The sequence below is a fragment of the Manihot esculenta genome, chromosome 13, assembly GCF_001659605.2.
Source record: "Manihot esculenta cultivar AM560-2 chromosome 13, M.esculenta_v8, whole genome shotgun sequence".
Taxonomy (NCBI): Eukaryota; Viridiplantae; Streptophyta; class Magnoliopsida; order Malpighiales; family Euphorbiaceae; genus Manihot; species Manihot esculenta.
In genome coordinates, this window is record NC_035173.2 from 8,317,581 (window position 1) to 8,389,669 (window position 72,089).

At 34.1% G+C, this 72,089-nt stretch overlaps 3 protein-coding genes across 16 annotated transcripts; all 3 read right to left on the bottom strand.

Annotated features, from left to right (window-relative positions):
- Nucleotides 1–26,087: 26,087 nt before the first annotated feature.
- LOC110630495 lies at nucleotides 26,088–34,557 on the bottom strand. 14 transcript variants are annotated; one of them, XM_043949721.1, is made up of 15 exons: nucleotides 34,316–34,557; nucleotides 33,572–34,224; nucleotides 33,265–33,425; nucleotides 32,401–32,461; nucleotides 31,436–31,501; nucleotides 31,171–31,256; nucleotides 30,607–30,670; nucleotides 29,188–29,400; nucleotides 28,530–28,595; nucleotides 28,126–28,205; nucleotides 27,916–28,034; nucleotides 27,658–27,760; nucleotides 27,412–27,473; nucleotides 27,154–27,199; nucleotides 26,088–26,275 (listed from the first exon to the last, which is right to left on the bottom strand). In XM_043949721.1, the coding sequence occupies exons 1-11, from the start codon at nucleotides 34,455–34,457 to the stop codon at nucleotides 27,917–27,919; spliced, it is 1,710 nt and encodes a 569-aa protein (XP_043805656.1). In that variant the 5' UTR covers nucleotides 34,458–34,557; the 3' UTR covers nucleotides 26,088–26,275; nucleotides 27,154–27,199; nucleotides 27,412–27,473; nucleotides 27,658–27,760; nucleotide 27,916. The 14 variants fall into 14 exon arrangements, with proteins under 14 accessions (XP_043805656.1, XP_043805645.1, XP_043805650.1 ...); XM_043949710.1 differs by having other exon boundaries at nucleotides 26,088–26,575; XM_043949715.1 differs by having other exon boundaries at nucleotides 26,088–26,575; nucleotides 27,154–27,222.
- Nucleotides 34,558–49,386: 14,829 nt separating this feature from the next.
- On the bottom strand, nucleotides 49,387–50,346 carry LOC110630466. The gene has a single exon (XM_021777977.2). It carries the CDS (start codon nucleotides 50,344–50,346, stop codon nucleotides 49,387–49,389), a length of 960 nt encoding a protein of 319 aa, XP_021633669.1.
- Nucleotides 50,347–59,775: 9,429 nt separating this feature from the next.
- On the bottom strand, nucleotides 59,776–61,572 carry LOC110629426 (clathrin coat assembly protein AP180). Its single transcript, XM_021776391.1, has one exon. The coding sequence runs from the start codon at nucleotides 61,570–61,572 to the stop codon at nucleotides 59,776–59,778; it is 1,797 nt and encodes a 598-aa protein (XP_021632083.1).
- Nucleotides 61,573–72,089: the final 10,517 nt, after the last annotated feature.

Consider the following 72,089-nt stretch of genomic DNA (forward strand, 5'->3'; position numbering starts at 1 on the left):
CTTTTAAGTGTTTTGGACAAATCAGAATTCTTTAGACAATTAAACCTTTAGTCCTAGTACATCTCCTCACGTTTTTCTTTCCTTTACTTTTTATTTTCTCCTTCCTACTGCATTTACTAGAAAATAAATGCCAAGAATTCACTTATTAATGATTATATATTAGAAAATTTTGAATGGGATATTTTGGCATGTTAAATGTGTAATAAAACATCTCTATTGGAATAGTTGAATTTAATAAATATGATTAAAATAACAATATTTATTTTAAAATATTATTTTATATTTAAATAAAACTTTAAAATTTTTTATTGTAATTTACTTTTAATTTTTTTAATTTAATTTAATTCAATTCATCACTGAAAATCGTGACTATTTATAAAGTTTTAATTCTATTGTACAAGAAAAAAAAATATCAATATAACTTTTTCTAAATATTTATATTTTTCTGTTTAATAAAATTTTTTTAAGGCTTTCACAAAAAATATTTTTTCAGAAAATTATTTTCTGTATTTTTTACTATTTAAAGTATTAAAAAATTTAATTAACAAAAAATATTTTTCTAATAAAAAAGTAAATCTTTTTAGAAAAAATGACTTTTTTTATAAAAAAAAAAATCATTTTTCACATCTTTAAATTTTTATTAAAACTTTTATATATAAATTTATTAATAAATTTATTTTTAAATTAAAATTAAATAACCAAAAAATTATTTTACCTAAAAAAAATATAAGTTATTTTCTGTAAAAAAGGCTAAAATGTTGAATTGGAATCTTTTAGTATGTTAAATGTGTAATAAAACATCTTTATTTTCTATTTTTATTTGATTAATCTTGACTTAGCTTACTGCATACATTAATCATGCCTTAATCTTAAAAGTGAACAATAATATATATCTTAGACTTAAAGAAAAATCAACAATTTAATCCACATTTATTTTAATAAACAATAATTTAATTTGTAAGATTTGATTTTATTAGTTACTTGTATATTAAATTCACTGTTATTTAATTATAAATTGAAGAACTTAATCAATTTTTTTAAAAAAAATAAATTATTGCAAATTTATAATTTACCACAATTGAACTGATAGAAAAAGTAATATAAATAATTTAATTTTTATAGCCTAAATAGTGAATTTTAATATTAAAAAAATCTAATTTATAATTTCTGTGACATCTATTTTGAATGTATTACTAAGAATTCTCTGCAATTTGTTAAAATTAATTATTTTATTTTATTTTTAATTATCTAATTAAAACGTTTAGTATAATTTATTAAATTAAAATTTGTAATTATTCTCTCAAAGAATATATTATATAATTTTAACCTATCTAAAAGATATTACAAAATTTCATGATTAAGAGAATAAGATTTTTAACTAAATTTGTTAAAACATAAAATTTAAATATAATAATCAAATTTATTTATAAAATTTAAAATTAAGTGATTTATATTTTATATCTTTATCAAATATAAAATTGTAACAATTATTTATAATTTATTTATTAAACTTAAAAATAAAATTACAATTAATTAAAAATAAAATATTATTCATATAAAATTTAAAATGTGTTTCATGTGCGTGTGAACATAAAACTATGCTTATTATATATTCTTAAATATTAATTTTTTATTTAATTAACAATTTAATTGAATTAAAATAATGTGTATGTGTGTGTGCATATAGACATCATAAAACTCTTATCATTGTATATTTTTAAATATTATTATCATTTATTTAATTGAATTACAAGAAATGTGCATCATTGTAAGTGATGTTGTTGAAAATAAATGGATGATGTGGGCAGAATAGAGTTGTACAGTGACTGATCCACCTGTAAGATAGAGAACATGAGGTGGTTGGTGCTTATGGCAGCCACTCTGACGCTCAAGTCAGTAAGTTAAAAAGAATGACAAATATAATGTTTAGAAATCAAGAGTAGCGTGAGAGAACAACGTACATTTATCTCTGTGATCTTCTTCTTTTATACTGTAAGACAATGGAGATAAATATAACATTTTCTGATAATTCAATGATGATGTGGTCAGCTGCCTGATAAGGGATATCGTCAGCGGTCAGGTCGGTAACCTCGTGATTATAGGCGTAATGGGGATATGCTGGATTGTGCTTGATAACGGTAACTTGGTGCCAAGACTCAATCTATCCAGGGAAGGACGAGTCTTGGTGAAGAACTGGATGTTATGGTGTCTGGGTCTTCCTTTCCTCTGGTGGGACTATGATACCCTCTTATCAGATCCCTGCCACGTGAACCTGTCCTGTGGTAACAATTCATTGCCTACTTTAGGCGAGTCTCATGTAGTATCAGAGATCCCCCTATTGGTTTTCGATTCTTTAGATTCGAAGGTGAACGTCGTCTTCATGATGTTGCTTTGTTCATCCCGGTTGAGTGCACGATGAGTGATATAATAATGTATTGACGAGTTTTCAGGCAATTTCTAGGCCTGACGTACTTCCAAGTATTTTCTTGCCTCTGACGAGCTCTTTGGCATTTTATATCCTTGACGGGCTTTCTATACTTTTACAGCCTTAACAGGCTTCCGTATATTTTTTCAGCCCTGACGAGCTCCTTGGCCTTGTTGACTTTGTCGAGTTTCCAGGCATTTCCAGCTTTGGCATGCTTTCAAGCTTTCTCTAGTCTTGACGAGCTTTCTGGCATCAAATGCCTTTGCGAGTTTCCAAGCATTTTTCTAGCCCTTACAAGCTTCTGGGCTTTCTCTAAGCCTAACGAGTTTTCTAGCATCAAATGCCTTTGCCAGTTTTAGGGTATTTTTCTAGCCCTTGTGAGCTCCTTGGCCTTTTCCAGCCTTATCGAGCTTTCGGACATTTTCCAACTCTAGCGTGCTTTCAAGCTTTCTCTAGCCTTGATGAGCTTTCTAGCATCAAATACCTTTGCGAGTTTTCGGGCAATTTTCTAGCCCTTGCAAGCTTTTGGGCTTTCTCTAGTCCTGATGAGCTTTTCTAGCATCAAATTTTTTTGCAAGTTTTCGGACATTTTTCTAATCCTTATGAGCTCCTTGGTCTTTTTCAACTTTGTCGAGCTTCCGAGCATTTTTCAGGCCTAGTGTACTTCAGAGCTTTCTCTAACCCTGACGAGTTTTTGGTCATCAAATACTTTTGTAGGCTTCCGGGTATTTTTCTAGCCCTTACGAGCTCTTTGGCCTTTTTTAGGCTTGACAGACTTCCATGCATTTTTCCAGCCTTGACGAGCTCCTTGGCCTTTGTAACGACCCGGAAACCGATACTCCTCTGTAATGGCCCGAACCGCTACCGGCGCTAGGATCCAGATCGGCTTAAGGCCGCCGGGACCCGTAGCAAGCCAAACATACCTCCTATCACCTGGTCAAATCCCATACATGATCAAAACATTAACATAAAAACTTAAATATATGATGTAAATACCGAGCTTGACCTGTATGCAACATAACTGGAAACATAAAGAAACCCCCCCTACTAGAGCCCTCATCAAAACTCTAGCTGGGTCAACACAACATACATCAAGCCGGAGTCACATCCAAAGAACCAAACCTAACCTGTGCATGCATCAAACCACAAACATAAGACCTCCACTAGGGTACTCATCCATTACCATAGCGTGGTAAACAACACATGCCACAAGATTAGTTCAAATATAACTCAACATCTAGCATAACCTACATCATGTATTAAACAGGGACTAACCAAGTCTCAGGGCCAAGCACATTACTAAACCATAAACATAACTCCACTTAACTTTACATTACATTCTCTTGCAAATCATTATCTCAATTTACAATACATGTCCACACTAAAACACTACTCTAATACTATTACAAGACTTTTACCCTTGACGTCTTCCTGGCCTACCTCTGACCTGCAAAACTGGGGTTAGGGGAGAGGGGTGAGCTAATGTAACGACCCGAAAATCGGACCGCTACCGGCGCTAGGATCCAGATCGGCTTAAGGCCGCCGGGACCCGTAGCAAGCCTGACATATAACCTGTAAACCTGTATAATCCCATACATGATCCACAACATGCATAAAAAGAAAACAGTGAGTAGAAACAAAGAAAACAGTTCATTAATTACATGCTTTCATGAAATGCGTCATAGCACAACCAAATCATATCACGGATTGGACCCAACCCCAAAACATCCCTAAGCTATTTGCCCGGCCCTCAAAAAGGCACCACAGGACTTCGTAATGCCTGGCCCAGCCAGGTCTTATCCATAGGGCTAGTGGGGTCGTCCTTGGTCCAATCTCCAACAACAGTAAATAATGCAATGCTTCATATTCGTGTACTAGTGCAATCAATCTATTACATATAAACATGATGCATGAACATGCTTTAAGCATTTGATTTCTTGAAAATAAAAGATTAAGGTTAGTTCTACTCACCTCTGGCAGACGCTGGACTGACTCTGCAACTGCTAACACTGATGGCCTCCTCGGTCCCTCGGGTCCGATCCTACACAGGTGGACTCGAATGAGGTGCCAACACACTCTAAACAACTCATAAACAACTCCCCAAAAACCCTCTAAAACATCACTTAAACATGCATAGAAAACAACCTTGAAAAGGCTGGACAGGGCACTTTCGGCGGCACCTTCGGCGGCCGAACCCTTCCTCCAGAGACGAAACTCGGGCACTTTCGGCGGCACCTTCGGCGGCCGAAAGTCCCTCTCCAGAGACGAAAGTCAGGCACTTTCGGCGGCCGAACCTTCCTTCGGCGGCCGAACCTTCCTTCGGCAGCCGAACCTTCCTTCGGCGGCCGAAAGTCTGCTTTCAAGCCAAAACTCAACTTTCGGGGGCAAGGTTAGGCGGCCAATCCATGCATCCAAAGGCAGGTTCGGCCGCCGAAGCTACTTTCGACGGCCGAACCTGAGTTCTTCCCAGAAGGGCAGAACTCAGCTTCTCATGCATTCAAGCCTCCCAAACCTTCCAAACACCCCAAAACAACACCCAGCCTCACTAACGCATGCATAAACCTCTAACCATGCACAAAGGAGCTTAATAACTTGATTAAACTCCAAAAACAACATCAAAAACATACATAGATAGCTCATGACTCACATAGGCCAAAACCATCAAAACAACCCAAATCCTCACATACTCTCTCCCCATCATGCATACTCACTCCCACAAGCATAAAGGAGCATAAACTAGCATAAACTCCTCAACACAAACATCACATAACATACATTGGGCATAAGAACCCACATAAACCTTAACATGCATATCTACCCATACTTAACCATTAAAACCTCTTAAAACTTACTTAAACTTCATGAAACATAAAGGAAAGCATAGATCCACACTTACCTCTTGAAAATCGAGGGTTTGTGCGAGCTCTAACTTGGAGATGGGAGAAACCAACTCCTTGGGTCTCCAAGTTCCCAAAACTTGATCTAAACTTGAAAACTCTTCAAAACAACCATAAAAGTCATGAAAACATAAAGGAGATGAAGAAAAACATGAAAATGACCAAAGGAGGACAAGAACTCACCTGAGCTCGTGAATGGGGAGAAAACTCGCCCATTTCAGATCTGAGGGCTCTTTATAGGTGGCCTGGTCGAAGACCTTCGGCAGCCTAACGTGCCCCCTAAACTCATGCATGTTCGGCGGCCGAACTTGAGGTTCGGCGGCCGAACCTTGGCTCGTTCAAACAAGACTTTCGGAGGCCAAAAGCGCTCCCAAAACCTTTCCATGTTCGGCGGCCGAACCTAGCAAATGCCTCCTTGGTCTTTTCTTTTTAAAACTCAATTCTTTTTCCATTTAAAACCATAAAATCAGTAAAAACATTTTAGAAAACACATTTTACCCCTCTAGAAGCCTCTGGCATCTTCAGAAATTCCAGATTCCAACGGAGATTCCGCCGGAAGGTAGGGATTCCGATGCCGGAATCTAGCCGGGTATTACAGCCTTGACAAGCTTTCAAGCATCAAATGCTTTAGAAACTTCTTGTGAAGTGGGACTAACACCGGGTAGGTCGGCCTAGCGTATATCCACTTTGCGGCCTTGCATCAAATGCCTTAGAAACTTCTTGTGAGCGGGGCTAACACTTGGTCTCCTAGCCTGGCATATACCCACCTTGAAGCCTGACATTCAATGCCTTAAAAACTTTTCATGAATTCATGAAGTGGGATTAACACCCAGTAGGTCTGGCCTGACGTGTACTCACCTTGATGCCTAACATCAACTACCTTAAAAACTTCTTATGAAGCGGACTAACACTCAGTAGGTCGACCTGGAGTTTACTCGCCTTGCGGCCTGGCATCAAATGTCTTAGAAACTTTTTGTGAAGCGAGACTAACACCTAGTAGGTCAGCCTGGCTTATATCCGCCTTGAGGCCTGTCATTAAATGCCTTAGAAACTTTTTGTGAAGTGAGACTAACACCCGGTAGGTCTACCTGACTTATACCCGCCTTGCGGCCTGGAATTAAATGTCTTAGAAACTTCTCATTAAAAAGGACTAATACTCAGTTGGTTGACTTGGCTTTTACTCGCCTTATGGCCTTGTGACCTTGTTTTAGTGGGACTAATACCCGGTCTTCTGGCCTGATAGATCTCCGACTTATGGCATTATTTTAGTGGGACTAACAATCGATCTTATAGCCTGACGGATTCTCGATTTATGCCCTTGTTTTAGTGGGGTCTTCTGGCCTGACAGATTCCAGATTTGTGGCCTTATTTTAGTGGGACTAACGCTCGGTCTTCTGACCTGATGGATTTTTTACTTATGCTCTTGTTTTAGTGGGACTAACACCCGGTCTCCTAACCTAACGGATTCCCGACTTATGGTCTTGAAGCTTTTGTTTATATTTCCGCAGTCCAACGCTCAAATTATATGCGGGACTCATGTCCAAATGGCCTTGTGGCCTTTGTTTGCTTGTTTGATTTCACAGTCTAACGCTCGGATTATATACGGGACTCATGTCCGGATGGTCTGGAGGATTCTCGCCTTGCGACCTGGCATGAGATGCCTTGTTATGCAAGACCCATGCCCAGATGGCCTTATGGCCATTTTGTGATTGTGTTTCCGTAGTCCAACACTCGAATTCTGGCCTGGAGATTGCCTTGTGGCCTGGCATGAGATGTCTTGCTATGCGGGACCTAGGCCCGGATGGCCTTGTGGCCATTTTATGAATGTGTTTACGCGGTCCAACGCTCGGATTTTGGCCTGATGATTTCCTTATAGCCTAACATGAGATGCCTTATTATGTGGGACCCACACCCAGATGGTCATGTGGTCATTTTATGAATGTGTTTCCGCGGTCTAACGCCTAAATTTTGGCCTTTGTACTCATCTCCTCGCTTTCATCCATCTAACGTTTCTAACTTTCCTATCAAGAAAGAAGATTAAAGAATATAACATTTCTATAAATCATAAATATTTTTCTAAGGATAAAATAAAAGACTCGATCATCTGACTTAACCATTTTCAAGACTCAGAATTTGACTTAGGAGTTGGACATTTATGATATTCTCCTTATTGTCACCCCTATTAACGCTCAGTCCTCCTGTAAATAAATGAGTAACCCCCACAGATTTGTCAGGGGTAGTTTCAGGAATTGTTACCTTGCGTTCGGGTCTCCTATATCTTCTACTATTTCTGATGAACTTTCAAAGTGTGTCGTTTCTTATTAACCTCTCGATCTCTTCTTTTAGAAGCCGGCACTCATTCGTTGTATGTTTATGATTTTTATGAAAATGGTGGTGTTTGATCCTGTCTTGTTTTTTGATTTTCTTAGGGTGGAGCTCGAGAGGCCACCTGATCTTTTTGTCGTTTTTCCTAATCAACATTAAAATATACATTCGTGAGTCATTCAATGGAGTATATTTCTTATACCTACCTCGGCTATTCCTTTCTTGGAAAACCGGGTAACTTCTATGATCTCCCTCATATCCTTACTTCTTCGACTTTTGTCTTTACTTCTGACCCATCCTTTTGTCCTCTTTCCATCTTTCTTAGCACCTTTGTGCAGCCCGTATCAGCTTCTAGCCAGTATTCTTGAGAACATCATTTGATTGCTCCTCTTCCTCGAACTTGTCCTTCCCTTTAGACTGAGTCTGGATTGCCTCTGTCCGAGTCCTTGAGGTCTTTACGAAAACTTCCTCCCTCTCCCTGAGAGCCATGAGTAATGCATGTATTTCTCAAAAATAACTTACAACCTTCTGACATACTGGAGCATTTGCTCGATGCTCAGATTGTTGAAATCTGCCTCATTGATCATAAAGTATGTGTTTTGTCCACTGCCAAGAGCGGAAGAAATGATAACATTTTTATCGGTAGCAACCTTAGCAGCAGCTCGTGAATTGTCGGCTATTTCTAAAGATAAAAGAGAGATTTCTTTTTAAGAGAAAAGTGATAAGAGGTCGGTTTTAATATAAATGAATAGAGAAAATTTAATAGAGTTTTTCAGCAATGAAACCAAAATGATGTTGCTGAAAATAAATTGATGGTGTGGCCATAATGAAGTTGTGTTGTGATTGATCCACCTGCAAGACAGAGAACGTGAGGTGGTTGGCACCTACAGCAGTCACTCCAACGCTCAAGTCAGTAAGTTGAAGAGAAGGGCGAGTATAATATTTAGAACTCAAGAGTAGTGTGAGAAAATAGCGTACCTTTACCTCTGTGATCCTTATCCTTTTATATTGTAAAAAGATGAAGATAAATATAGCATTTCTTGATAATCTGGTGATAATGTGGTCGACTTCCTGATAAAGGATATCGCCAGCGGATAGATCGGTGATCATGCGTTTATAGGCATAATGAGGATTTATTGAACTGTGCTTGATAACAATAACTTGGCATCGAGACTCGACCGGGGAGGGCGAGTCTTGGTGAAGAATCGGGTGTTATGTGTTGATGAGTTGCAAAACTCATCACTTTTTCCTTATTAAATTCTATGATTTTGATATAAATAATTAATTTTTACTTAGAATTTGATTTTGAACAGGTTTTTTAGCAGAAATTAAGAAAATGAACGAAAAAAAGCTGAATTAGAAGATTTTCTGATTGGGGGGTTACAGCCTTAGGTAAGGCTGTAACCCAAGGCGATGGACAGCTCCAGAATTCAAAATTTCATCAACTCTTCACAATTTTTTCAGCTGTACAAAGATAAGATCAGCTTCAGATTGAAGCAAACACAATCAAATTAGGATAGGGATAAGATAGAAGTAGTAGAATTTATTTTAAATTGAGAATTTTTATCTTTTTATTGGGAAAAAGCCTATATAAAGGCTATCCAAGAATTAATCTAGCATCATATATTTTCTCTTCCTCTTCTTCTCTCTATATTCAGCCGCCGCTCCCCCTTCTTGCCGCCCCTTCTTCTTCTTTTTCTTTAGTTTTTTGCAATTTTATTATGGCTTTTAAAAGCTAAATAATTTTTTTCGGTTGAAAGTTAATCCAAATTGAGATTTTATTCAAGTTCTAAGGTTATATGCTTAAATTCTCTTCATTTTATTTCTATTCTCTATTAATTTCTGATTCCGGGGAACACTATCTCCATTGTTGTTCTCTTAACTATTTAAGAGGCATATTAAATCTCTTGGAAAGATAATATATTGCTAATTAATCCAATTAAATTCGTAATTATTTAATTTGATTAATAATAAGTAACGATTAGTATATTTATTTATGTTAAAAAATTAGTAGATTTGATTTAAATAATTTACGTGTTATTATTGATTAAGTTTAGATTCTTTTATCGAAAAGCAGTTAATTAATTAAATCTACACGCGTGTTGGTGTTGGTAGTTAATTAGGAATTAATTTAAGTGCGACGCAGATTAATTTAATCATAAGGAATAAACGGTGAAATTTACATTTTGATTACTATAACCAAATAATAAAAAATAAAATGAATTATTTTTCTAATCAATTATGAACGGATAAATCCATTAATTTGATTATTTTCAGCTGAATTTAATTTAATTATTTATTTTATCATCTCAATTATATTATTTATTTTTCTTTTAAGTTTTTTTTATTTACTCAAAGCAAAATTAATTTTTTTAAATAAAAATTTCTTTCTTTTTCTTTCTGTTTTAAACTATTTTTTTTATTCAACTAATTATCTAAATTAAATAGAATTAAGATCTATATGAGATCGATACTCACTTACTCTATTTACAAATTTATATTAAATTAAGAAAAATAAGATAAATTTTAATTGATGGATTCGACACTCGTCATGTATTCGGGTCTTCGTTTCCTCGTGTAGGACCGTGTTACTCTCTTATTAGTTTATGCTACTCTCTTATTAGTTTATGCTACATAAACTTATCCTATAATAATAACTCATTGCCTATTTTAAACAAGTCTGATGTAACATCACTAACTTTTCTGTGTTTTTTATTATACATTTAAATGTATTTTTTAAAAATAAATATTACTATATGTTGCAATAATTATATATATTCACTTAAAAACTTATATATAAATTTTAATCTATTTTTTAAAAAAATTTCTTGTAAATTTTATTAATGATATTTAAAAAATTGTCACATGGTACATTTATTTTTTTTCTAATTTATTTATCTATTTATTAATATATATCAAATACTTTCAAAAATCATCAAAATAAATAATATATATTTTTAAACTATACAATTATGTCAAGTATTTAAAAATTCATTTAATAATATTTAAAAATAAAATTATAAATAATCTGCATGCGAGTGATTCAACTAGTTGATTTTTTATTTCCAATTCCGTGCATCACTTATTTTTCATGTGTTAATTTGAGTAAGCATATTAGGTAATTGCTTATGAGACAACTTTGATATTTCAACTAATTTTGTTGACTTAATATTTAGAGTAATTTTTTAAGAAATTCCCATTGAAATTTACGAATAAAAATTATTCTTTTTACAATTATTTCTAAATTCTTCTTTTCTGTTCTGCTTAGCAATGCTTTGGTGGCCTTTCAATTCGACATATTAGAATTCTTTAGAGAATTAAACTTTTACTCGGAGTTTATCTCCTCACGTTTTTTGTTTTCTTTTCTTTCTGCTTCAATAGGATGAATTTCCTAGAAAATTAAAATGCCAATAATTCATTCTTTCAAGTTTTCATTCTAAAATATTTGTTAAATATATATAGAGAGAGAGCGTCAAGTGTGGTCTTAAATAATTTCCTTTTCTATAATATAGGATGAGCTGTACTTTGAATAAATTATTATTAATTATTTCATTTTATTTTTTAAATAAAAATTAAAAATTAAATGAGTGGAATATAAGAACTCTCAGATTTACTCAGATTTTCTTACTACTCAATTAAGAGATTTATATAATTTGTTAAATTTAATTTTTTGGTTATCTTGCTAAAACAATGTTAAATAATTTATTTAATCTATAATATTTAGATTATTTAATTTTTATAATATAATACTAAATAAATATATTATTTAGTTAATGTAATTTTAATTATTTTAATTATTACTTTCGTTAACTTTAAAACAAATTAATTGGCTAATATTTATTTAATAAATAATTAAATTAAAAACTTAATTTTATAAATATACAAATATTATTAAAAATAAAATAAAATATTAAAAATCTGATATCATATTTTTATTTTATGTGTTAGCCTCACACAATTATAATTAATTAAAAAGATGAAAATGTTGGGCATGCACGATGCCAATTGAAAATTTGGCGTTGATCGGCGAACAGAAAGTGGAACATTGAATGTGATTGCTCAAAATTAATTTGGTATTTTTAAATGGCGGCTTCTGGTTTTTTTTGTGTGGATGAAGTCGACCATCCAAAATGAGAAAACTAGTAAACTTTCAAGATACCAGAACAAAGATAACAAATATAAATAAGGCAAAATTGATATTTAATTTTTATAATATAAAAAAAATTTTTAATTAATTTTTTAATTTTAAAAAATATATTAAAATATTTTTTATATTTTATAAAGTTTATTAATTAATTTATTAATTTTAATTATTAAATATTTTATTATTTAATTTTTTATAATTTTAACACCTTCTATGAAGAAAGTTTATTCATCATATATATATATATATATATATATAAAATAGTGGATATGCAGTCAATTTAATTTAAAATTAAATTAAACTAAATAAAAGAATTAAAATTTTAATTTTTATAAAAATTTAATCGAAAATAGAAATTAATTTAAATTAAATCAATTTAATTTAATTTAATTAAGTTTGATCATATAGATTTTTTAATATACTTTTTAATTTTTATATTTTAATATTAATTATTGTCTAATTTTTATATTATTAAAAATAAATACTATTATCACTCATCAATTAGGTTTAATTTTATTTTTTTATTAAAATTAAAAATAATTAATTTTTTTTAAAATAAAAATTAACTAAAGAAATTAAAATCTTAAATTAATTTAATTGAATCAATATTTTTAATTTAAATCCAATAGTAATCCATTGCATATGCATAAATAAAATAAGTTTCACACTTTTTTTTTGAGCAAATAAATAAATTTTATACTTAAGGTAGATTCCACAATTTAGCTGTGTGGCTATAGTTTGTTTGACCACAGGAAATCTTGGGTTCTTGTCTTGCCTAGAAACTTCAAAGGTCACATTCTTGCTTCGTTGGCATCATAAAGAAAAATCAGTTTGATTGGCCAAACGATTAAAATGCAAAATTTAGTTTGATTATAATTTTATCGTTATTATTATTATTAGTTATAGTTTGTCAATGTGAATGGAATATTAATTGCTGACATTTCGCTTTAATTTCACCGTGACTATTGATGGTTCCACCAGAAATATTATTCTCCCTATTTTATCATTTTTATTTATTTTACATACATATTAAAAAATATAATTTTTAAAATAAAATAAAATAAAATTATAATAATAAATTTATAAAAATTATAGGTCGGGAGTTGTAATTTATTTTTTAAAAAAAATATAAGAAGTTGTGAATTAATTTTTTTTTTTTTTATGAAAGAAGAAATTGTATGATTGATTAGTCATTGTATGTATTAAAGAATGGGGGACAAATTAGGATTCAATGTTGGGGACCAAATTACTATGAAGAAAAGTATAAAATGCTGACAAATACCCTTCCTTCTTATGTTGATTCCTTATTTAATATGGTAGGGAAACAAAGGAGGAACCTTCTTAATTGAGTTTGTATATGCCCACAATTGAACCCATATGAAAATTATTATTTTTAATTTCTAGATATTAATTTTTAAGAATATATTTTTTTAGTAATTTATAATATATCTCTAAAATTTAACAAAATTTACAATTTAGTCCCTATTATTTTAATAAAAATAATTTAATTTTTTAAAGCTTCATTTTGAAATCAAAATAGTCTTTTTGCTTTTAAATTTCACTTTTTATGATAATTTATAATAATTTAATTCTTATAATTAAATTATAAATTTTAGTAAATTCAGGGTAAATTATCTTTTTCTTCTATATGAGTTGAAATGGAGAGTAGCAAAGCAATTTTACATTTTGAATAGTTTATTTTACTACATTAATTGAATATTTCATGAGTCTTAGACATACAAAATTTGCTCAAAATAGTTTCTAAATTTATTTTTGTACACTTTCTTTTTAAATTATTTTCAAACTTTCAAATGGTGGATCACACGATTATAATAATGAATATAATCCTGAAATTTTAGGCTATATTTATTTCATGAATTTTTTTTAATATTAAAAAACTTAATAAATATTTTTTTTAAAATAAATTAGTAAGAAATTATACACTTAAAATAAAAAAAAAAACATAATAAATTTTTATATTTTATTTATAATAACTTAATTTTAAAATTTTTCAACATTAATATTAGAGTGGATATGCTTTTTTTTTATGTTTATCTTATTTTAAGTAAACATCTTTCGTTGTTTATATCATATTATATATATATATTTTAAATATAAAATTAATATTATTGAAAAATTGTTGAAATAAAATTTTCAACTATAAATTATATGAATCTTGTGGTAAAAAGAAATATTGAGAAAAAGTTCTCTCACGCTAAAACTTTTTTTATACACAAAAAAATTTATATTTAAAAATATTTTTTATGAATAAAAAATATTTTATATTACCAATTTTCTTAAATACTCAAAATGTCAGAAACTAAGAAAAATATTTATATGGACTTTCACTTTTTTTTTTTTTTTCCTCTTTAAGTTAGTCAATATTTCTATCTATCTGTTTGACTCCTTTACCCTTTCGGAGTAGGAAAAGTCATTTTCCAATTTAAAATGTGATCCTTCTCAACTGTAGGTCCAACTGTAAATATTATTTTTATTTTTTGTTAGCAGATCTACGGAGACTTTACCATTTCCTTTATTTTTCTTTGTGGATGTGCAGCTGAGTTTGACCTCGACCAAAGCTAGTAGTTAGTCATATCTAAGACATTCATAGTATATAAAATCGGAGTTAGAGCTCTAAGGTAATGTTGTAATATTGTTCCCTTGTCCCTTTGAGTCTGGCTGGACAGGCGTTAGCTCTGTCCTTTTGTGATTATGGGCCTTTGGCCTATGGCTTCTGAGCGTTGAGTTTTATGTTTCAATGGGCTTTATTTGCTAATGAAATATTTATCTTTAACAAAAAAGGTATGCAATGAAAATTCAATAAATTATTATTATTTAATTACAAAGTAAAATAAATAAATTTATTTTAAATGTAATAGTACATTTGATATAATATTTAAATTTACTTTTATATTTTATAAAAGTTAAAGTTTATAAAAATTGAATTAATAACAATAAATTAGTAAAAAAATTATAATTGAATAACAATATATTAGTAAACAAAATTATAACTGAATAAATAATTAGTTAGTAAATAAGAACTTTATTAAAATAAAATATTTTTATCAATAAATACCCATCAAATTAATTTAATGAGAGGAGAAAGAAAAAAATAATTTATTTTAATAAAATAAAAATTTATACTTTTTTCAATCATATTAAACAGTTTGTTTAATATATGTTAAAAAATGAATAATACTTTTTATATATTGATATGATTTCAGTTTTGTACAAGAGGATCTCTTTATACTTTATTTATAAGCTTAATTCACGTCTAATATACGGTTTAAAAAAATTTGTAAAAAAAATAATACAAAAATTTTTAAAGAAACCAAGTTAAACTAATATGGCCTAATAAAATCTTTTAAAGAATAATATAATTTTAAAGTAATATAACTCGGTTAATCAAGTTGTTATGTCGATCATCCGACTTTGACATCAGGACATCAGATCAGTCACCAGATTAGTCATTAGGATATCAGGCCAGTCGTCAGGTCGCTGGATCATCTCTGCTCATTCATTAGATAATCAGGTTGTTTTGTCTAATCGTCTGGTCCGTCAAATCACCAAGTCATCTTCTTTTATATTGTTTAATCGTCTCGTTCACCGGGTCGTAAGATCCTCTCCTTCTACACGGTCTCATCTCATTATATCTTTCTACAATATAAATTAAAATTAAAAAATAAAAATAAAATAAACCCTTAAATTATGGATTTATAAGTAAAATTAACTCTCGTTAGCTCTTGGCAATCTAATAACTAAAGGGGAAAAAAGAGAGAAAGATAAAGAGATGCAGATAAATGGTTGTCAGAGAGAAGTAGGAAATGACTTGTTGAAATGAAAATATGAGGAGTTGGAAATCTCTTCTCCCCAAATAATTGTTGAAATGAAAATATGATTAGTTGGAAATCTATGATAAGGATAAGTTATTGATAAGGATAAATTATATTTTCAATTTATTTTGTTATACAGCTTGTAATTTATTTGTAGGCTAATCTCTTGTAACAAACTATACGAAACTCTTGGGTATATATACATATAGCAACAGTAATACAAAGTGTGTTAAAAATTCCCAAAATTGTGTGTTTCTTTATGGTATCAGAGCACTAAAGGACTCTCTGCCATTGTGATTTTCTTTTTCTCATCTCTACTGTTTCTTCAATCTCAGAATGGGTTCTACAGAACAATCCCTTTCGTCTACCACATCCTCATCTCTTTCTCCAGCAATTGTTGCTGTCTCTACTTCTCAATCCGTTTTTGTTCCGAATGTCACACCTTTCCTATTCCTCAAATTAAACTTGTCCAACTTTTTGATCTGGGAGGCACAAATTATGCCGCTGTTACATGGTTATAAACTTGCATCTCATGTTGATGGATCATCTCAAACTCCTTCTCAAACTCTTGCAACTGGTGAACCGAATCCTGCTTATTCTGACTGGTTTAGTCCGGATCACATTGTACGAAGTTGGAGCAATAGTTCTGTGTCTGAGTTTATTATGCACCAAATCCTCCGGTGTAAGACTGCCAAGGAGGCCTGAGATAAGATTGTAACTGTCTATTCCAAAGGCGCAAGAACACAAATTCAGCAACTTCGCAAGCAACTTAAGCACTTGTCTCGAGGATCTGATTCAATCAATGCTTATATGAAATGAGCCAGATCCTTTGCTGATCAGTTAGAGTCTCTCGGCAGTTCTGTGGATGAGGATTCACTTGTTGCTGATGTATTGGAGGGCCTAGGCACTAAGTATCGACCCTTTGCTCGTGCTATGGAAGCCCGAAATTCTGCGATGTCTTTTGATGAGCTGTATGCGTTGTTATTGAGTGAAGAAACTCAATTGAAAATGGATACCTTGGCTATTTCGTCTGCTGTTCCGCCGACTGCTAATTACAGTAATGCTAATCGTGGCGGTGGGCAATCGCGTGGAAGGGGTGGACGAGGACATGGTGTCCCGAATTCAAGTTATGGTGGCCGAATTAATGGTACTAGACATTTTAATAATTACACCCATGGACGTGGTTCTGGTTCTTTCTCTGGGTAGAATACAACTATTTTGTGCTACAATTGCAATGGCAGTGGTCATATGAGTCGACAGTGTCCATCACCTAAACCTCCTCCTCAAGCTTATGCTGTTCACACCGATTCTCCTCCAATGCCGGCCTGGACAGTTGATTCTGGGGTAAATTATTATTTGGCTGCGAATCAAGAGAGCATCTCTCATGTTGTTCCTGTGCTAGACAACACCTCTCTCACTATTGCAGATGGTAAAACTCTCCCAATCTCATCTTGTGGGTCTTCTGTTTCTCATGTTAATGGTCGTTCTTTTATTCTTGACAATATATTATATTCTTCTAATGTTCAACAAAATTTATTATCTGTTTCTGCGTTTACCACTGATAATAATGCTTCCATTGAATTTTTTCCTGACAAATATTTTGTGAAGGATATCCCCACGAGGCAGGTGTTGTACAAAGGCCAAAGTAAGAATGGGTTATATTTGTTTCCGATGTAGTCTCAAATTCGTTCTTTTTCACCGAAAGCATTTCCAGCAAGCATTTCTCTTTGGCATGAACGTCTCGGTCATGCTAATCTTAGAGTTGTTAAGAATGTTCTCAATAATAATAATATTTCTTTTGTTGCAAATAAGGGTTGTGATTTTTGTCATGGTTGTAGTGTAGGAAAATCACACAAATTGCCTTTTTCTGATTCATTGTTTACTGCCAAACAACCTTTAGAATTATTGTGTTCTAATGTGTGGGGTCCTTCCCCTGTGGTTTCAAATGATGGCTATTGATATTATGTCTTGTTCTTTGATCATTTTAGTAAATATTGCTGGATATATTACCTCAAAAATAAATCAGATGTCTTCCAGATGTTTATTCAATTTCGTAAATTGGTTGAGTCTTATTTTGGGGTATCTATTAAATAATTTCAGTCCGATTGGGGAGGAGAATATCAATCTTTGTCGACATATTTAAAAGAGAATGGCATAGTTCATCGTGTTTCTTGTCCACACACGCCTGAACAAAATAGGTGCACTGAGCGCAAGCATAGACATATTGTGGAAACTGGGAGAGCATTGTTACATAGTGCATCTATTCCTTATAAAATACTGGACATTTGCGTTTGATAATGCTGTCTATACAATTAATCGATTGCCTTCAACTCATCATAATAATCAGTCTCCATTCGAACTATTGTTTCACTCCAAACCAAATTATGATGAGTTACGAGTCTTCGGGTCTTTGTGTTATCCATGGTTAAAGCCTAATGCTCCACATAAATTGGCACCTAGGTCTGCTCAATGCGTCTTCCTTGGGTATAGTAAATTGCATAAGGGTTATATTTGTCTTGCACTATCTTCTGGTCGACGTTTTATCTCACGCCATGTTTTGTTTTATGAACAGATGTTTCCCTTCAAGCAGCCGTTTGATAATTGCTCTCTGGTCACTAAACAGCAGCCAACGTCAATATCTTTACCTCCAGTTCCAAATTTTACAACACAGAAAGATGGTCTTCTTGGTGCTTCACCAGCTGTTCCTGCAGTCCCACATTATGCACGTTTAGATATAAATCAGCCTCTGCCTTTGGCAACTTTTGAGTCTCCACCTACTGACTCTACGCCGCGCACCGTTTCAGTAAATGACGTGGAACCCAGCTCAAACCACCTGGTTTCAATTGACTCGACGCCATCAACCCCTCAGCCAACGAGTCAACCCGAGTTGGTTACACCACTACACACCGTTTCATTAAGTGCACCTGGTATTAATCCTTCTTCTTCGAATGAAAATACAGACCAGCAGCTTCCTCTTGCTTCTGTTGATCTCGTTTTGCCAAAGACACACTCTATGATAACTCGGCAACAAACAGGCAACTTAAAACCCAAATTGCCTTGGTCACCAAGTGCTCATACAGTGGTTGTTTCTACATCTGTTCCTAGCTGTTATACACAGGCGATTCAACAAACCCAATGGCGTGAAGCCATGGTCACTGAACTTAATGCTTTAATTCAGACTGGGACTTGGGAGCTTGTTCCTCGACAACAGGCTCAAAATGTCATCGGATACAAGTGGGTTTTTCGCGTTAAACATAAATCAGATGGTAGTCTTGATAGATACAAAGCTCGACTTGTGGCTAAGGGCTTTCATCAGAGACCAGGTGTTGATTTTTCAGAGACTTTTTCTCCGGTGGTTAAACCGACAACCATTAGAATTATTTTGTCACTTGTTGTTTCTTTTGGTTGGCACATTAAACAATTAGACGTCTCTAATGCGTTTTTGCACGGAGACTTGGACGATCTTGTGTTTATGGAGCAGCCACCGGGATTTGTGGATACTACACATCCTGATTATGTGTGTCGTTTAAGGCGGTCCTTATATGGCTTACGTCAAGCACCTCGCCAATAGTATAAACGTCTGTTTAATGTTCTTTTACAACAAGGCTTTCGTTTATCACCTGCAGATTCATCCTTATTTGTTTATACAGAAGACAAAAATATTGTGTTCCTCTTAGTCTATGTTGATGATATCATCATTACTGGTGATAATATTAATGTTGTGCAGAATATTATCAAGGCTCTTCAGTTGCAATTCATGCTTAAAGATCTTGGGCAGCTTGACTATTTCTTGGGTATGGAGGTTAAGTGGACAGTAGATGGTCTTTTTCTTACACAACAAAAGTATATCCAATATCTTTTAGCCAAAGCTCAAATGGCCTATTGTAAGGGTCTTTCTACTCTCGCAACTACGAAAGATCGTGTATCTTCTCATCAAGGTGATACTTTTTCAAATTTCACATTATTTCGTAGTATAGTTAGTGGTTTACAGTATTTAAGCTTGACACAGCCAAAAGTTTATTTTTCGGTGCATAAAGTTTCTCAATTTATGCACTTTCCGACTGTTGAGCATTGGGTTTATGTCAAACGCATTTTGAGATATTTAAAAGCTACTGTGCATTATGGTCTCTTTATTTCAAAGTCTAGCAACACAACATTAAGTGTGTATACAGATGCTGATTAGGCTTGTGACTTGGATGATCGAAAATCAACGTCGGGTTTTGCTATTTTTATGGGTCGCAATTTGATTTCTTGGAATTCCAAGAAACAACAAACAGTAGCGAAATCCTCAACTGAAGCTGAGTATAGAGCTCTTGGTTTGACAACTATAGAACTTGTTTGGATTCAGTCTTTGTTGCATGATATTGGCTATACTTTGACACACAGTCCAATCATTTGGTGTGACAACATTGGTGCCACATATTTGTCTGCAAATCCGATCTTTCATGCGCGTTCAAAACATCTCGAGGTCGATTTCCATTTTGTTCATGACAAGGTTCAAAAGAAGGAGATCCAGGTTCGATTTATATGCTCGAAGGATCAGCTTGCTGATATTTTGATGAAACCATTAGCCAAGGCCCGGCATTATCAACTTATGCATCATTTGTCAATTCGACCAGCACCAATAGCTGCTCGAATTGCAGGGGCATGATAAGGATAAATTATTGATAAGGATAAGTTATATTTTCAATTTATTTTGTTATACAGCTTGTAATCTATCTGTAGGCTAATATCTTGTAACAAACTATACGAAACTCTTGGATATATATACATACAACAACAGTAATACAAAGTGTGTTAAAAATTCCCAAAACTGTGTGTTTCTTTAATCTATTCTCCCCAGAGAAAGAGTGATTTTACAGCACAATGATTAAAATGACTTATACATATTTTAACACGTGGAATAAAAAATTAGTAAAATAAAATAAATTTTTTTCACCTTTAAGATATATGAAGTTGGGTAAAATAAATTTTTTTACCCAATGCTAACCATTTAAACCAATTAACCAAAAAAAAAAAAGAAGAAGAAGAAAACCCATATTCCTCTTCCCAAAAGTGTTGTCCACGTCTTCAACTTTCTCCAAAATTTTCCTTTTCAATTCTACTTCATTTTCTTTAAATTTTCCACCCCCAAATTGTTATCCCATTTTATTCAAGTCATTTTCTTAGATAAATATTTAAGATAGAGGAAGAATCAAAGAGAAATAACAAGTTTAAAGTCTGTGTGAAAGAGATTTCTTGTCATTTTTCAAATATTTTTATGGAGGAATTTGAGATTATTTTGATTTATTATTTTATGTATTGAAGAACCTCTCGGAAGAGAGGAGAAAATTCAAAAGGAAAAAGAGATGAAATTAAAAAGAATTTTGAAGATTTAAAATTTGTGCTCCATTTGTCTTAAATAATCTTCAATTTCACAATTATTTTTAATTTAAATTTTTATTATATTGCAGAAATTGAATAAGTAAAAAATATTTGAATTATAGTGAATATTTAAAATTAGAATAAATGAAGAAAATAATAGATGAAAATTTTAGTATCAGTATGTAATTTGGCCCAAAGTGAAGTCAAGGACTAAACGAAATTTTATCATTTCTTTACGATAAATTTTAAATTTTAAATAAGATTTAATTATGAAAATTATGGAAATTACTTGAATTTAAAACTTTGCATGTTAAAATTGTAATCTAGACTAAAATAAAGATCTTAGAATTTTTTTGGACTAAAATGAAAATTTTGAATGAAAGAAGTGGAGGTGGCTGAAATTAAAAAAATTAAAACAAAATTTTAATTTATGTATTGAAATTGTGAGATTTATAAGAGATTTGGACAATGAAAAATATAGATGGATTAAATTGAAATTTTAAGGATTAAAATAAAATTTATTAGAATAAAAATGAAGTATTAAGGAATCATTATATAATACATAGTGAATTTTAAATAGGGAATAAAGTAATTTGATGATTATTAATTAATTGGTAAATATAATTATTGAATCAAATAAAAATTTGATTCAATAATTAAAATTATAAATTTATAAAGTTAACCATAATAGTTTACCACTATAAAGTATGAATTGTTATATGAAGTTTTTTTTTTTTTAAATGGAGATTGGGAGAGTAAAAACTGAGATCTCTCATATTTATTTAGATACACTTACCACCGGATTAAAGTTATAAGTGAAATTGTTATATGGAGTTTTAAAGAGTTTATAGAGTGAGAAAAATATTAAGTAAAATTTTTTTGATATCGCTAAATATAAAAGTTAAATTGATTTGTTAAATGGTTTGATATATGAAAATTATACATGAGATAATTTTTAAAATTATAAAAAATTATTTGAGAAAATTAACTATCTGTATGACTATTTATATGAAGCGGATAAAATATCTAAATAATATAGTAGTAGAGTGATAATAATTTTTACTCCTAATTTATTTGATGAAAATTGTGAGTTAGTAAGAGGGTATGTCATGCTGTGTATAGATTTTGCAATAGTGTATTACAGTTACATTGATTTTGAAAATAAGAGAGATATGACTGATATATTCTACCGTTATAATTATTAACTTGGCTTTTGAACCATATATTTATTTGACACTTTGTATCCTATAAATATAATTCTCTTATTTGACTCAATAGTTTCAATTAAATTTAAAGAGTTCGAAATAATTTTAAATAAAGAAATAAAAATAAAGAAAAAATTAATGAAAATAATAATAATAAAATTATATCCATATGGATAAGTACTAATAAAATTATATAATATACATGATTAAAGTACTTTCATTGTTAAAAATTATTTTAATTTATTTATTTATATAAATTATTTATATTTTATTTAAATTATTTATTTCGCTTAAATTTTATTTAAATAATTCAATTGAGAAAAATAGAGCAATACTAAAGTGTTTGATTTGAAATAAAAATTATGTTAATTATTGAAAGAAATTTGGGATTAAAGTTGGAAGAGCTATAGAGGTGTGATTTTATTATTCACATTTTAAATTAGGTCTATATTATAGAAATTCTGCTGAATTTTTTATAAAAAAATATCATAATAACAATAATTTATAATAAATTTAGACTAAAATATAAAATTTAATATTTTTAACTCTATTATATAATTTAAAAATAACTTTAATCCTTAAAAAAACTATTATTAGGTTCTTGAGTTTTTAAGAAATTCATTACATAACTCTTATAATTCTTAAACTTAATTAAAATATCTTCTATTATTTACAAAATATCACAATATAGTTTTTTTTTGTTATATTTTATGTTAATTAAAAGAAATTTTTTAACAAACAATTAAGAGAGAAAATTTTATACTTAAAATACTCTTACCTCTTTTCTCTCATCTCAAAATTTTAAATTCTCTAGTCCAGTTAGAGTTATCCTCAACCAAACATGGCCGCGTCCCTCCTCCCCCATATCTCAATCTTCCTCTGCTCAATCCCCATAGTTGCCTTCGGTATGTGGCTCGTTTCCAAACCCGATGCTTTTGCTAGCCCATCATTCTGCTTGGAATCCTTGTTCTCATTCTCCCCCTTGCTGGCTTCATCAACACCTACTGGTATAAGAAAAGTCTTCTCACATTCAACCTCTTTTGATCGGACTTCTCTAAATTTTACTGGTATTTGCTTTATTGTCACCACATGATTAGAAACCATATGGTAAATTCCAAGAATTAGATCAAGATTAGGAATCATATGGTATTCTTCTAAGTTGAGTTAGAATTATCTTACTGCTTATCAATTCTTCATGTCCCATATCTCCTCTAACTCACTTCTTTCTTCAATTTCTTGGTCGATTTCAGATTGAATATTTATAGGAAAGGGGCATCCTTTCAAAACCACTTAAATGAACTTTAAAATGTGCATAATTTTCATGAGAATTGAATCTAAAAGTTTGAGTTTCAGTAACTTTCACCATCAGATAGATTGCATATTAGAGAAACTTGTTGCTGCATGTTATAACTTTGCTAACCTAAAGAGTTTTTTTTTTTTTTTTTTTTATCACTGTTTAAAGAGTTTTTTTTATATATATAAAAATTTAAAAATAATTTTTTATTATTTAAAATAAAATAAATTATAATGGTAAATAAACATAAAGTATTTTTTTTTTCCTTTTATAAATAATAAGATGTTAAAAGACTGAGCTTCTGCAGCTATTTCATGAGTGTCTGCATCACTGATCACTGCTTTTTTTTTTTTTTATAAACTCTAAAAGGAAAAAGATTTTATATATATGGGAAAATCAATTAGTACGCCAAATTCTGGCTCTTTGATTCAAATTAAAGGGGCCAAAAAAAGGTCAAAAAAGAAGAAAAATCAAATCAACTTAAAAAATATCAAGGATTTCAAGAATCGAACGGTTGCAGATAGGACAAGACCCTCGATTGGCCCACATTTCTCTTGAACAAACCCTGCATAAGGTATGGCCACAAGGAATAAAAGCTGCACCTTTATTCCTCTCCATGCACACGCAGCACATCCAATCATTCTCATTACCTCCTCCTCTTACTCCATTCTGATTTTCCCTCCTCTTCTTTTTCCTCCAATCTACACCGTCGGTTTCTTCAATTAGCGTCATCAATGTCTTGACAGGCCCATCATTTTTCAAAGGACCCACATTTTCTCTCCGTAAATTGCGCTCAGCAGCTAATGCCATTCCGAGGTTCATCCCAGCAGACTCTACGTCGTTGTTACTGTTTCTTGCCGGAAGCTGATCACTTGCATTGACGACGGTGACCGCCGGTTGATCGCTGACTGAGTTTCGTGTTATAATGGGTTCTTCTTCTTCTTCTTCTTCTTCTTCTTCTTCTTCTTCTATAATGGTTCTGATCGTGGCTCTAGGAGTCCAAGTGGACCCACAGCAACCCAGGCCCTTGAATGATAGCCGTTGCTTTAGGTTCTTCCATAGCATGAATCCATCTACGCCGTTCATTTTTGCTCTTTCTTCTCTTCTCTAAATAACCAAGTCTTGTAAGCTGCAACTTTAGTGTTATATGTTGCGCTGTAGTTGATCAATGAAGCAAAGAACTAAAAGAAACTGCATTTTTTAGAATACCATTTACATAAGTAGGCTCAGAAGAAGAGGTGGTGGTGGTGGCGGCGGAGGAGGAAGAGGAGGGAGGTGATTCACTTACTTGGATGGAGACGATTGAGATATATAATGGTGGTTAAAAATTAGATGGTTGTAGGAGGTTGCAGGTAGCAAGTGTTGAGCAGTGAAATAAGCAAAAAATTGGTAAAAGAAAAAGGAGCAATGAGTGAATCTGAAGTAGGCAAAGGAATATAACTGCAGATGCATGTGTATGTGTATATGGGCTGAAGAAAAAAAAGTTATAGAAATGAAGGCTTGTGGGACCCTCCAGACTTTGAAATCAATTTGTTCTATAACCAAGTCTAATGGTGCTACTTATTTACTTATGTCACAATTAACATTTACGAATTTGGGAAAAAAAATTAACATGTGGCAATGCTGTGCATATAAAGAAGGAAAGCAATAATTGGGTGGGTGGATGCAAGTCAAAGGAAAAGGAAAAAAAGCCATGAAATCCGCCAAATTTGCGTCTAAGGCCGAGGTTCTCAATTTTGTTAAGAATATTTCAGCTGCGTCAATTTAAGTTAACGTTGTAAGCTTCTCCTTAGAGTCCACAAAGATAAAAATGGAACACATCCTCTCGTAGCCAGAGCCAACAGAGCATTCATTAATTAATATATATCGAGTCACAAATATTTTTTTTTTTTAACTTTTTCCTTTTCTTTTAAATTTTGTAAATAAAAGGAAGCAAAGCACAGAGAAAAAACCACATCATGCATCAAGGATAATAGGAAATTCTAAGAGACGGCCAATCAATGACTGGGAGCTTGCTCAAGAAGAAGCTCCATGTACTAAAAACCATGGCATACTTTTAGAAAAATCTCGATCTTTCATTACCTATAGCCGAAATCAAGAAAAGCTCACAACAACCTTTTGTTATTTATACTCAAAACCGACATAGATAGATAGTAAAGGCTTAAAAGCACGAGACAATTCTGAGAAACTCGACAAAATAGGCCCATCAATTCAAAAGAAAGGGTGCCTCCTCACAAAGGAGGTCACAGTAACCAATCTGCACAGAAATTTGCCTCTTCGTATACATGAAATTTTGAATATTATTATTATTATTTTTTGATGTGGGTCTTGCACAAATTGAACACACAGCAATTGCTCAACGGTATCAACCCTTTTAAAATTTTGCTTTTAGGTGCACAATATGATTAATTAAACACGCAATAATTACTAATAACATGGATTAATAGACTTTGGATCCTCAAAGGAACAATGCCAGGTGTCTCTGCTCAAAAGTCATGACCCTGGCCCTATTCAATCTTAACCATTAGTTGCTTGATTTAGACAATTACATAACGTGAAATTCTTGATCCTCGAAATAAATTCTCATCACACATTATATACCCAAAACGAAAATTTTCTTTTCAACTCATTGCACCAAGTCTTGAATTTCAAACCCAGTTCAGAATTTTCACTATGCACACATCTCATCAAATATGTGCTAAACAGCAAAAGAATAAATAGAAAATGTACATCTTCCAAAAATAATTGCCTTTTTATCTGATGCTTTCAACTGAAAGTTGAGCTTCATCTGCATAAATGTACACGGGTTTACCATCTTATCGGCCATTCAATTGCTGAATGATACAAGCAAATGAGGGAGAATACTAGTGACTCCTTACTGTCTTAACAATAACAAGTGACAACTTGAACTTTATTATCTCACTTGCCATAAAAATTGATCTAAACAATTAGATCCTTGATCAATTCATGAGTGTAGATGAGTATATTAACCTCATTATGTACTATGATCATCTCCAAGTTTTCCAGAAGAAAATGACAATTCTTCAAGTCTTCTGACTTTAAAACTAGTGAATTGCACTAGAGCAACCTAAGCATAAGAAATTCATTGATTAAAAATAGCTTTATTTTCAGAGAGAAATGGTACATAGTTAGCATGGTGTTCATCGATCGTGTTTTTGAATGCAGTAAGCATAGACAAAAGCAATGCATCAATAATAGTATTATGTTGCTCTTTCAGTTTGATAATGTCAATCAATTCCAAGTCAAAAGAGTTTTCCTTTTTAATCAAATTTATCTAATGGGACAAGCCAACTAAGTTATATTTCACTACATCAGGTTGTGTTGACTCACACATCATGCTGGTAAGGAGGAATTGGGTTGGTTGGTCACACAAATAAAACTTGAAGGGCTTAATGGATAAAATAAAGCAGTCAGAGATCCAATAAATTTTTCCTAGAAATATTCAGAGGCATTGCGCTTTGGCCATAATGATGAATGATATTCAGGGGGCATATTTATTCATTTGGCTATAATGATGAATGATCCTAAACCCTAATAAAATAAATACAACAATGTACAAATCTGAGAGAGGAAAGGAAAATCTTATAGTAATCAAATTTCTGCACCCTGTAACAACTAACAAAAAAAGTGGAGATAGTAAATTACCTATATTCATTTCAGCAAAACAATGTTGAAGTGAACTTTTGTGGCCCTGGAAAAAAGTAGTGAATTGAGCTGAAAGTTGCACGAGATTAGAAATTTTCTTATGAGAATATATAAAGTTTAAAATGGAATACAGGCTCCAGCACACTCAAGAGATTTAACAGTTAAATCACATTTGTTGATATGGTCTTAATGACTGCAAAATTGTCTATGACCAAAAGTAAATTTGCAACAAATGAAAGTATTCAGAAATGAACTTACTCTTTGATGCTTGCCTAAATAAAAACTGCCACGATGGATATGCCTTTGCAAAAAGTATTATCCTGAAAGTTCAAATGAATAATAGGCTTATGCTATGATTCAGTATGAAAACTCACAAAACTATCTATGAAAATCAACTAACCCATACTTTCATATGATTTTCCTAAAACTCTGACCATGTGTCGTTGCACCAGAGAAGAACTTTAACACAACATTTTAAGCAATTTTTCATTTTGAAATTTGAACCTGAGCATCTGAGGTGCAGTGGATGACCACCACCTTCAAGAGTAATTAGTTTAACAATCTCTAGCACCTCATTTTAGCACCAAGTGTTGCAAACCAGTGCCCCCTGTTAACCAAAAGTTTGAAACCAATCATTTGATTTGAGGTTCCATACATTGTCAAAATTGAAGCTTATATACCCTTGAGAGGTCAGATGTTGAGAACATGCATTGGCTCCCAAATGAACTTAGGATAAATTTTGATTTTAGGTGTAATACATACTCTATTTGTTATAGCCCACTTCTTGCATCAAATGACGATAACTACGTCCCCGTATCATACGCTGCCACAGATACAGGAACGAATTCTGGAAACTCATACACATCCGTTCCTGGACAAGCCTGTAAACCGGCATCAATCAACAAATACAAATATTCAACACTTTCATGAGCATTTTTAATTTGGTAATTTCAAAAGGACAAGATGGCTTACCATCTCACAAGGCATCTCTGAATGCCTCTAGATACAGGGCGAATGAAAGATGGATCACGTTGAGCATAAAGCAAACCAACCTACATGGAATAAAGTTTATCAGGAAAACAAAGATCTTCCATGGAACTGAAATTGAACCAAAGATCACCTGAAAGATACCACTATTGTCTCATTTATGCATTGTTTAAGATCTGTGTGGAATAAATACATGGCACAGCTACACTTTTTAAGTATGAGCAGTACTGACACAAAAATGTGGAAATGGTGGAACCAAAAAAATTATCTTGCAGGCTAATTCAGCTTATGCCAGTGATTAGCAAAATATTTACAGAAGCACCTCAACTCAAATTCAAAACTGTCTATTGTTGGGGAATCATGTAAAACAAACATAAAAGAGAAAGTACCTCTAACAATGCAAGAGTACAAGGATCATCCAAGATCTCAAGGCTATAGTCTGCTAGATAATTAACCTGCACCAGGTAGAAAAAACTGAAGATTACACAAGGATGAACAACAATTAAGAACAACATAGATAGGCACTGTAGCAGCTTTCAAATACAATGACACATTTTCCAACTCTAAGCTGAGTGAACCTTTTACTTTTAACACTCATTTGAAGACATTAAGAACCATTAACTAGAATATATATAGATCATTAGACATGCATACGGAGATCTCCTGTAATGTTTACATTCTTCAGTGACCCAAATTTGATTTTCTGACGCCTACCAAATATCTACCACACAGCAGTTACTTTAACTCCTTACATTGCTCTAAGGCACCCAAGTCAGGTTGGGACATTTGGACATGGTTATGTCAATTTACACTTCGAAAAAGTGTAAGAATCCATTAGAAAAACTTCAGAATTTAGTCCAATTCCTGGGCAAATTTTCCTATTAAATACTTATCCATGAGATCAAGTAACACAGACCATAGTCATACACAAAAAGAAGTTTTTCTTTTCTTTTATACAAAGAACCATAAATAAATAAAAGAAAAAGAAAACCCACAAAACAAGTATCACATAATTTGAGTTTTAACTTGTCTGGAAAGAATTGTTACCCCAAATTCTGTTTTTACTAGACATTGAACAAAGTCCATCAGTTGAAGCTTAGCCCAATCCTTATCAAGAGCAGGATCATTCTTCTTTGGAGGATGCCTCCAAGGCGCACCAAAACATAGCATATCTTTTGGCAATTTTCCACTTCGTGCATCATCAGCAAACTTTTGTAGCATTGCTAGTGCATTATCCATGGCAGGATTTACCACAGTGGCCTAAGATGAAGAAATAAATTAACAGGAGATGCTATGGTATAATTGATATCAACTCACGAGTAAACTGACTTGACAAATTGGTCACACTGAACGGAGAATGTAAACTGATCATCACAAACTTGTTATAGACAACAGGGAGTTCCCACTACATTTAAAGCTAAGGTCATATACCATCTAAGCTATGACCAAATGAATTTTCCATACTAACAGCGAATGTAAATTCATTAAAAACAAACTTGAAATAGATAACAAATTCGCATTGTATTTTGAAGGTTAAAGTTGTAGCCAACTCAAACTGAGGCCCCAAAACTTCCGGCGGAAGTTCGTTCTAATTTGCCCCTCAATTTTTCCTTTAAAAAAGGCAATTGACACATGAAGAAAACAATTCCAATGATAAAATACTATTTCTTTAATTTTTAAATATTAAAATTATTATTATCACGTTCCTTCCACCAGCATCAAGTATTCCAGATGCAAGGATTCCAACCATCTGCTCCTGGTGTTTTCATGCTTATCAAGAGTTACCTTTTCCAATTGACATAATCACTGGCTTCATTTATCTGCACCATGGCCATAGCCATTGCAACAAACCTTGATGAACAAAATCGACATTTGACATCAAAGGTTCCAGCAATGATATAGCCTCACTCAAGTCAGTGCCTAAAGAATGCCTACTGAAAAAGCTGCACCTATTGCACGTCTTGTAGGACTCCGACAGCAAGGAGATGATTTTGAGGAGTGTGCTATATATAGTTGGTAATTCAGAACTTTGGATCTTAGGGAGCAAAGTCCAGATAGAAAAGTATCATTTTCTATTATGGAATTCTGTATCGTTGGTTCTACATTTATAGCGTATGAAATGAAAAAATAGAGCCCAATCATACATCTTAATTCTTTGTACATTAAAACTTTCAAAAGATAGAAGAAACATTAGTAATTATCACTACATTGTCAAATAGCTAAGTTAGCGTGCCTTGGTGTTGGGGAACACTTCACAACTTAGGATACTGAAGAATATAGCACATGATAAAAATAAAAAATAAAAGTAAAAAATGTCAAAAAAAATCATGAACTGGTAAATGTGCCTTAAAGAATAGAGTTTACTTTCCTCCATAAATTAGCCAAAAAGAAACAAAATGAGCAATCACAGCAGAAGGGTTTAAAAGAAAAACAAAATGCTAAGTTGATAGACATGGTGAAACTTACCTGCAAATATGCTAAATATGCATCTACGATGTCCTCAAATGTACTAGTCTTGTCATCCAGCACACTGCAATTAACATTGGTAACAAATAAATAGCAAATGCAGTGTTGTTTCTATATTGATATAGTTCAGCTTCACAGCTAAAGTAGTTAGTAAATCCTGGTATTTCATAGCTTTCTCTCCAATCTACAACAAATCTATGTTCCTAATTTAACACCACATGGATATTTTCAGGTGATGTCAGAGATATTCCATGGAATGTATTGTAATTTGTAATATTATGAGCAAATGACTGACCCATTAACACAATTTGATGTCCCAATGCACATACACGTGTGTGTGTGTGACTGTGCGTGTGTGCATGTTCACATATAGGAGAGAATAATAAGTGTTGCTTGATATAAATTAGAAATTAGAATTCTATAATTGCATGCAGTTGGATAAACTTGCCATCTATATGTATAAAATAAATAAGTTTAGTTTCTAATTATAAAATATATGAAAGCATCATCAATCAATATACTTTAGGGACTACCGGGGCAAGAACAACAAGTAAATATTCTTACATCTGGTAATAGTTGCTTTGTTTGAGTGCATAAAGCTCAAATAGATGTCGAGGATTTGGCCCAAGCACCTCAACAAGCACAGCCCACTACAGTTTAACAAAAACAATGTTTAGATCACATAAAGATTGCAAATAATTAAAGACATACTATTGGGCAAGAAGGAAACGCAATAAGAGGAGCAAGGTTCAACCAATTTTGAACACGAAGAAATTCCTAGTCTCCTAGTTTCATGTCTTAAAGGACAAAATTACCACAAATTTCTCACCTCTGAATGACTGAAGTAGTCAGGAACCATATGCATTTTAGCTTCTTGTGCAGTCCATCCAAAGGTCTGTACATGAAAAAAAAATGTAATGAGCAATATACAGGAAAACAATAATATGTAAATAATGCCTGTACATATTTGTTTTGTATTACCAAAATACATAAATCTAATTAGATGGCACAGTCTAATCAAGTGAAACAAAAGTATAATGACAACACAAATCGGTTAACATCATTGTTGGGAACAAAAGACAAAATGAAGGGAGAGAAAGCAATAGAAGTGAACATTCATTTTTCACCTATTTTGTTTGGATGGAAAGAATGGAGGGAGCTCAAGGTTAGTTTTTTTATCATAAAATTAGATTTACCTCCTTTGCATTTTAATGACATGTTAATAAGGATAAATGTCATCTCATGCAGTTTGGCTCCATGCTCTGCTCCATCAATGCAATAGTTTGGTTAGACGCATTCACCCCATTTTTACTTCAATTTATTCTCCACCCAAAAAAGTTATAAACTTTTCATATTTTCCCATCCCTTCTTAAATCCTCTATGTTTTCACCCGAAATGTACATTAAGAAATAGGCACGCAGTTTGCTGAGCACAGATAATCAATTTATTAGCCTTTCTATACTGTTTGAGTGCTCAAAAGTTATATTTACAATGAAATCAAGTATTCACTGAAAACTAATTCAAGCCTTGCATCTTAAATGTAGCCTCTCACCCTACCTGTGAGAGGATATCAAGAAAAAACATGACAGTAAGAAGTAAATGCAACAGTTAAGATAAGCAATTAAACTTTGGCCACAAAGAAACAAATCCCACAGCATTCATAACAAAAGAGCAGCAAAGAACAATTACTACATTCCTCAAAACTTTAACCAAGAAAGCACGCATACAAGCACACTCAATAGACTGATAGACAATAAGGATTATTATCAGCTACAGCAGTTTAAGTCTGATTACCTCACGGGAGATGAATATGTCTGGAAATCCAAAATCCATGTAGGCTTGGTATGAATAATAGCTGCAGCAATAGCATTAAATAGAATTCTAAATCAGACAAGTGGAGGGAACCTTAGAAACAGATATCACCATATGAAATATTTGATAATTGTAGAAAAGCATTAAACAAGAACGGCCAACATAAATTGTGCAGGACATCTCAATGCTTGTATAGGAAAACCAATTACGATTAGGCAGGACAGCAGAAGGTCAAGTTGGGAGTCACCATCTAGGCAACCAATTTCAGCTTAGCTCATAAAAATTCATTCCGGTTTAGCATTCAAACAAGGATAATGATCACACAATGTTGTCATGAACAGAAGTAAACCAAGGGCACTGGTGCTGCATGCCTAAAAATATAGAAAGAATTTCTGACTATGACTGTGCCATTACCTGTCTAGAATATTAACAAGGTGTGAAATCAACTAATGTACAACCTAAGCAAACCTTTTTGAATTATGATCATAAGTAGATTATAAGCAATTTTCCATTATTACGTTATTGTTGGTGGCTTCCAAACTTCTAAAGAGTTCTAAACCAAAACAAATGAAAATATAATATAAATTTTTGCTCTTGTGAGACAGTTTTCTTGTCTATGGAAAACGAATAAATTTCATAGGAAAACAACAATAAACCAATTGAGTTCAGATAAAGAGTCAGGCTGTTAATGAATGTGCATAATATAATAATAAGGGTTTAACATTAAACCATACTATGACTTGACAAGTTTATCAGAAGGAACCAACGACATAGGATTTGCAAAAGTTAACTAGGTTGGTGCATGGGCTGTGAAAATGAAAAGGATGGCTGAGTAATGGACCTAACCTATCAGACGTGATGAGCATAACAGGCAGGCATCTCTCGTTCGCACCCAAAGCAATAATTCTCCATATGAAACTGTCATGATACAAAGGTGCAGAGACCATTGAATCATCTGTTAAAATGGCATTTTTAAGAACTTCAATATTGTTTATAACCAGCTTGGGCTGTCAAAATCACATGGAAAAATCATTCATCAATAAATTCATGACCTGATAGGCAAAGCACTGGCTGAACGAAACCCACCAATTAAATACGCGCAAATAATTGACAAAATACAAAACAATGCGCTAATGCTTTTGTTCTTCATTACCTGGAAGTAATCGATCTCAGCAGCTTGTGACAGTAACTCGAGCAACAAACAAGGCCAATCAGTACATGAATTCGCTAAGGACCTAGAAAACCCACCAGTCCTATTCAAATGAGCAATGGCATTAGCTCTCCACCCTTGCTGCACTTTAATTACCTCCTTAGCCAATCTCAACGCTACAATCGCCTCTCTAAAATATGAAGTTTCCTCTAATGACAAACTCTTTCCTCTATCCACCAATCCCAGAAGCTCATCAATCTCTTTGGCATTTGATCGAGCAGATAGTGTGAAAACTGCCCGCTCCCAAAGAACCGAACCAGAAACCTTATCAGAAATGGCATTTCTTGATCTTGATGGACTATTGGAATTATTCAGGATTATTATGCGGCGAAGGGCAGTGTCGAGGCGGTGCCATTTGTTTAGAGTGGAGAAGATTTGATTGGAGGTAATGGTGCCGAGCTGGATTCCCTTATAAGCCATTGATTCAAGGCAAGTTTCGAGCTGGGTTTTGCAACTGGAAAGATTCGAGGAATCACAGGTAGACCAAGACGCCCATGGGAAAGAGCTGTTATGCTGCGGATGATGGTCCTTAATCGATTGAGCGAAGTCCACATAACCAGTGATATGAGGACCTTTGTTCCAGTCGTTAAGGAGACCTGTATCAAAAGCAAAATAAGGGTATCAGAGATTGCATTGTAGAAAGAGAAGGAAGCCATAGGTAGAATAATAAAGAGAATAAATTTGTACGTTCGAGGATAAGGGTGGTTTTGCCTGTGCCGCGGGGGCCATGGAGTATGAGAGGCTGAGGAACGCGGTGGTGCTGAGCATGGTTGTTCAAGATTGTTTCAAGTAATGGTCTTGGTATTATCTTCCACGTCTTGGTCGCCATCGCTTTCTGTCTGCGGTGCCGGAGGCGGAGGATGTGGGAAGGAACAGAGTACAGAATTAAGCTTGTGAGCGTGGGGGCTGGTAGCCGCTAAAGTAGGGGTGCTTGGTTACTGTACACATTGAGCGAGTTGAAAGACAAGTCTGGAGGCCCAGCCCAATTAGAAACATTCCTATGCAGATTCAGTGCAACCCAAAATTGATCTATCATCTGATTCCTCGCCAAATAATTTGGAGTTGGAGATGAGGAAGTTATATTCTATTCATTGTGAATTTCAAGTAATTGATTGTGATGGCTCAAGGTTCCTTCTTTTCTAAAAGTTCTTTTAGATATGGCCTTTTTTCTAAGTACTTGACTTTCAGGGATCAAAATGTAATTTTCCAAAAGAAGTGATTTTGAAATTATTTTTCATCAAAATGAAAGTTCTAAAAATATAGGTTATAAAAATTCAAACGGATTGAAAAATGGATTTTTGTAGCCTAAGTTATGATTTTTCAAAGTTTTAAAGAAGAATTTTTGTGCCCCCTAAACACAACCTTCGGCTTCCGAAAGTCAGGGACAGAAACGAAAGTGGGTTTTTCAACCAGCCCCCAAAGTGTAACCTTCGGCTTCCGAAAGTGAGGGACAGAGACGAAAGTCCCACACTTTCGGCCGCCGAACATTTAACCTTCGGCCGCCGAAAGTGTGTTTTGGGTCTGCCTCCGAAGCCTAAAGTTCGGCTTCCGAAAGAGAGGAACAGAGACGAAAGTCACCCAAGTTCGGCCGCCGAACTCTAACTTTAGGCCGCCGAAAGTTCTTTTTTAAAGGAATAGTTTCTTCACCTCAAATGGTTCGGCCGCCGAACTCTAAGCTTAGGCCGCCGAACCTGAGTTTTTCTGGGCACGGTATAACGGTTATTTCTGAACATAAACGGCTCTATTTGCATTTAATGCATCCCCAACGGCCATATTTATGATAGAACTATAAATACAACTTGCTTTTGATGTGAAGAGGTTACAACAACCATCTAAGCAAATATTTATTGAGATTACAGCATTTTTTATTCTCTCTCTCTCTCAAAACCTTGAGCCAAAGCATTAATTTCTTGAAAGCTTGTTTTGAGTTGTAATTGGTTGGCTCTTCTGAGTGAGTAAAGGTTGTTGAGAGATTCTGTTGTTGTGAGTGTGGCATTGAGCAAAGAATTGCTCTAGAGTGGAAAAAGAGATTTGTAAAGAGCAAAGGCTTGCTCTAAGATTGTAAGGGTTTTGATCTTCACCCAAAGAAGATTTGATAGTGGAGTTGAACTCTCAAGGTGGACTTGAGGAGAGGACGTAGGCTTGGATAGCTGAACCTCTATAAATCATTGTGTTGATTTTTCTTTTCCCTATTCTCTTCTAATTTCTTGTCTTTGCCTTTAAATTTTTTATAAACCCAATTCACCCCCCTCTTGGGTTGCCTCAAGGGACAACAAGTGGTATCAGAGCAAAGTCTCCCTTTATTGAAGATATAATTATCTTGGAGTAAAGATCAAATGGCAGCCCTCAATTCTCAAGAAGGTCAATCGGTTGTGAGACCACCTTTCTTTGATGGAAATGACTTTCTATATTGGAAAAATAGAATGTATTATTTCCTTAAATCGGAAGGAGTTGATTTGTGGGACATTGTAGAGAATGGTCCTTTCTTTCCCACAAGATTCATTGATGGAAATCAAGAGCAAAAACCTAAGAGTGAATGGAGTGAGCTAGAGAAGAGAAGGGTAGCCCTCAATGACAAAGCCATTCACATTTTGTTTTGTGCCCTTAGTAGAAGTGAGTACAACAAAGTATGCATGAAGTCCACCGCCAAGGAAATTTGGGATGCTTTGGTTGTCACTCATGAAGGTACCAATCAAGTCAAGGAAAACAAGATGGAATCCCTCATCTATCAATATGAGTTGTTCAAGATGAAATTCGATGAAACTATTAGTCAAATGTATGATAGGTTCATTGAGATCATTGGAGGGATGAAATCTCTTGGGAAGACATTCACAAATGAAGAGTTGGTGAAGAAAATCCTTAGATGTCTACCTAAAGAATGGCTACCAAAGGTAACTTCCTTAAAGGATGCCAAAGACTTGACCAAAGTGTAATTGGATGAACTCTTGGGGAATCTCATTGACTATGAGATGACTCTAAAGAGAGAGCAAGTGGAGGAACCTAGCAAGATGAAAAAGAACATTGCTCTAAGGGTAGCCTCCGAAGATACTAGTGAGGAAGAAGAAGAGTTAAGTGAGGAAGAATTAGCCTTGGTAACTAGGAGAATAAGGAAGTTGCTTCTCCAAAACAAAAGGTTCATCCCAAGGAAGAATTTTAGAAAGGAAAAGGGTGAATCAAGCAAAAAGGAAGTAGTCATTTGCTATGAGTGTAATAAGCCGGGTCACTACAAAGTGGATTGTCCCAAGTTGAAGAAGCCTATCAAGAAATTCAAGAAGAAGGCCTTCAAAGCAACATGGGATGAGTCAAGTGATACCGAAGAGGAGGAGGTTGGTGATGAAATTGCCAACATGTGCTTCATGGCTTTAGAGGAAAGCTCCGATGAGGTAACTACTCTTGATGACTTTACTTTAAATGATGATGATGTTGAGTTTTCATATGATGAACTTGTAGGTGCTTTAAAATTGATGAATGATGAGCTTGAAAAGAGTCATAGGAAAAATAAAATTTTGAAATGTGAGTTAGCTAGCTTTAAAAAGGAAAGTGAGAACTCACCTAAGGAACCTTTACCCTCAAATGATTCTTTACAAAATTCCTTAGATGAGCTCTCACTAGAAAATAAAAATTTGAAAAATGAAATTCTTGAGTTGAAAAATTCTCTTTCAAAATTTTTAAAAGGCAAGGACAAACTTGATGAAATTTTAGACTCTCAAAGGTCTCCTAGCATCAAGTATGGCCTTGGCTATGATAAATCAACTCAAGCAAACTTTTCTAAAACCGTTTTTGTTAAAGCTACCAACTCACATGAACCTAAGGTTTCTAGCTCAAATGGAAATGTGCCTAAAGTTTCTAGTAGCAATGTGTCTATGAGGAATGCACCTACAAGGAATGCACATGTACACCAATCCACTAGTTACAACACTCATATAAGACACACACCTAGGCAATTTGCATATAAGAGAAATGATCATTATAGAACACACACCTCTAGTTCACAAAATCACCACTCTAATCATATCTCTTGTTCACATGCTTTCAATAAACAAAGGAGAAATGGCCACATGAGAACTCAAACACACTCACTCACCTATGGACCTAGAGTAAGAAGGTTCAATGGTCATTGTCACTATTGTGGCAAGTTTGGTCATACCAATTATAAGTGTACTATTAGAAAATTGCATCTTGGATATGGTAGCATATGGAAATTGGATAGTGAAATGACTAACCCCCAAGGACCCAAGTACATTTGGGTACCTAAAAGTGTTTGAATTCTTTTTTTAGGTGTGCTTGAAATCCTCAAAAATTGAAAGCAAATGGTATCTAGATAGTGGATGTTCAAGGCACATGACCGGAAATTCAAGTCACTTCATCTCTCTTGAAAAGAAAGACGGAAGTGGACAAGTAACCTTTGGAGACAATGGAAAAGGTAAAATTGTTGGTATAGGTAAAGTCGGTAAGGAAAACTCTCCTATTCTTGATAAAGTTCTCTTAGTTGATGGTTTGAAGCATAATTTGTTAAGTGTAAGTCAATTATGTGATAAAGGTTGTAGAGTTATCTTTGAACCAAAATCTTGTTTTGTTTCTAGAATGTCGGATAACAAAATATTGTTTGTTGGTGAAAGAGTTGAAAATATTTATCTTATTGACTTACAAACTATGACTAACCAAGATATGAAGTGCTTTGTGTCTATTAGTGATAACTCTTGGATTTGGCATAGAAGGCTTTCTCATGCTAGCATGGATCTCCACAAAAATTTGAGCAAAGATGAGCTAGTTGATGGTCTTCCAAAGATCAAATATGAAAAGGACAAAGTATGTGATGCATGTCAAATGGGTAAGCAAGTTAAGAGTTCCTTTAAAGCTATTAATAAGGTAATCTCTTCTAGACCTTTGCAACTCTTGCATATGGATTTATTTGGTCCAACTAGAGTAGCTAGTCTTGGTGGCATGCATTATGGGTTTGTTATAGTTGATGACTACTCTAGGTATACTTGGGTTGTGTTCCTTGCTCATAAGGATGATTGTTTTGATGCTTTTAAAAGTTTTACAAAGAAAGTTCAAAATGAAAAGGGTTTTCAAATTTCTTCTATAAGGAGTGATCATGGTAGAGAATTTGAAAATGAAAAATTTGAAACTTTTTGCAATAAGTTAGGGATCACTCATAATTTTTCATCTCCTAGGACTCCCCAACAAAATGGTGTTGTTGAAAGAAAAAATAAAACTCTTTTAGATATGGGGAGGACTATGTTAAGAGAGTATAATTTACCTACTTATTTTTGGGCGGAAGCCATAAATACGGCTTGTTATGTTTCAAATAGAGTTTTAATTAGACCTCTCTTAAATAAAACTCCTTATGAGCTTTGGAATGGAAGGAAACCTAGAGTTAGTTATTTTAGAGTTTTTGGTTGTAAATGCTTCATATTAAACAATAAGGATAATCTAGGCAAATTTGACTCCAAAACCGATGAAGACATCTTCTTAGGATACTCTATATCTAGTAAATCATATAGAGTATTCAATAAAAGAACCTTGATAGTTGAAGAGTCAATGCATGTTGTTTTTGATGAATCTAATCCCTTTGCTCCTAGAAAGGAGGTATCTTGTGATGATGATCTTGTAGGTAACCTTGATGAATTGACCTTTGAAGATCCTCAACCTCATGGAGATCAAAGTCAACCCAAGGAGGATTCAATAGAGGCAAAGGAAGATGAAGTTGGACTTCAAGAGCAACAAATGCAAATTACACAAAGTCAAGGAGTCCAACATGACTTGCCAAGGGATTGGGCCTACAAGAAAGATCATCCCAAGGATCAAATAATTGGTGATACATCACAAGGGGTAACTACTAGATCTTCTATTAGACATGTATGTAATAATATTGCATTCATATCTCATATAGAACCTAAGTCTATAGATGAGGCTATTAGTGATGAGAGTTGGATTCTTGCTATGCAAGAAGAACTCAACCAATTTGAAAGAAACAAGGTTTGGACCTTAGTTTCAAGACCAAAACATCACCCCACTATAGGCACCAAATGGGTGTTTAGAAATAAGCTTGATGAAGATGGCAATATCATTAGAAACAAAGCTAGGTTGGTAGCTAAAGGCTATAACCAAGAGGAGGGCATAGACTATGATGAAACTTTTGTCCCCGTAGCTAGATTAGAAGCCATTAGAATCTTGCTTGCATATGCATCATACATGAATTTTAATCTCTTTCAAATGGATGTGAAAAGTGCCTTTTTAAATGGTTTTATTGAGGAGGAGGTTTATGTTGAGCAACCTCCGGGGTTTGAAAATCATGCCTTTCCAAATCATGTTTTTAAATTGTCTAAAGCTTTATATGGTTTAAAACAAGCTCCTAGAGCTTGGTATGAAAGACTAAGTAATTTTCTTTTGCAAAATGGTTTTTCAAAAGGCAAAGTGGATACAACTCTTTTTGTCAAAAATCATGGAAATGGCATCCTTGTAGTGCAAATATATGTTGATGATATTATATTTGGTGCTACTAATGTGTGTTTGTGTGAAGAGTTTTCAAAAGTTATGAAAAGTGAGTTTGAGATTAGCATGATGGGAGAACTCAAATTCTTCCTTGGGCTTCAAATCAAACAAGCTAAGGATGGCATCTTCATCAACCAAGCCAAATACACAAAGGAGCTAATCAAAAGGTTTGGAATGGAGAGTAGCAAGCCAAGTAGAACTCCAATGAGCACAAGCACCAAGCTTGACAAGGATGAAAAGGGTAAGCCTATTGATGAAAAGCTCTATAGAGGTATGATCGGAAGCCTTTTATATCTCACCGCATCTAGACCGGATATCATGTTTTCCGTATGTTTATGTGCACGTTTTCAATCATGTCCTAAAGAGTCTCATTTACATGCCGTTAAACGCATTCTTAGATATTTACATGGCACATTGCATTTGGGGTTATGGTATCCTAGAAGTTCATCCTTTACTTTATGTTCCTACTCGGATGCCGACTTTGCCGGAAGCATTCTTGATAGGAAGAGTACCTCGGGTACTTGTCAACTTCTAGGACAATCTCTTGTTTCTTGGTGTAGCAAGAAACAAAATTCGGTTGCACTATCAACCGCCGAAGCCGAATATGTGGCGGCGGGTCTTTGTTGTAGTCAAATCCTTTGGATTAAACAACAATTAAGAGATTTTGAAGTATCTCTTGATCACATTCCTATTAAATGTGATAATACAAGTGCAATCAATCTAACCAAGAACCCCATTCAACATTCTAGAACTAAGCACATTGACATTAGACATCATTTCATTCGTGATCATGTGTTAAATGGTGATGTTGTTCTTGAGTTTGTGGATACAAACAACCAACTAGCTGATATTTTCACTAAACCTTTAAATGAAGAAAGATTTAACTTCATTAAAAGGGAATTGGGAATGCTAGATGGTGGTTGTTGAGTGTATATTTTTTTTGTGTGTATCTTTTTGAAAGCATGTCAAAATTGTTTGTTATAGTTTCATTTTTTTTTTAAACAAAAAGGGGGAGGGGAAGCCCAAAAATTCCAGGTTCGGAGGCACTTTCGGCCCCCTAACCTTCAATTTCAAGGGCAATATGAAAAGCGGGAAATTTTATGTCTTTCTGTCTTTTATCCTTTTCGGCCGCCTAACATTCTATTCGGCCGCCGAACATTGTGAAGTTCGGCCGCCGAAGTTTAAGTTCGGCCTCCTAAACTTGCCCAGTTTCGGCCGCCGAAGATTAGTTCGGCCGCCGAAACTGCGCGTTCCTTAAAAACCCCGCGACAGCTCATCGTCTTCCTCGCGCGACTCTCTCTCTCTCCCCCGAAGCTTTCTCCCTCTCCCGAAGCTCTCTTCGTCTCCCTCTCCCAAATCGCCCGTGTTGAGCCTCTTCTTCCTCAAAAACCTCCATTTTTCATCTTTCCTTTCACTCAAGCGCCTCAAAACACATTTTTTCTCTTCTCACGGAACCCATTTCGAGTTTTTTCATTTGGGTAAGTTTTGTTCTCTCTCTCTTTTTTTTTTTCCTTATTTTTTGTTTATTATTTTCTGTTGTTTTGATCTTTAGGATTGACATTATTATGTTTTGTTGATATGGGTATTAAGAATCTGCTGAGTATATTTATTTTTATATATATATTTGGTTTACAATTTTTTTAGTTCTGCAAATTATGAAGCATCAGAATTTTTTTTTGGTTTTGAATGTAGGCATTCTTTTGCAGTAACTGATTAGCTGGGTTATTGATAGCTATATTTTTTAAACTGCCTATTCTTTCTCTGTTTTGTTGCTCTCTGTTAGCTGAACAACAATTAGCTGGTTATATACATATACTCTGCCTATTTTTTGTGTGCTGCTCTCTGTTAGCTGGGTTATGTTATTTGGGTTGTTTTGGGTTACTATTTTTGTATGGCTCTGCAAACTTTGAATCGATTAGAATTTTTTTTAATATGGATATGGTGCAATAACTGATTAGCTGGGTTAATACATGTTGATTAAGCTGGGTTACTTTATTTTGGTTGTGTTTTTTGATGAGTTTTGTTGATATGGGTACATAAAATCTGCTGGATTTTTTTTTGCTCTCTGTTAGCTGGGTATATATATATATATAATTTTTTTTGTTTATTTTATTAGCTCTCTTTTTGCTATGATTAGCTGGGTTATCTTGTTAGCTTGGACTTTATATATCAATGCATGCCTGTGATGCTTACTGGTTGAGATTTTGTGTTGATTATGGGCTGAATTTTGTGGTATTGCTGCTTATGGTTAGTTCTTTTATTTTTTTTCATTTGCCTCTGTAGCTGTTGTTTGGGTAACATGGGTAGAAAAACCACAGCCCGTAGACACCCATACTTTAGAGGTCAGTCTAGTAGGCAGCCTCCTAGGTCTCCCTCCCCAGACCCTCTTGATTCTCCACCCTTTGAGTTCCCTGTTGTTAGAGAGCATGATCCTGCTTTTCAGCCTTTTTCTCTCAGGTTTGTTCATCCTGGGAGAACCATTCATGCTAACAGTGTTCAGCTCTTTCGTTCTCATGGTTTTTTACAGCCATTCATTGTTCAAGGTTGGGAGCACCTTCTTATCACTCCATCCGACACCCATCCTAGGATTGTTAGGGAGTTCTATGCAAACCTACACACCTTCACCCGTCACACTCCCCCTCACCTAGTCAGTTTTGTAAATGGTCAGAGGGTTTACCTCACTCCTGACATCATTGCTCGTCACCTAGGTATCCCCAACTCTGGGGCTGTCGTCTCCACTTCTCATAAGTGGATCACTGGTGAGGTCTCTTCTCTTCACCAGACTAGGATTGTTTCTGGAGACGCAGACTGTGAGGCGCCCTCCAGGCTCATGGCCTGTGACCTCACCACTCTCCCTAAAGTTGTTCACCACATTGTCACATATAAGGTTCTCCCTAGAGCGGGTCATAGGACTGCTCTCACCTACTCTGACATGTTTGTAGTGTCCTGCTTGCTAGAGGGTCGAGCCCTTAACCTACCCCATATCATGATTCACACTATAGCTGACTCCCTTAGGCTGAGTAGGGGCTGTCTCCCCTTTGGTCGTCATCTTACTCTCCTTCTCCGAGCTCTAGGGGTTGATCCAGGCACAGAGTCTGCCTTACCATTGTCTAGTGAGTACATCCCCTACACTGAGGCTACCCTCCACCATATGGGTCTGGTTAGAAGAGGCAATGAATTTTATAATTCTAGGAGAGATTTTGCAGCCCGCAGGGCAGCCCACGAGGCAGCACAGCCACATGATAGTTCTGATGAGGAGTCAGATGATGTTTCTCCTGCTGACCTTGAGACAGAGCGAGCTCCTAGAGGCGATACTAGTACCGGGCGGTCCACCGAGCAGGGTACATCTTCTCGGACTGCATCTGATATGTATGATGCCATGGGTCGTCTGGAGTTGCAGGTTGCTCAGATGTTTGATCGCCAGACTCAGATGTCTGATCGCCAGACTCAGATGTCTGATCGCCAGACTCAGATGGAGCAGCAGTTAGCACGCCTTACAGACCAGCAGCAGACCTTGATCGAGCAGCAGAGACAAATTTTGCACTTCATTCAGCAGTCATCTGGAGTGCCACCTCCTCAGCCGCCTCAGTGATTTTTTTTTTTTTTTGTTTATGTAGTTGCTGTTGTTCTTTCCCTTCTGATATTGTGGTATTTTTTTGATGATGTCAAAAGGGGGAGAGATGGTATTACTTATGTATACATTTGATAACTTTTATGGATATTGACTATATTTGGTTATTATCTTGATTTTTGTTTGACTCTTTTGGATTAAATTTTTTTTCTCTCTCTTGGATTGTGAATATTGTGTGTATTTACAGCTCCTTCATTTGAGATGCATTTTTATTGGGACTCATTCATTCATATAGGATCCATCACATCTCATAGCATTGCATTGAGTCAAAACCTCCCTTATGTGCCTTCTCACTTTTTAAATATGGCATAAAGTATTTTTGACAGGGGGAGCACATTAAGGGGGAGAAATTTTTCAAATACACACACTACACTTATGATTATTATCCTACTGTTTACCAATTGTTTGTCATCATCAAAAAAGGGGAGATTGTTGGACCTAAATGTCCTAATCCTTGTTTTGATGATTAATAAACAATTGGTGTGCTACTAATTATCTTTAAAGGTGTTTGTATTGAGCTTGCAGGTCCCCTATTGAAATAAATGAAATTGCTTCTGTCACAAAAGTGAAAAGTGCCTAATATGGAAGCATACCACAAGAAAGGGATAAGAAATTATATTTGTTTATGCTCTGTTATATTCTATTCATTGTGAATTTCAAGTAATTGATTGTGATGGCTCAAGGTTCCTTCTTTTCTAAAAGTTCTTTTAGATATGGCCTTTTTTCTAAGTACTTGACTTTCAGGGATCAAAATGTAATTTTCCAAAAGAAGTGATTTTGAAATTATTTTTCATCAAAATGAAAGTTCTAAAAATATAGGTTATAAAAATTCAAACGGATTGAAAAATGGATTTTTGTAGCCTAAGTTATGATTTTTCAAAGTTTTAAAGAAGAATTTTTGTGCCCCCTAAACACAACCTTCGGCTTCCGAAAGTCAGGGACAGAAACGAAAGTCCCCTATGTTCGGCCGCCGAACATTGACTTTCGGCCGCCGAAAGTGGGTTTTTCAACCAGCCCCCAAAGTGTAACCTTCGGCTTCCGAAAGTGAGGGACAGAGACGAAAGTCCCACACTTTCGGCCGCCGAACATTTAACCTTCGGCCGCCGAAAGTGTGTTTTGGGTCTGCCTCCGAAGCCTAAAGTTCGGCTTCCGAAAGAGAGGAACAGAGACGAAAGTCACCCAAGTTCGGCCGCCGAACTCTGACTTTAGGCCGCCGAAAGTTCTTTTTTAAAGGAATAGTTTCTTCACCTCAAATGGTTCGGCCGCCGAACTCTAAGCTTAGGCCGCCGAACCTGAGTTTTTCTGGGCACGGTATAACGGTTATTTCTGAACATAAACGGCTCTATTTGCATTTAATGCATCCCCAACGGCCATATTTATGATAGAACTATAAATACAACTTGCTTTTGATGTGAAGAGGTTACAACAACCATCTAAGCAAATATTTATTGAGATTACAGCATTTTTCATTCTCTCTCTCTCTCAAAACCTTGAGCCAAAGCATTAATTTCTTGAAAGTTTGTTTTGAGTTGTAATTGGTTGGCTCTTCTGAGTGAGTAAAGGTTGTTGAGAGATTCTGTTGTTGTGAGTGTGGCATTGAGCAAAGAATTGCTCTAGAGTGGACATAGAGATTTGTAAAGAGCAAAGGCTTGCTCTAAGATTGTAAGGGTTTTGATCTTCACCCAAAGAAGATTTGATAGTGGAGTTGAACTCTCAAAGTGGACTTGAGGAGAGGACGTAGGCTTGGATAGCTGAACCTCTATAAATCATTGTGTTGATTTTTCTTTTCCCTATTCTCTTCTAATTTCTTGTCTTTGCCTTTAAATTTTTTATAAACCCAATTCACCCCCCTCTTGGGTTGCCTCAAGGGACAACACTATTAAAGTTAAAAAAAGTTATCTGAATTTTTAACGAGTTAAAATAAAAATAAGAATAAATTAAAAAATTTATAGCAAAAAATAATAAGTTAAAAAAATTAAATAAAATGCATTATCTTAATTTAATAATATACAACTTTCCTTTTACATTAAATTATTTTAATTTAATAAAAATAATTATCAAATAAATAAATCAACAAACAATCAAATATATTAATATCACAAACAAATTAAAATACCTTTCCACAAAATATAAAATGGCAAAATAAAAATAACCCTTTAATAATAATTTAAATGTTAATATAAATAAAATAATTTTAATTCAGTTATGTTGTGGTACAAATTAAAAATCATATAATGGCTAATAATTAAAAAGAATTAGAATCCTGATTTTCACTTGAACAATATGAAAATTTTTAATATAATAATATAAAATTATGTTATAAATTTCTTTTAAATTACTATTAATATACGTGCACCTTAATTTATTTAAATTATAACAAATATAATAATTAAATTAAATTTTGAGCATATATGACTATATTATTTATATTAAGAATAATTTTTTAGAGTAAGTGGTATTCAATTTAAATTAAAAAAATTATCGAATTAAATTAATTTAAAATTTTAGTTTGTTTTTTTATTTTTTTAGTTTGATTTGATTTTTAATTTCAAAATTTTAAATTATTTTATTTTTGTTCAATTTTAATTAAAAAAAATTAAAAAAATCGAACCGAATCGATCGGTAATAATAGTATATTATTTTTAATAATATAAAGATATTATATTATAATTAAGGTTAAAATATTTTAATTAAATTTTAAAATATTAAAAATAAGGTGTAAAAAATAAAAAATTTATTAAAAATTCAAACTGATCAAATCAAACTGAATCGAATTGAATTAGACTGATACGATTCAAATTAATTTCTAACTAAAATCGATTCAGTTTAATTTTCATAAATATCAAAATTTTGATTTTTAATTTATTCAATTTGATTCGATTTTAAATCAAATTAAGCTCATCTTAATAATTCTTACGAAGTTTAAAGAAAAAAATTAACTTTAATAATTAATGAAATCGATTAAGTGTATGTGCATGGTTATATATAAATTTTAAAAATTTTATTACTATGATTATTAGTTTTGAAATTTTAAATCAATTGATTATTTTATATTAAAATTAATTATTTGATATGGTTATTTTTTATGTTTGTAATTAATATAACTATTATAGCCTATAAAAATAAATTTCTATTGAAATTACTTTTACAATAAAAAAAATTGAATTGTCATTATATTTGCATTTATTAAAAATAAAATTATAAATTGTAACCACTTTCATATAAATACTCAAGATATAAGTTGATATTATTATTTATTTATTTTAATAACTATTAAAATAAATATTTAAAATTAAAATATTTATTTCAAATTTATTATAATTAACATTTTACTAAGAAATCATTATAATAAATTAAATTTTTTAAAAATTAAAATTTTAGCATCATTTGTTAATGTTTAAAGAAAATATGATCAAGTTTAATTTAAATAATGATGAATATGTGATCTAAAAGCATAATAGTTTAAATCAGATAATGGATTTGCTATTTTATTTGCTTATTTTTGTTAAATTTATTACTTTAATTTTTATTTGTTTTATTAAATTTGAATATGATGATAATTTAAAATTTAATATATTGAAATTAGTAAAGAATGAAAGAGAAATGAAAATATCAAAAAGGAATAGAAGTAAAGAAGAGGGTTAAAGCATAACAAATTAATATAGGGAGTAGATAGTATTTATTTTTTTTTATAGGGATAATATTTTCGATAAAAAATACACTATATTAATAATATTTTTATAATTATATGCTTTGTTCATATTTCGATTAAAAATTAATAGAAAATTTTATTTTTAGTATAAAAAATTCTTAATTAACAAAAAAAATTAATTAGAGTAATATTTAAATCTAAAAATAGATATAAAAAAATATTTTTAAATCTTGTGTTTAAATCATCCGTAGCAATAAATAAAAATATAGAGATGGTATAATTCTATTTAGAGTTTTTATTTGTTAATTTTAAATTTTATTATACTCAACTGATTTTTTTTGTTAATTTTTAAGGAGAATATAAATAAAAGGTGATGATCAGATATCCAGAAAAATAGGGTTTTATAATGGGTTTGTGAACTTAGGAAAAATTTAGTCCTAGAGGAAGATATTTCCTCCCTTTTATACTCTTTCCTTTCCTCATGCGATATGGCCATCCCGCCATAGGATCACCTACCCCTTGTTGCAGGTTCGTATATATAGATGTCCTCAAGATCATTTCTGTGTCAGACTAGCATTTAATTTCCTTCGGCGCGTGAGTGGACAGGACTGCGAAATGACTGGATCCGCAATCATTTCTTTCCGTGCCCGGATTTGAGGAAAAAGGACCGGAACCCAGAAAGGTCTGGCTTTAAGGCTGAACTGGACTGGGCCGGTCTGATCAAATGACTTAAATAGAGGTCTAGTTTGGAGGATGAACGGGTTGGGTCCGACTTATTTGAGGGCTTAGGAGCTTTCGGGTTGTGGACTGCTACTATGGACTCGGCCTCGTGATGGAATGGAGAAGTCCAACGGTCATCAAAAGGTATAATTGTAAAAATATTATTAGTATAGGATATATTTATAATAAAAAATTAAGGATATAATCTTTAAAAATATTAAATTTAAATATTTTATTGATTTTTTAATTAGTTATTTTTAATTTATTAATTTCCAAAAAATGGAAGTATCTATGCTATTTTAAAAAAAAGTTTGATAAGAATTTTATTATAATTAATATATCTATATTATATATAAAAGTGGAAAGAGGGAAAATAATAGAATTGCCAAATTTACTCTTATGTTATTTAATTATTTATAATTGACTTTAAATTTAAAAAAAAATAATTATTTTATTATTTAAATAATTTTATAAAATATTTATCATCTATTAATGCATATTTAAATTTTTTATTTATGAGTTTAATTAATTTTATTTGATAATTGTGTAAGATAATTATTAAAATTAATAATTTTAATAATATCTAAATTAATTTTTTAGATAAATTTATTAAAATAATAAATTTAAGTATTAATTAAAAATATTAAAATAATTATTATATATCGTATTATTAGAATTACATTTAAATATTAAATAATTTTAAAAAAATAATATAAAATAAAAATCTTATTAATATTAAATTATTCGATAATATCTGATTCTTTTAATTATTAATAATTATATCAAAAATTGAAATTAAATATTAATTAATTATAAAAAAATATAAAAATAATAATTTTGATAATATAAAATTATTAGATATTGTGTTGATCTTTTAATTATAACAATTATATTTTATTTTTAAAGTAAAAATAGTTATTATTATCAAAATTAATTTAAAATTAATAAACAAGTGTGTAAATTTTAAAATATACATAAATAGTAAAAAATTCAAATTTTGATATTAGAATTTAAAGAATAATAAATGATAATATAACTTGGATAATGATAAATTAATTTTTAATTAAGAGTATTAAAATATTAAAATAATTATAATAATATTAAATTATTATTAAAGTGAGGAAGAAAGGTACATGATGTAAAATTCAAGTACAGTCCTCCTACTACTGTAAACCCAAACTCATGACCCAGAACGAAACGACAACTCAAACAATTAAAAACCACCAAGTCTAAATTCCAAATTATAAAAAAAGATAATTAATTGTGAACTCCAAGTTCATGACAAACTAAACTATGCCCAGCTTCTGATTCCATCTCGCCATATCTCTGCTTGCATTCATACCAGAAAACACTGAAAACCACAAAGGTGAAAAACATATCTAAGCAAAGAATCACAGTTGCAAAGAACCCAAAACCAAACTGAGTTAAGGGACCGAGTTCATCATCATCATCTGTTATTACAACATAGAACACAACACAGATCGGAATGCTTATTACTGCCAGAATCCCCATCAGAAACCACCCTTGTATTTCTCTTCCGGCGATCTGTTTCCTGGCTCTGATCACCGCCTTTCTTCCGCCACAGTCTTCTTCCACGACAGAAACTACAAGAGCTAGAGCCCACTGTGCAGACAAATAATGATAAAGAACGACAGCCAGAATTCCCACGACCCAACCCCAAATGGAACTAGAGATTATTACAGACAACAATTTGACGATAATTATGATCAAAACAATGTAAATTGCAGTGAGGAAAGAAATATACAGCCATGTGATCAATGGGTTTTTCCAGGAAACCCTAATCCATGAGAAGAGATCACTGAACTCTACATGTTTACCAGTATAAATCGTCGACGATGCATAAATGGTTAACGTGATTCCACAAAGGGAAAGAATCGAAAAGACTCCGGCGAGGAGGAGTTCAATACCCAGAAGAGATCTTACGTCGTTTTGATCTACAGAAGATTGCTCGTAATCATCTTCTACCTTGTGCAGTAAAGGCCCTGCTAGAAGATTGTGAATCAAGACAAGGAGATATAAGGGGGTAAGTAAAAGGATCATGAGTTGAAGCATCAACTTCTCATTTCTTGCCGGTAGCTTGACGGCCTCCCTCAAAATTTCGACGGTATTCAATGGAAAAGCCACCCGAGATCTATCAGTTGCTCCTCGTGTAGCCATTTGCAATGAATTCTCTTGTTTCTGGTTTGAACTCTTCATGTTCTATTTCAATAAGAGATCAAGACACCGACAAGATCAGTTTTGGCAATCTTAAAATTTAGCTACTGATTAACAAATGTTATTATATTGGTAAAATATATATTTATAATCTTAAAATTAATTTAAAAAAAAACTTTAGAAAGGTCTCCGTTCGGATGAGTCAGAGACAAGACAATCATATCAAAAAAATATTTAAAAATAAAATAAAGATTCTTCCTAATTTTATTATAAAAGGTTTATGATATAATTTTACCGTACAGTAATAGGAAAGAGACACGTTTCTTTCTTTGATGACATCAATGACTTGGGCTGGAGTCATGAAACTCGTCAACAGGTAATAATATTAATATTAATATAAATAAAAAAATGAAAAGAAATAAATAAATAGATAATAAAATATAATATTAAAGAGAGAACAAAGCAAAGGAGTATGCAGGGAAATGGTGAACTAAGGAAGGTGCATCTAAGGGTAAAAACAACTGTGTGAATATTTTTTTTTATAATTTTCTGTATGTCAGAGAATCGGTGCTCCACAGTCCATACGCTAAACAATTACAGGGAAATGCTCTGATCATGGATCCGTACAACAAATATATAATTGTTTTTTTTAAGGATAATACAACAATCATACAAGTAATAATTTTAAACTAATTTGTATACAGGTTTTTTTAAAGTTAGGGATTGAGAAATTGAGATGGTTGAATTCATAATCTTTTTGATTTAATTTGATGCTTGTACGACTGCAATTTATATAAAATTTTAAATATTTATATTATTTCGATTTTTATTTATCATGTATTAATCAAAATTTTAATTTATTAGAGATTTGAATTACTTAATACTTAGATTTTACTATTGATGTGGTTATGACCTTAATAATTTCGTAAACAGCTATCAATTCTCTTAACTTTGCTTCCTTTCCCTTTTAATCATAGACTCTTGTTTGAAATAAAAAATTTATAAAGATTTTATTAAATTTAATTTTTTTTCAATTATTTTTTTGTTTAGAATGAAATAATTTATTTTTTTTAATTTATAAAATTTTTATTTTCAAAACAAATAAAATTATACATAATATTAAAAGAATATTTAATTTTTTTTAATAAAATAAATCATAAGGGAGAAAGAATACACAACTATGAACAGTGATGCTTTGTCAAAACCTAACCCTCACTCCGACTTTACAAGATCAAGCGCTTTCACCGGGTTGAGCTCTAGCAACCTCAGCTTCCCTTCATTGCTCCTTACCCTCCTTTTATTGCTTCCATGGAGAGCTTTTCTAACAAAGAGATAAATAAAAGAGGAACAATACCCGCAATGATCAGATTCGGTGGAAGCTATAAATATAATGACATAGAGAAAACATTATGCAACACAAAATCAACAAACTACTCAGAAGCTAAACATCTTTAACTCGCTCATTGGACCATCACCAATGTCAATTAGGTGTAAGCATTCAGTCGATTCAGTTCAAAACCGATCGAATTAATCAAAAATCAAAATTTTAGTATTTATAAAAATCGAACCGATTTGAATCAAATTGGTTTAATTCAGTTCAATTCGATTTGATTTATTTAGTTGGACTTTTTATTTTTTATACATTACTTTTAATATTTAAAATTTAATTGAAATATTTCAACATGATCATGGTCTACTCTCTACATTATAAAAAATAATATAATATTATCACTAATCAATTCGGTTGGATTTTATTTTGTTTAAACAAAATTGAACCGGACTGAAATAACTGAACACACAAAAAAAATTGAATTATATTTTTAAATTAATTCAATTCGATCGATTTTTTAATTTGAACCGAATATTATTCACTCCTAAAATTAATTTTTATTTTTTTATAAAAAAGAAATTTCATTAAAAAGAATAGGGACAGAAAAAATTATTCCCTTCTACTTTTCCTTAGTTAATTAGTTTAAGCATTTCAATTTTTATTATTTTCAAATAATCCTAATATGCTAATTTTTACTATAAATTTTATAAGAATTAAAATAAAATAGTATCAAATTTTTTTTTTAATAATAGTGGAGTTTCATAATATAATTTTTTTCATTATACTAAAATAAAATTATTAACAACAAAAAGTAAATATGCTGAAAAATTAGTTATATTTTTCAAGTTATAATTGGCTTAAAGATAATTATTGCTGAAAATCTATAATTTTAAGTAAAACAAAAACATAAAATCATTAATTTTGAAATTCTTATTGCATTAAGATAGAAATTTCTTTTACTTCTTGATTCGTGAGAAAAAAATATTTCTTATTATTTAGTGTAAAGATCATATACAAATTATATAATTTATCTTACAATACATCCTATACATAGGGAAGAAAATATTAATTGGAATTTGCTAGAAACAAGCTAGAAATATATGGCTTTATACATACTATACATGCTAACATCCCCTCAAATTGGAGATGGGAGACAAATCCATCATATGCAACTTGGATAAGTAAGTACTGTGCAGAGAAGATGATAAAGACTTAATAAAAACATCGGTAAACTGATAACCTGAAGACACATGAATAGGAGAAATAAAGCCTTTTTGTAGCTATTCATGGACCAAATAGTAATTAATGTCAAGGTGTTTGGTATGTTCATGGAAAACGAGATTATTTGCAATATGTATAACAGCTTGATTATCACACTGCAGAGAAACAGAAAGATGCAAGTCAATATAAAAATCTTTAAAGATGTAAGAAATCTAAAGGAGCCCACAAATTACAGCTCTCATGCTACGATACTCTACTTTAGCAGAAGACTTAGAAGCAATTGGTTATTTCTTTATTTTTCCACTAATGAGAGAATCTCCTTAAAAAAATAAATAAGCCAATAACAGATTTTCTGAAAAAGGAACAAATAGTCTAATCTGCATTATAGTAAGCTCTTATATGAGAAATAGAAGAATGAGCAGGAAAGAACAAGCCTTGTGAGGGACAATACTTAAGATATTCCAACAAATGGCAAGCAACATCCTAATAAGGGTGTCTAGGAGTAGACATAAACTGACTAAGATAATGAACAATAAAACTAATATCAGATCGAGTTATATATATATATATATATATATATATATAATAACCTGCCAAACAATCTCTTGTATTTGTCTGGTTCATAAAGGAGGTCACCAGAGAAAGGGTAATGATGTAAGCCTAGAGAAAAGGGAGTAGAAGCTCCCTTTACTGTATTGATGCTAATATCATACAAGATATCTAAAATGAACTTCTTTTAGCTTATAACAGTGCCAGAATATGATTTGGATATTTCCAAATAAAAAAAAAATATTTCAAAGAAGCAAGATATTTAATAGTGAGTTAACTTATGGTGCAAGGCTACCTTAACTTGCTTCATAGTAGGCATTGAGGTGCCAGTAAAAATAACATCATCAACATAAATTAAGATAGCAAAAAAATAATTATTCATATTTCTATTGAAGAGGCAATGATCATAAATAGATTGAACAAAGCCTAAGAACTGAAGAAAGTAGGTAAATTCTAGGTTCCATTGTCTAGAAGCCTGCTTTAGGCCATAAACAGATCTTTTTAAAAGGCAAATATGTCTCGGAGCAGCCTTAGAATAGCCTGCATATAGACTTCTTACTCTAAAAAATTATGTAAAAAGGCATTATTAATATCAAGTTGAAAAATAGGCCAATACTTGGAAGTGGCCAAAGAAATGAAAATTCCGCCACAAGAGAACTTCCTTTAGCTTATAACAGAGCCAGAATATGATTTGGATATTTCCAAAAAAAAAAAAATATTCCAAAGAAGCAAGATCTTTAATAGTGAGTTAACTTATGGTGCAAGGCTACCTTAACTTGCTTTATAGTAAGCATTGAGGTGCCGGTAAAAATAACATCATCAACATATATTAAGATAGCAAAAAAATAATTATTCATATTTCTGTTAAAGAGGCAATGATCATAAATAGATTGAACAAAGCCTAAGGACTGAAGAAAGTAGGTAAATTCTAGGTTCCATTGTCTAGAAGCCTGCTTTAGGCCATAAACAGATCTTTTTAAAAGACAAATATGTCTTGGAGCAGCCTTAGAATAGCCTGCAGGAGGCTGCATATAGACATCTTACTTCAAGAAATTATGTAAAAAGGCATTATTAATATCAAGTTGAAAAATAGGCCAATACTTGGAAGTGGCCAAAGAAATGAAAATTCCGCCACAAGAGAGAACCTCTCTTTAAAGTCTAAACCTTCCACTTGGCTGTAGCCCTTGGCTACTAATCTAGCCTTGTATCTATCAACCTCTCCATTAGGTTTGACTTGACTTTATAAACCTTTGGACCCAATTGCCTTTTTTTCCTTTAGATAAGGATGTAAAAATCCAAGTACTATTTTGTTCAAGAGCCAAAAGCTCTTTATTCATGGCCTCAATCTAATTTGGATTAGCAGAGGCACAAAGGAAAGTGTGAGGTTCATGAATATGTAAAACTGAGTTAAAGTAAGTATGATAGGACTGAGTAAAGTTGATGGAGTAATCATGAGATATGGTGGAGGCAAGGTGGTTAACAACAAATTCTTGCATCCATTGAGGTTTATTATGAATTCTAGTACTTCTTCTAGGAGGTGGAGAGGAAGCACAAGTCTCAATAATAGGTAAGTATGGGTTAAGAAAATTACTAGGTGATTATGTGGTAGAGCTACTGTCAGAATTGGGAGTAGCAGAGTGAATACTAATAGTATCATATGTAGGGATTACAAGAATGACAAGATTAAGGGCAAAAGACTGACTTAAGATTTTGGAATCAAAAAGGAAAATAGACTCATGAAATAAGACATCTCTACTTATGATGATCTATTAGGAAGATAAGTCTTGTAACTATACCCCTTTTGAGTAGCAGAATAACCCAATAGAACACATTTCACAACTCTAGAATCAAATTTGTCCCTTCTTGGATCATGATTAACAGCAAAGTAAATACAACCTATAGTTCTCAAATGATTATACATTGGTGGTTTATGAAATAAAGCCTCAATTGGAGTTAACTATCCAAGCTTCTTAATAGGTATTCTATTAAGAAGATATGTAGCAACCAAAATGCATTCTGACCAATATATTTTAGAAAAATTAGCTTGGATTGCTATGTTTAAAATATATTTATGTTTAATCTCAACCACCCCATTCGTTGAGGAGTGTAAGGGCATGTAGTGTGGTGAATAATACCCTTGGAAGCAAATAACTGATAACATTTGTTATTAGCAAATTCACTTCCATTATCACTTCTTATGATCTTAATCTTACTGTGTTTCAACGTATTGAATAAAAGAACATAAGGAAGAGTAGGTTTGATCTTTGAATTTAATCATGTAAGTCCAAGTGACTTTAGTGTTATTATCTACGATGGTAACAAAGAACTTTGCACCAATTATAGAAGGGACAACAAAGGGTCCCAATAGGTCTACATGAAAAAACTTAAAAGGCTGGGATGTAATACTAGTGCTAGCATGAATGGATAATCTAGCCAGCATAGCTAGGGGACAAACAAAATAGTTATAACCTTTATCAACAGACTTTGCAATTTTCAGAAATGTAAGCTATTTTATGATAGGAGGAGTGACCTAGTCTAGCATGTAAAACAGAGAAAGAAATCTTTGTGATAGAATTAGTAAAGGAGTTGATCTCTTTATTGCATTCATTAGAGACATTGGTATTTATAATGAGCTTTGAGGACAAAGCATTATATGTAGAAGCAACAAATTTTTGAATACTAGAAACAAAAGAACTTGTGTTATCAAGAATGTAGAGGCCATTAACTAGTCTTCCAATAGCTATCATAGAGTTAGTCCTCTGGTCCTGGAAGAAACAATAGTTGAATAAAATTACAACTTTAGAGTAGTATCCTTAAGAAGTTTTGGCACAAATAATAGGTTCAAGGTAAAGTCAAGAATTAATAAGACATCCAGTAACTGCAATTCTTGGTGCAATCAATAGTGCCAGTGTGAAAGACTCTTGTATTAGAGTCATTTGTTAAATGCACAGTAATGGGCAATTTGACAAATGAAATGCAAGACATAAGATGTGCGTATGGTGTAATATGGTCGCACCAATGTCAATAATCTACACCTCATTTCTTTTCATCACAGTACAACAGATTGGAGAGAGAATACTAGAATTATTATCAACTAAAAATTGAGATTGGGAGACATTATCAAAGTAACTGAATGGACAATATGTCAGGGATGAGTTGAGTGTGAACTCACCGTGTTCACAGTAGTAACGGCATTACCTTTGATGAGTTTGTTCATTTCTTATTGTAGCGACTTGAGTTTAGCATTAACTTTGTCGTATTTGCTCAGTTCATTGGTGAATGAAGAGTCTCATCCACTAACAGTGTCTCTTTGCATTGTGTCCTTGCAATTGCGAGGCATAAGCAATATATTTTTGTTGAGATGGTCCTTGATTAACAATGCTCTTGTTTTGAGCTTTGAACCATTCTGGATACCCTATGAGCTTGAAACATCTCACTCTATTGTGTCCATCTTGATTACAATAGATGCAGCGGCCTCTATTTGGATCATATCTCCTACTCTCCTTGTGACCTCCCTGCGTCCTAATGGTCAGGATTGTCGCCTCCGTATGTTTAGAGAAATTCATCTCGACTTCCTTCTATGACTCAACACACAACACCATTGAAAAAGCTTTATTCACTGTCGGCAATGAATCTTGAAGCAAGATCTAGCTTCGAACTTGATCATAAACGTCGTTGAGTCTCATGAGAAACTGTATCAATTGGTTCGTGTTGTGTATTTCAATCACCAATTTCTCAAATCCAAAACTGCATGTCGGTATAGTCTCAATATTAGCCAATTCGTCTCAAAGTTGCTTTAGTTTGTTTAGTATGCAGTTACTAACAAGTTTTCTTACGAGATTGATGCGATCTTATGCTTGATCTGATAAATCATTGGGTCGTTGCTCTTGTTGTACCGCTCCGCTAACTCATTCCAAAGTTCTCAAGCATTTGTAGTATAAAGAAAGCTTCCTACCCGTTCCTTTGATATGGAATTTAAGATCCAGGAAGTTGCTATGTAGTCGCTCCTTCTCCATTTTTCATAATCCTCATATCCTTACTCAGGCATAGTCATTTTTCCTTCTACAAATCCAAGTTTGTTCTTGGCGCCGAGAACTATATATCTTCATTGATCAGTTCCATCCTCTGTAGTTAGTTACTATTAATTGAATGCAGATGAGGAGCTTTACCGAATTATCTGAGTTCCGCAAGACCAGAACATCGTTGAGTGGAGCTTTCATCGAATCTTTTATTTGAGCCATCAGATTGCGTGCCCTAACCAAGCTGATTTCCTCCATATCACAGATCTTGAGATATCGAGGAGCACTCTTTTGAGAGTAGCGCTTTTCTAGGGAGTCTGCCCGGATATCATCTTGATTTATAAGAGACAAATATTTCTAATTATTTTGTGCAAAATCATACACAAATTATATAATTTATCTTACAATACATTCTATTTATAGGGAAGAAAATATTAATTGGAACCTACAAGAAACAAGCTAGATATATATGGCTTTATACATACTATACATGCTAACATTATTTACTATCTATATTATAACTGAAATATTGATAATTTTTTTTAAAAAATGTATATATCAATAATAATTTTATTAAATAATGAATATTAGTGAATAAAATTAAAATAACATGCAAAGCATATTAACAAATAGAAGGTTGGTTCAGAAGTACGTAATTGAATTAGTTTCTTAGTTTCAACATACATCTTCTTATTTTTATTCCAATTTTTAGAGTCAAAGCAAGGTACAAGGGAATTTTGAATTTTGAATTTTTTTGATATTTAATTGATTGCTTAGTTTCTATAACAGGATCACCCAACAAATAATAAAAGAAAATAAAAAATAATTGATGAATCCATTAGGAATAAGGAGAAAAAGTTATGGTCGTTTAATCCACCATAGACCCAAAAAGTAAATAAATAAGTTCCTTAATAAAAAAAATTAAGAATTAATGATAAAAAAAAATCATCATTTTCCTATTTTCCTATTTTTATAGTTGGATTCTATTTTTTATAGGTAGTCAATTAAATTCTATACTTTTATATATATTCCACTTACACCCTCATATTAAATTTTTCATTAAAAATTAACTAAATTGCTACGTCATGTGACGAAGTTTAGAACACAATTGATTACAATTAAAGAGTCAAGATTTAATTGATAAATTTTTAAAATTTAAAATGAAATTATAAATTTTTTTAAAAATAGAATTTTTTTTTATCATTTCTTCTAAAATTAAAATTGATAATATTAAAAAATAATTTATAATATTATTAAAATTTTTTAGTTTTATTAAATAATTTAGTACATCAATTTTATTTTAATTTAATTTTGAATTAAGCCATATTAATGATTATTGTAATTTAAAAAAATATAAAAAATATAATTTTAAAAATACATTAAAATATTTTATTATATTATATTATAAAAGTAAATTATGTGAAATATAATCAATTTTATATTTCACATTATGAAATACAATTAATATATGCTTTGAACATACATTTTTTTTAACTACAATGATAATTAATATGGATTAAAAAATTAAAATGTGGATTAAATTAAAATAAATTAATATATTAAATTATTGATAAAATTAAGAAATTTATAATAATAGTAATAATAATATAAATTCTTTTTTTAATATTATAAATTTTAATTTTAAGAGAAATGATCGAAAAAACTCTAACCTTTAAAAAAAATTTACAATTACACTCTAAACTTTAAAAATTTACTAATTAAACTCTAATCTTTTAAATTATAATCAATTATACCTGAATTTTGCTGATATGAGAGAGTGACGTACGAATGATATGTGAGATGACGTGACAATTCCGTTAGTTTTTAACGAAAAATTTAACATTAAAGTGTAATTGAAACAAGGATAAAAGTGTGGAGTTTAATCGGTGAACTATAAAAGAATAGAATGCAATTGTAAAAATAGAAAAATGATGAATTTATTTTGGTCTTTTTAACTCAAAAATTAAATAAAACTACTTACTTTATTTTGGATTCCTATTAAAACGGGTTTATAAAAGAATTTCCCGTTTTAACTTTGGCTTCTTTTTATGATCAACATATTCATGTTGCCATTCTCAAGCCAAGAAAACCGAAAACAAGTCAGAGAATCCACCTTATAGTTAAGGACAAAGGAAACAGAATTAATTGTGACTTTATTAATTTTGCCCCTTAATTAATAAGCCACACATCTCTTATAAATATCCAGTTTTCAAATTATGTACATTTTACTTTTGCTCGTTACGAAGAAAACAGAGTTTCCTTTAACTAAATCATAACTAGATAATGATGTAATGTACAGATTCTGATGCTTTAAATTTGATTTCAAAAAAAAAAAAAATAAGAAAAGTAAACTTAAGCCATGTTCCTGGCTATGATCTTGTCCTGGTGCTGAAGCCACAGTTGCTGCTCATGCAACAGCATCTGCTGATCCATGCAACCTTTAGATTCATGTGTATCAGCCATTGTCGTAGGGTAAGGCCCAAATGGGTCATCTTCGTTGGCAAATGGCAGTGCCCCATCAGGATTTGTTGCACTAAACGTTGGATTTGCCGTAAATGTTGGAGAAGCTGCCGGAAACACATCGTCGATTGGGAACACTAGTTGGTCTTTATTAGGGGTTGTCGGAATTGCTGGAAACTCAATAATATCTTGTAGAAATGGATTGTAATGGTTCTCTGGCACTGAAGCTAGATCGAAGAAATTATTGAGAATTGCAGATTCTGGCTGTGAAGTTTGACCTGATAAATTATTCCCAAATAGACTCTCAAATCCATTAGCTAAATCTGTCGAATCTTGATCGAAGAACAACTGTGCAGGGCTTGAATTTGCTTTTGGTTGGCTTGCTGTCTCTGCTAAAACAATTTCCCAACAAGTTTGTTGTTCTTGTTCTTGCTTTTGATCTTCTGAAGCTGGCCAGTCCCCCAACGAAACCAAATCTAAGCAGCTATTATCAGCGCTTCCTGTGGGCAGTGATTGAATTGATTCAGAATCAGTCCCACTGTTGAGATCTTCAGTCTGATCCATGGAGGGGCATGGGCTAGTTCCCGTAAGATCCTCCATTGAGTTGCACTGCGACCCAAAATCAAAATCTCTCTCAGAATAATATTGATCACAAGCTTCAGATCTCTCAGAGCTTGAAGATGGTTCCTTGGCTGGTGGTGCAGGAAGAAGCAAATTAGGAGAAGTTGATCGAATATGTGTAGGGAATGAAGCTTGATCTTTCAGAAACTCTTGCAATGTTTCTATAAGCTCTTCTGATATCTTCTGAACACTTGGATACTCAGAAGTTCTGCCAACTCCAATACTTTTACACAAATCATAGAAAGAGCAAAGCTCATCGAATTGTTTTGAAGCCTTGACACAAGATTCAAAAGCACTGACACAAGATTGATATTGTAAATGAAAGAAACTATCCAAAAGAAGAGCAAGCCCATCAGAAATATCTCTATAGAGATCGAAACTCTCTTGTACGACAGCGTACAAAGAACTTTGCACCAACTTGTTTGTCTTGGCTGCACCTGTTGGCCTAGTGGCCATAGCTCTATCAAGCAATTTTTGCCAAAAAGAGATCTTATCAAGCAAAAACGCAGGCTTCATTTCACAAATGGGATCAGTTCCACTTCGGTTTCCATGGTGGCCATTTCTCTTCTCTCTGTTGGTGAATCTTCTCTGAAGCTTCCCAGTTACAAAACAATCTAAACGCTCGTCAAGATAAAGAGCAAAAGTCCTGACAAATGCTGTATAATCCCAAGGGCTTGAATTGGAGTCATCTCGAAAAGTAGAAAGGTTTAAAATCCTAGCACCCCGTTTCATTGCATGGAGGACTTCTCTAGGAAAATAAGGATCACCATCCTGGAAAATTCGCAAAACAAGCATAAGGGATTTAAGGGCAACGATCCAATTCCTAGTTTTGCCAATCCTTTTGCCAATGGCTTGTGCACAAGAAGCTGCATACACTTTGCTTGAAGATATAAGATTGAGAAGTTCTTTAACGTAACGATCATCAATGGGAGCTTCATCATGTCTTGTAGCTTTAAGAATCACAACTTCAAGATTGGATCTTGATGTGTTATTGGTGTAAACTTTGGCAAGGCTAATGCTGGTTTGATCTTTCACAGCTCCAATTGCTTTCCTCAACTTGCTTGGCATGTTCAATATCTGAATTCTTCACAATGAGTTCTGTCCTTGACCCTTTGTAAGTTGGAAGTTTAATAAATTCTATCTTCTTTTCTTGGGCACTTTTTATTTTTTTTACGTTTTGGGCTTGGAGAATTCTAAAAATAAAAGGAGTGGATGGGAAGAATTAGTTTGGAATTGGTGATGAAGCTTAAACAGGGGAGGCCTTGAGCTTCTCTCTGCCTAGAATACACGAAAGCCTCGCCATTCTAACTGACTTGGTCATTATGTAAGATTTGGCTTATTTTGAAAATCACTTGCTTGTTTGCTGCGTAATTTGTGACTGAAAACCCTAAAATTAGCCACCAGATCTTGAACTTGTTCAAGTCCTCCAACCACCCATTTAAGATGCATTGAATAATGTTAAATTATTTTTTTTATTAATTTATGGTTTTCCTGCAACTTAAAAGATCATATATTTATTTTTTTTTTGAAATTATCATATTTATATTTTAATACTGCCAATCGAGAATAGTCTAGTTAACTTTTTTTAGTCAAATTGGATAGATTTTCTCTCTCTCTCTCTCCACTGACTCTATGAAATAAAATTATAAAAAAAATAATTAATGTCATAAAGTTGGATTGCCAATGGTGATTATCAATGAAATATAAAGTTTAGGATTTGATTATCAAAAAGTGGATGAACATGTTAATAAGCTCTGAAAATTTGACTAATTGTTATAAGATTTAAAATTTTAAATTAAATTATCAAAGCATAAAAAGTTTTTAACTTATTTTCATAATTAGGCCCATATATATATATATATATATATATATATATATAAAATAACTAATTCAATAACTATTTAACTATTTTAAATTAAGTAGAAAAATAGATTCAAAACTTATTTAGATTCAATTTAAACTATTATTATAATTTTGAAAATTTATTGTAAATTAATAAAATAAGAAAAATCATTTTGTTGATAATATGGTGCCAAATTATTTTTTTTTTATAAAAAAATGAAAATTATTTTCGACTGAAAATATAAGTTTTATTATTATATTGCATATTAAGGTTGAAATTTAAAATTATTTTATTATTTTAAATATTTTAATTTTTTAGCAATTAATAATTAAAAGATTAAATAAATAAAAATCAATGAAAATAAATAAATATTATTAGCAGAAAGAATATAGATAATAATGAGAAAATTGTGTATTTCTATTGTATATATTTTACTGAGATATTACATCTATATATATATAGAGAATAGTATGAGCTAATTATGATAAGAATAATAATGGCTATAATTATACTAAACAAATCTCTTATAATCATGCAAAGATTGATTTCCTATAATCATGCTAATACCCCTCTCAAACTCAAAGGTGGTAGCGCAGGTGCCAACTTGAGTTTGCATAAGAGATTTTGGAAGCGAGCTGGAAGATGCGGTTTGGTGAAAATATCCTTAGTTTGGCTAGCAGATGAGACAAGAATCAAACATATGGTGCCGTGAGCAACATGATGACGTACCAAATGACAATCAATTTCGATGTGTTTGGCACGCTCATGAAAGACATCATTATGAGAAATTTGCATGACACTTCTATTGTCACAATGAAGCATGGTGGCAAAAGAGTGAGTGACCCCATATCAATTAATAGCCACCGTAACCAAAGTAGTTCAGATGTAGCAAAATAAAAGAAAATCAGATCTACTCATTTAAAAATGCACGATCTCACGTGATTCAGTCTAAAATGTGTGGCGAGATCTCTTTCAAAGATCAATAATCTCCACCCCTCTTAAGAAACAAATCAAAAGAGTTATTTCATTAAAAATATTCAAATTAAGGCTCTTTAGGAAAGATGAATGAGGATTCTGCTAGGGTTCAACCAATACCACACTTTTTGACAGCAGCAGAACATCTTCTCTTCTGCCGAATTCTTTTCTTTCTTCTTGTATTTTCTTTCAATCATGTATGGCTAATTTCTTTAGTTTTAGTTGGAGATAAGTTGAAATTTTAGCTTCTTCATGGATTATGTGATCTAAACATTATTGTTCATTTTTATTCTTTTAATATTTATGCAATTTGAGTTCTTCTTATTATTATTATTACTTTGTTGATTGATTAATATGACCCGTTGTTCATATTTTCAAGATAATGTATTGTTAGTTTGGATGCTTGAAGTCCGTAATTGCTTGAGTTATTCAATAATAGGTAATTGTAACCCACTAAGGAATTGCATGATTTAGCTTAAACTCACCATGCAATTTGATTTGTTGATTAGAATATAGTCTCTCTAATTCTTAAGACGGTTGATAAATTAAATCCAATAGATGTTCTTTGGGTTATTTATTGACTAGGGTTAACTAGCGACGTTTTCTAATTAATTTACACGTATATTGTGTAATACCCGGCTAGACTCCGGTATCGGAATTCCTACCGTCCGGTGGAATCTCGGATGTCGGAAACCTCTAGAAGGGTAAAATCATATTTTTATAAAATGTTTTAATGTATTTCATGGGTTTAAACAAGAAAGAAATTAAGTTTTGAATGAAAATAGTCTTGAGAGGAAGACTCAGGTTCGGCCGCCGAACCTCAAGTTCGGCTCCGAACATGCTTGCACTTCGGGAGTGCTTTAGGCCCCCGAAGGCATAAGTGAGGAAAGTCCAGGTTCGACCGCCGAACCTTATGTTCGGCCGCCGAACATGGCATGCATGCGGAGGCACGTTAGGCCCCCGAAAGTGGCCTGGCCAGCCACCTATAAAAGGGTCCCCTTGTCCGAATGGGCGAGCTTTTCTACCCATTTTCGGCCAAGGTGAGTTCTCCGCCGTCCCTCGCCGATTTTGAGTCCTTTTCTTCAAATCTTTCATGATTTTCATGAGTTTTTACTTTGTTTTGAAGATTTTTGAGCAAAGAGCAAGTTTTAAGGCTTGGAAGACTCAGGAGCTCTTTTCCCTTGGTTTCCAAGTTTAGGTCGTCTCTCTCTCTCGATCTTCAAGAGGTAAAAGCCGATCTTGAGCTCATTGTATGTTTTAAACAAGTTTTAAGTTGATCTATGGGGTAGAAATACATGTTTAGGTTAGTTGAACTTTGTTAGGTTTTATGTGATTATATGGACAATGTGTGTTGGTTATGCATGTTTGATGTGTTTGAGTTGGGGTTTAGGATAGTTTGAGACCCCTCTGTGTTGATGCAAGTGTCTATGCATGATTTGTGAGAGTTGGATGCTTGATTGGAGGTTTTAGGAGGCAAATGTGCATAAGAGCCGAGTTTCTGCCCTTTTGGGAGAAACTAGGTTCGGCAGCCGAAAGGATTTTCGGCCGCCGAACCTGTCTATGAGGCAAGCCTTTCGGCTGCCGAAGTCTGCCCCCGAAAATGGATTTTCGTCTCTGGAGGGCACTTTCGGCCGCCGAAGGTGCCGCCGAACCTGCATGACTTTCGGCTCTGGAGGGACTTTCGGCCGCCGAACCTGCCGTCGAAAGTGCCCTATGCAGCCCTCCTTTGCATGATTTTTATGATTGTTTTAAGGTGCTTTAGGGGGTTTTTGGGGAGTATTTTAGAGTCATGTTCATGAATGTTTGGTCCCTCATTTGAGTCCACCTGTGTAGGTTCGGACCCGAGGAACCGGGGACCCCAGCAGTGAGTCAGTCGCTTCAGAGTCAGTAGAGCTTCAGCCAGAGATGAGTGAAATAAACACTTATGTTTTAAAGCAAATAAATATAGATTTGAGCATGTTCATGCATCACGAATGCCATGTGATATTCTAGGTTGTTTGCATTAGAATTCACGAATATGTTGCATTGCATAACTTGATGATGATGTGGATGGATGTTGGATAATCCTTAGTCCTCAATATGATACGATGTAATATGATACGGTATGATATGGTATGGAAGTCCGGTTGACCCATTCTACGTCCCGGCACGTTGGAATGTTATGATATGATATGTTTAAGAGAAAGACCGGTTGACCCATTCTACGTCCCGACACCTTGGAATGTAGAGGACTATTGGTGACAATACCATCCTTGATGTGATTTGTTTGTGACGTGTTGCATCTCATGAAAGCATGAAATTTAGATTGAATGTTTATCTATTCTACTCACTAGACTTTATAGCTCACCCCTCTCCCTTAACCCCCAGATTTGCAGGTACAGGGTAGACCAGGAGGTCAGCAGGAGTAGAATCAGGTTGTTTGTAATAGTTAGATGTGGACATGAATATGAATATGATGTAATGTATAAGTAAAGTATTGTAATGTGATGTAATGTTGCTTATGGGAGTTTAGAGTTGTGCTTGACCATAGTATTATGTCAATCCCTTTCTAGTATATGATCTTAATGTTTAATGATGCTTATGTAACCAAATTCAATGCACGTTATGTCACCCATTGGGGCATTGATGAGACTCCAAAGAGGGGTTAATGTTTATGATTTTGTTTATGTATAGTGCATGCACAGGTTGAGTTGGTGAATGAATGAAAGGATGAATGAATGCAAGGAAAAGTTCAAAATTTTATGTATGTTGTTGATCATGTATGGGATTAAACAGGTTTACAGGATGAATGTTAGGCTTGCTACAGGTCCCGGCGGCCTTATGCCGATCTGGATCCTAGCGCCGGTAGCGGTCCGATTTTCGGGTCGTTACAGATTGGTATCAGAGCCCTAGGTTCATATGGTCGGACCTAGAGTGTCGGGCTCATAGATGTTCTAGAAGGTCAAGCACAATAGGAAAATCATGTCCACTAGGATAGGATGAAGAGTCCTATCTTGAATGATAATGTGAAATGCCATGATTTTATGCATGTGCATTAATGATATGCTTTGATATGTGATGTATGTGATGCGGGTTCATATGTTAGCACATGAACCATTTGATGCTAATGTTCTATGTGATGTATGCTGTTTTTCAGAAAACAGGATGAGAGGAACTCGTCGATCGGCACAATTGACTGGAGTACCACCCCAGGACGAGGGGACTGATGCCCGTCCTCCTGCATTGCCTAGGGCAATGTCAAGTAGGTCCAGCAGAGAAAGAGCAGCAAGAGACCCTAGAAGGTCTTTGGATCTGGGTAAAAGCAGATCAGTGAGGGGAACAGTACAGGGGGATATGTTAGAGGATGTGGGGGATCAGATGGATGTGGATCAGAGGAGGGATGGCAGTCTAGGAGTAAGTATGTCGGAAGAGGGAATGAGAGAGTCCCAAGGAGGCACTCAGGCCTCGGGATTTATTCAGCCACCTTACTACCCACCCTTTTCACATAATCCCGGGTATTCGATGGGAGGTACATCGGATTACCCCAGTTTTAACCCTTATCACTCTCAGATGCCATACCCACCTTTTTATCCACAGTACCCACAGTACCCTATGTATCCACCCCCACCCTACCATCTAGGTATAGCAAACCCTACCCCGGGGGATGCTGCACCTCCTCCACTACCAGCAGCCCCTACTGTCCCAGAAACCCAAATGCCTAAACCTAGCTCATCTGGGGGGAGCAAGGTCAAGATGACCGATTACATGAAGCTGGGTGCTCCCCAGTTTGAAACCGGTGATGACCCGTTTGTATACCTTGAGAGAGTCAAGACAATTACAGATGAGATAGGAGCTGATGACAGTAGAGCCATTCAGATGGTTGGGTTCATACTAAAATGCAAGAAGGCCCGAGAGTGGTTTAAGAACTATGTGAACCCGAGGTTGGACAGCCTATCATGGGAGGAGTTTGCAAATGAGTTTGCAGGATGGGCTTTCCCTGATAGTTCAAGAGAATTGAAGATGATTGAGTTCGAGCAGCTGAGGCAGACGAATGAGATGAGTGTGGATGAGTATACAGACAGATTCTTGGAGCTGTTGCCATTTGCTGGGCAGAATCTAGACACAGATCAGAAGAAGTCAAGGAGGTATATCATGAAGCTCCATTCCAGGTATTCCTCCTTGATTCAGTCAGCAGAGAGGGAGAGTTTCCATGCCATAGTGGATATGGCTCGGAGGATGGAGGCTAGTGCTATAATCGAAGGGAAAGTCAAGCAGTCAGTGGCATAACCTTCTGGTTCCAAGACTCCAGGTGGGGGAAAGTTAGACCCTTCTTCTCTGAGTTCAGGCAATAAGAGGTGGGGCAACACCACCAGGAAGCCAAAGAAGAACAAGTTCTAGAGCAAGATCAAGTCAGGTCTGGGATTAAGAGGTGGCTCGAGCTCAGGTGCAGATAATGCAGTATGCAAGAAGTGTGGGAAGCCACACAAGGGTGTATGTCTAGTTGCGACGGCAGCCTGCTTCAGGTGTGGGCAGGAGGGACACATGGCTCGGGAGTGTCCTAGAGCAGCTTTTATAGCACAGTCTCAGCAGACAGCTTCTGGTAGTGTGGCTCAGCCAGCAGCTCCAGCCGCAACTCAGGCTAGTGGCAGAGGTCGAAGGAGAGGGGCAACCTCTTCTTCAGCGGGTTTCAGGGGTGAGGGTCCGTCAGCTCCAGCACGGATCTTCACCATGACTTAGCAGGAGGCAAATGCATTGAACACAGTGGTGTCAGGTAATCTCATCATTGGTTGTTCTGATGTGTATGCGTTATTGGACCCTGGTGCATCTCATTCTTTCATTGCTCCGAGGGCCGTCGAGAGGTTGGGATTGATGGTCTCTGGGTTAGAGTGTCCCCTATGGGTCAGTGGACCCAAGTGTGACCCGTCAGTGGTAGAGTCAGTCTGCCAGTGTAGTCCAGTTTTTGTGGAGGGAAGATGCCTGTCTGCCGACCTTGTGGTTCTAGATTTGACAGATTTTGACGTCATTCTAGGGATGGATTGGCTATCTACCCATGGTGCTACCTTGGACTGCAGAGACAAGGTAGTCAAGTTCAGATGTCAGGATGGGTCAGAGGTCGTCTTCAGAGGAGACAGGGGGAGTACACCTCGAGGTTTGATATCAGCCCTACAGGCTCGTAGGCTGCTCAGGAGAGGTTGTCAGGGTTTTTTAGCTCATATGAGAGAGCTGGATAGTCATGTCAGAGAGCCCGTCTCAGTGCCAGCGGTCAGAGAGTTCTTAGACGTTTTCCTAGACGAGCTGCCAGGTTTACCACCTGCTAGGGAGATAGAGTTTGAAATTGAATTGATGCCTGAAACCAGACCGATCTCTATTCCTCCCTACAGGATGGCACCAGCAGAATTGAAGGAGCTTAAGGAGCAGTTGCAAGAGTTGGTAGATAGAGGATTCATTCGACCGAGTACCTCACCTTGGGGTGCTCCAGTGCTATTTGTGAAAAAAAGGATGGATCCCTCAGACTTTGTATCGACTACAGGCAGTTGAACAAGGTCACTACCAAGAATAAGTACGCGTTGCCAAGGATCGACAATCTATTTGACCAGCTAACCGGAGCAGGTTGTTTCTCCAAAATAGATCTGAGATCGGGGTACCATCAGCTAAGGATAAGAGAAGAGGATGTGCCGAAAACAGCATTCAGGACCAGATATGGGCACTATGAGTTCTTTGTGATGCCGTTCGGGTTAACCAACGCCCCTGCAGCATTCATGGATCTCATGAACAGAGTGTTTAGCCAGTATCTGGATCACTTTGTTATTGTCTTCATAGATAATATCTTAGTGTACTCCAGGAATGCAGAGGAGCATGCCCATCATCTGAGGTTAGTTCTGCAAACCTTGAGGGAACATGGCTTGTATGCCAAGTTCTCCAAGTGTGAGTTCTGGCTGAGGAGCATCTCCTTCTTGGGGCATGTGGTGTCAAAAAATGGAATCGAGGTAGACCCCAAGAAAGTGGAAGCTGTAGCTAACTGGCCTAGACCCACTACGGTGGCAGAGATCAAGAGTTTCTTGGGTTTAGCAGGTTACTACAGGAGGTTCGTTCAGGACTTCTCTAAGATTGCAGCTCCCATGACCAGATTGACTAAGAAGAACCAGAGGTTCGTGTGGACCGACCAGTGTGAAGAGAGCTTTGAGGAGCTAAAGAAGAGATTGACTTCAGCACCAGTGTTAGCTCTGCCATCTTGTAATGAGGACTTCACAGTCTTTTACGATGCGTCCCGTGTGGGACTGGGTTGTGTGCTAATGCAGAATGAAAGGGTAATTGCTTATGCTTCTAGGCAGCTGAAGAAGCACGAGTTGAATTACCCTACACACGACCTGGAGATGGCAGCGGTAATCTTTGCACTCAAGATGTGGAGGCGTTACCTTTATGGGGTAAAATGTGAGATCTTCACAGATCATAAAAGCCTGCAGCATTCGGGTAAGGCAAATGTTGTGGCAGACGCCTTAAGCCGGAAATCACTTGGCAGTTTGTCCTATATTTCAGCAGAGAGGAGGCCAGTAGTGAGGGAGTTCTTCGAGCTCATGAATGAAGGTCTACAGTTGGAGTTGTCTGGTACAGGTGCTTTAGTTGCCCAGATGAGAGTGGCACCCGTGTTTCTGGAGCAGGTGGCTCAGAAACAGCATGAGGACCCATAGTTAGTGAAGATTGCCAGGACTGTTCAGTCGGGCAAGGATAGTGAGTTCAGATTTGACAGTAAGGGGATCCTCCGCTATGGAAACAGATTGTGTGTACCAAATGACGTAGGGCTGAAGGGAGACATTATGAGAGAGGCTCATAATGCCAGATACAGTGTTCACCCTGGAGCCACCAAGATGTATCAAGATCTGAAGAAGGTTTATTGGTGGCCAGCTATGAAAAGAGAAGTGGCACAGTTTGTGTCAGCCTGTGAAGTATGTCAGAGGGTGAAGCTAGAACATCAGAAGCCGGCTGGAATGCTTAACCCACTACCTATACCAGAGTGAAAATGGGAGAATATAGCTATGGACTTCGTGGTGGGGTTACCGGCGGCGTCCAACAGATTGGACTCCATATGGGTGATTGTGGACAGACTCACCAAATATGCTCACTTCATCCCTGTCAGGAGTGGCTATTCTGTGGACAAGTTAGCGTAGGTGTATGTTGATGAGGTTGTCAGGTTGCATGGAGTTCCTGTTTCAATAGTGTCTGATCGAAGGCCCCAGTTCACCTCCAGGCTTTGGCGGAGTTTGCAGAACGCTATGGGTACCAGGTTGGATTTTAGCACTGCTTTCCATCCACAGACGGACGGACAATCAGAGAGGACCATCCAGACAATAGAGGATATGCTCAGAATGTGTGTGCTGGATTTTAGCGATTCTTGGAGGCAGCATCTACCTTTAGTAGAGTTTGCCTACAATAACAGCCATCATGCTAGCATAGGGATGGCCCCATATGAAGCTTTGTATGGAAGGAAGTGTAGGTCACCTGTCTGTTGGGAAGAAGTGGGAGAAAAGGTCTTGGCAGGGCCTGAGCTAGTAGAGATCACCAGCAGAGTGGTGCCCATAATCAGAGAAAGGATCAAGACTGCTGCAAGCAGACAGAAGAGTTATGCAGACATCCGTAGAAGGCAAGTTGAGTTCCAGGAGGGGGATTTGGTATTGCTCAAAGTGTCTCCAATGAAAGGGGTGATTCGGTTCAGGAAGAAAGGTAAGCTAGCTCCACGGTACATTGGACCCTTTGAAGTCTTACAAAAGGTTGGGAATGTATCGTACAAACTAGACTTACCTGCTTCAATGGAAAGAATCCATCCGGTTTTCCATGTTTCTATATTGAGGAAATTCGTGTCAGATCCGGGCAAGGTTCTTAGTGAGCCTGATGTGAAGATCCAAGAGGATCTCACCTATGTTGAACAGCCAGTACGGATCCTAGACACCCATATCAGAAAGCTAAGGAACAAGGAAATCCCGATGGTGAAAGTCCTTTGGAATCACCACAACATCGAAGAGTGTACCTGGGAGACACGGGAGTCTATGTTCCGGCAATATCCTCATCTCTTCTAAGGTGAGTTTTTATGTGCTTTGTATGAATGTTTATATTTTATGCCATGCTATGTTTGTTTGGTGAACATTTGGGGACGAATGTTCTTAAGGGGGGGAGAATGTAATACCCGGCTAGACTCCGGTATCGGAATTCCTACCGTTCAGTGGAATCTCGGATGTCGAATGTAATACCCGGCTAGAATCCGGCATCGGAATTCCTGCCCTCCGGCGGACTCTAGGGTGTTGGATCTCTCTAGAAGGGGTAAAATGTATTTTCTAAATGTTTTTATAAGGATTTCAATGGTTTTAATTGAAAGAGAATTGAGTTTTGAAAGGAAAAAGACCAAGGAGGCAATTGCCAGGTTCGGCCGCCGAAAGTGAAGTTCGGCCGCCGAACATGGGAAGGCTTCGGGAGCGCCTTTGGCCTCCGAAAGTCTTGTTTGAACGAGCCAAGGTTCGGCCGCCGAAAGTCAAGTTCGGCCGCCGAACATGCATGAGTTTAGGGGGCACGTTAGGCTGCCGAAGGTCTTCGACCAGGCCACCTATAAAGGGCCCTCAGATCGGAAATGGGTGAGTTTTCTCCCCATTCTCGAGCTCAGGTGAGTTTATGCCTTCCTTTGGTCGTTTTCGTGTTTTCTCTACCCATCTCTCAAGTTTTTCATGATTTCTACCCTTGTGTTTGAAGATTTAAAGCTTAAAAGGAGTTTTGGGAGCTTGGAGCTTTTGGAGCTTGGATT

What these genes read in the sequence shown, in the direction of transcription:
- LOC110630495 (XM_043949719.1), bottom strand. Translation starts at nt 34,457, where the DNA reads ATGGCGACCAAGACGTGGAAGATAATACCAAGACCATTACTTGAAACA. An exon ending in ACTACTTCAGTCATTCAGAG is followed by an intron (nt 31,257 to 31,435) that starts GTGAGAAATTTG and finishes GTTAAACTGTAG; the next exon opens with TGGGCTGTGCTTGTTGAGGT. An exon ending in CATATTTAGCATATTTGCAG is followed by an intron (nt 29,401 to 30,606) that starts GTAAGTTTCACC and finishes TCTTCATCTTAG; the next exon opens with GCCACTGTGGTAAATCCTGC.
- LOC110630466 (XM_021777977.2), bottom strand. Translation starts at nt 50,346, where the DNA reads ATGAAGAGTTCAAACCAGAAACAAGAGAATTCATTGCAAATGGCTACA.
- LOC110629426 (XM_021776391.1), bottom strand. Translation starts at nt 61,572, where the DNA reads ATGCCAAGCAAGTTGAGGAAAGCAATTGGAGCTGTGAAAGATCAAACC.